The 70,160-nt window shown below is 44.4% G+C and overlaps 5 protein-coding genes and 1 pseudogene across 6 annotated transcripts in view; 1 reads left to right on the top strand and 5 right to left on the bottom strand.

Annotated features, from left to right (window-relative positions):
• LOC110586049 (interferon-induced protein with tetratricopeptide repeats 1-like) overlaps positions 1-3,756 on the bottom strand; it is a 9,164-nt gene extending 5,408 nt beyond the window's left edge. The window contains exon 1 of the mRNA XM_021696206.1: positions 3,659-3,756. Coding sequence (XP_021551881.1) covers positions 3,659-3,663 — 5 coding nt within the window. The 5' untranslated portion in view covers positions 3,664-3,756. The remainder of the gene's footprint in view (positions 1-3,658) is intronic.
• A 12,484-nt stretch (positions 3,757-16,240) lies between these two features.
• Positions 16,241-18,059, top strand: LOC110585989 (annotated as a pseudogene).
• Positions 18,060-19,214: 1,155 nt separating this feature from the next.
• On the bottom strand, positions 19,215-41,928 carry LOC110586048 (interferon-induced protein with tetratricopeptide repeats 1B-like). Of its 2 annotated transcripts, XM_021696204.2 has the most exons (3): positions 41,743-41,928; positions 25,974-26,030; positions 19,215-21,950 (listed from the first exon to the last, which is right to left on the bottom strand). In XM_021696204.2, the coding sequence occupies exons 1-3, from the start codon at positions 41,769-41,771 to the stop codon at positions 20,531-20,533; spliced, it is 1,506 nt and encodes a 501-aa protein (XP_021551879.1). In that variant the 5' UTR covers positions 41,772-41,928; the 3' UTR covers positions 19,215-20,530. The 2 variants fall into 2 exon arrangements, with proteins under 2 accessions (XP_021551879.1, XP_021551880.1); XM_021696205.2 differs by lacking the exon at positions 25,974-26,030.
• Positions 32,073-41,812, bottom strand: LOC110586047 (interferon-induced protein with tetratricopeptide repeats 3-like). Its single transcript, XM_021696200.1, has 3 exons — positions 41,743-41,812; positions 37,996-38,045; positions 32,073-34,649 (listed from the first exon to the last, which is right to left on the bottom strand). Exons 2-3 carry the CDS (start codon positions 38,034-38,036, stop codon positions 33,191-33,193), a joined length of 1,500 nt encoding a protein of 499 aa, XP_021551875.1. The 5' UTR covers positions 38,037-38,045; positions 41,743-41,812; the 3' UTR covers positions 32,073-33,190.
• Positions 41,929-54,628: 12,700 nt separating the features above from the next.
• On the bottom strand, positions 54,629-63,120 carry LOC110586050 (interferon-induced protein with tetratricopeptide repeats 2-like). Its single transcript, XM_021696207.1, has 2 exons — positions 62,983-63,120; positions 54,629-57,979 (listed from the first exon to the last, which is right to left on the bottom strand). Exons 1-2 carry the CDS (start codon positions 62,985-62,987, stop codon positions 56,575-56,577), a joined length of 1,410 nt encoding a protein of 469 aa, XP_021551882.1. The 5' UTR covers positions 62,988-63,120; the 3' UTR covers positions 54,629-56,574.
• Positions 63,121-68,375: 5,255 nt separating this feature from the next.
• The window catches only part of LOC110585988 (interferon-induced protein with tetratricopeptide repeats 2-like), a 3,502-nt gene continuing 1,717 nt past the window's right edge, over positions 68,376-70,160 (bottom strand). The window contains 2 exon segments of the mRNA XM_021696139.1: positions 68,376-69,380; positions 69,595-70,021. Of these exon segments, the coding sequence (XP_021551814.1) occupies positions 68,376-69,380; positions 69,595-70,021 (1,432 nt within the window).

The following is a 70,160-nucleotide window of genomic DNA, read 5'->3' as shown; positions in this document are numbered from 1 at the left end:
ATAGAATTGAGAGCCCAGAAATAAGCACTCACATTTATGGTTGCATTAGTCTTCTAGGGCTACCATAATGAAGTACCACAGACTGGCTTAAACAGCAGGCATTTATTTTCTCACAGTTCTGGAGGCTGGAAGTCCTGAATCAAGGTACCTACTGATTTGTTTCCTGATAAAGGCTCTTACTGGCGTCCACATGACTTTTCCTCTATGGTGCTTTAGATTGAGAGAGAGTGAGTGCACTTCCTCTTCTTCCAAGGAGATCAGCCCTTTCAGATTAAGGCCCCACCCTTATGACCTCAATTAACCCTTAGTACTTCCTCACAGGCCCCAACTCTACATACAGTCACAGTGGGGGTTAGAGCTTCAGCATATGACCAGAGGGACACAATTCAGTCCATAACAATGGTCAAATGATTTTTGACACATGTGCCAAGACCATTTAATGGGGAAAGGTGTTTCAGTGAATGGTGCCAGGGGGCGCCTGGGTGGCTCAGTCAGTTAAGCATCTACCCTCGGCTCAGGTCATAATCTCAGGGTCCTGGGTCCATCCGGCTCCGGTTCTCTCTCTCCTTCTTCCACTGTCCCTCCCCCCATTCATGCTTGCTCGCTCTCGCAAATAAATAAAATCTTAAAAAAAATAACAACCCCCCCAAAAAACCAAATGGTGCCAGGAAAGCTGGATATTCACATGCAAAAGAATGAAGTTGGACCCTTATACTGTATACTAAAAAAAAACCAAAAACAAAAACCCTCAAAATGGACCAAACTACAAAAATCTCAGAAGAAAATAGGAAAAAACTTCATGACATTGGATTTGGCAGTCTTGGTTAGGACACCAAAAGCATAGGCAACACAAGTAAACAGAGATTAAATTGGATTTCATCAAAATTAGAAATGTCTGTACATCAAAGAGCACTACTGACAGATGAAAAGACAACCCACAAAACGGGAGAGATTATTTGCAAATCACATATCTGATAAGGGATTAATATCCAGACTATATAAACAACTCTTGTAACTCAACAACCAAAAAACAAACAACTGGGGTGCCTGGGTGGCTCAGTCAGTTAAGCATCTGACTCTTGACTTTGGCTCAGGTCATGATCTCAGGGTCCTGGGATCGAGCCCCCCATCGGACTCCCCGCTCATCAGGGAGTCTGTTTGAGATTCTCTCTCTTCCACTCCCTCTGCCCCTCCCCCTACTCATGCTCTTTCTCTCTCAAATAAATAAATAAATAATCTTTAATTAGAAAAAACACAACTGACTGAAAAATGAGCAAAGGATTGAACAGACATTTCTCCAAAGAAGATACACAGGTGGCCTTAAGCACATGAAAGGTGTTCAACATCACCAGTCATAGCAAAAGGCAAATCAAAAGCAAAATGAGATACCACTTCACACCCATTAGGATGGCTGCTATCAGCAAAACAGAGAAAACAAGTGTTGATGAGGATATGGAAAAATTAGAACTGTTGTGCATTACTACGGGGAATTTAAAATGGGGCGGTTGCCATGGAAAATGGTGATGATTCTTCAAAAAAATTAAATAGAATTGTCCTATGATTCAGCAGTGCCACTTTGGGGTATATACCCAAAAGAAGTGAAAACAGAGACTCGAACAGATGTTTACATACTTATATTCATAGCAGCATTGTTCACAATAGTCAAAAGGTGGGAGCAACCTAAATGGCCATCAAGAGATGAATGGAATATATATACAGTGGAATATTATTTAGCCTGAACATGGAAGGACATTCTAACACCTGCTACAACATGGATGAACCTTGAAGACATTATGCTAAGTGAAATAAGGCAGCCACAGAAAGCCACTTCTTACATGCTTCCATTGCTATGAAATATCCACAGTAGGCAAATCCATAGAGAGAAAGCAGATTAATGGTTGCCAGAGCCTGGAGCAAAGGATGAGTGGAGAGTGACTGCTTAAAGGGTATGGGGTTTCTCCTCAGAGTGATGAAAATATTCTTGAAGTAGATACTGGTGATGGTTGGACAACGTCGTGAATGTACTAAATACCACAAAATCGTATACTTGAAAATAAGTGAAAATGGCTAATTTTATCATACCTATACCTATATTTTATCATATATACCTATATGATCACAATAAAAAATCATGCTACTAAACCAGGAGAAATTCTACAAGTGATATATACATATTTTTCTCTAGTACATGTTGAAATAAACACAAAAGCATTAAAACATAAAAACTAATTAGTATGCAGTCTGAAATGATCTCATGAACCCCCCACTGGTACACTTTAAGAAATTTAGGGGCGCCTGGGTGGCTCAGTCAGTTAAGCAAGTCTGACTCTTCGGCTCAGGTCATGATCTCAGGGTCCTGGGATGGAGTCCCGTGCTGGGCTCTGTGCTCAGTGGGGAGTCTGCTTGTGATTCTCTCTTTTCCTCTGCCCCTCCCCTGCCTCTCTAAAAATAAATAAACAAATCTTCTTAAAAAAAAGAAACATTGGTTTAAAGGTTAAATAAAGTATCACTGAATAGAGACTCTGGCTCATGTCTCAGCTCTATCATTTGTTATCTGTGTGATCCTTAACGTTTCTAAGTCTAAGATTCATTATTGCAAAATCAGTATGATCTGAGTACCTGCCTCATTGCTGTCTTTTGAGGGTTAAATATAATAATTTACATAATACTTTTAGAAGCCAGGCTGGCACTTAATAAGCATTGAGGAAGTGATAGCTACTTCTATATTATTATTATTATTATTATTATTATTTCCTTTATCGATGATAACCCATTCCATCTGTCTATAGACCAGGGAGGAGGGTTGATCATAGGCCTGTAATTATGCACTTTCTGGAACTTCTGTCCCTTCAAAATTTTGTCCACTGGAGCACTGAGGGGAAATTTGCAAGTCGATATTAATTAAAATTTTTTTAGTCTGTTGGGTGATTTAAATCAAGATTCAGTTTAGACAACATAGAAATTCCCACATTAGGGCCTTTAGCTAAGGGATATGTGGATGTTCCCAAGTACACAACTCCAGTCAAGCCCCGTGGCCAGAAGGATATCAAGGATCTGCAGACCACTGGCTTCCATAGGGAGAGGTAATCTGCTCCTCTTGAATCCGGTCAGATTGAGAAGACCTGCCATGGGAGCCCAGCAGTACAGACAGTGAGACCGGAAACCTACAGAGGAAGGTCTTGTTCTCTAGGCCGTGAGCTTCTGCTACCCCATGCCCACAGTATTTTCCTCAAGAATCTGAGAGAACCCAGGACTGTGGCTCATACAGCTATGTGGGTCCCACTTTCCCCCCATAGTGAGGAGCCAGCAGAAAGCATTGTCTCTTTCCAGATCAACTGTCCGTTCCTTCCCTAGGTCGGACAGTAGTGAGTTTAGGGAAAAGAATTTCAGAGACTGGGGGTCATTTTCTTCCTTCCTAGAAAACTCTTTTCTCACATCCCTCTGCTTCTTTGGGCTTTATTATGAGGTAAGCTTCCGCAGGGTGATGCTAACACAAAGGAAAATGCCTGAATTAATGAACACTCCATCCACAAGCAGATGCTCAAATCAAAGAGTAAGGAAACTTGACATTACTGAAGCGAAGTCTCTGGAGATGGTTTTGATTAACATTTTTTCCAAAACTTTAGACTGAAAGGCGGGGGAGCAGAAAAATCCTTACCTCATGGCTGTGATGAATTAGACAGTGGTTCTGCAGTGTTCTGCTTAGCTGATGGGCTCCTCTGAGATCCAGCCGGTCTTGAGGATATTCTGGGCTTAAGCCCCACCTCGGGGCTCTATAAGATAAACAGTTAATGAGTAAGCTGTGGCCATGTTGTTACCAAATTAAACTGGAAACCAAGATAAAAACCGAAAGTGGAAACTGAAACTAGTTAGCAGAGTTCCTGCTTGGGGAAAATGAAACAGGGATGGCTTTCTCTGTTCTGTTTGAAAAAAAACGATTGAGAGGAGGCTGGTGAAAGCAGTTTCACTGATAAGGCGAATTCCTCTCCCAGGCTCTGCATGGCCTTCTAGAGAGCTGGTTGGGGGCGGGGGGTGGGGGGGAGCGTTGAAGGGGAGGAATGCCAGGCGCGTATAGTCCACTAAGCCTGGAGCCAGGGATGCCTGTGAGCATCGGCTTGTGTGAACTTGCCAAACTCATGCCCTAAATCTGTGCCTTTGTTTGCTCATCTGGAAACAAAGTGTCCCTTTCATAGTATAAAATGCTGCATATATATTACTAAACTGGAGTCTCAACCCAAATTTGCTGCGACTGACCGAGAGGTTGTGTTTTACTAATTCTACTCTGCCTTTGTTTTGCATACCCTTCCTGAGAATGGCCAATGACAGTAAGAGCCTGTATCTAACCTCTTCTTTGTTCATTGGAACAGAGACAATGTCTTTGTTAGCATCTTAAGACTTCAAACAGAACACGTTAGGCCTTAATGACAGTATTTTTAATGCTCTCTGGGGTAGTGCTCTAAAGTGTTCTTATTTCTCAGACCTCACTCTCATAGCTGTGCAGGAGCACTGTCCAGTTCTGTCCAGTTCTCTAGGTGCCTGTGGCTCTATTTATTTATATTTTTAAATTTAATTTAATTTTATTACGTTATGTTAGTCACCACACAATGCATCATTAGTTTTTGATGTAGTGTTCCATGATTCATTGTATTCGTATAACACCCAGTGCTCCATGCAATACGTGCCCTCCTTAATACCCATCACCGAGCTAAGCCAACCCCCACCCCCCCTCCCCTCTAAAACCCCTCAGTTTGTTTCTCAGAGTCCATAGTCTCTCGTGGTTCGTCTCCCCCTCCAATTTCCCCTCGTTCATTTTTCCCTTCCTTCTCCTAATGTCCTCCATGCTATTCCTTATGTTCCACAAATAAGTGAAACCATATGATAATTGATTTTTTTTCTCGACTTATTTCACTTAGCATAATCTCCTCCAATCCCATACATGTTGATGCAAAAGTTGGGTATTCTGATGGCTGAGTAATATTCCATTGTATATATGGACCACATCTTCTTTATCCATTCATCTGTTGAAGGGCATCTCGGCTCTTTCCACAGTTTGGCTATTGCGGACATTGCTGCTATGAACATTGGGGTGCATATGGCCCTTCTTTTCACGACATCTGTATCTTTGGGGCAAATACCCAGTAGTGCAATTCCTGCATCATAGGGTAGCTCTATTTTTAATTATTTTGAGGCACCTCCACACTGTTTTCCAAAGTGTCTGTACCAAGTTGCATTCCCACCAACAGTGTAAGAGGGTTCCCTTTTCTCCACAACCTCTCCAACATTTGTTGTTTCTTGCCTTGTCAATTTTTGCCATTCTAGCTGGTGTAAGGTGGTATCTCAATGTGGTTTTGATTTGAATTTCCCTGATGGCTAATGATGATGAACATTCTTTCATGTGTCTGTTAGCCATTTATATGTCTTTTTCAGAGAAGTGTCTGTTCATGTCTTCTGCCCATTTTTTGACTTGATTATTTGTTTTTTGGGTGTTGAGTTTGAGAAGTTCTTTACAGATCTTGGAAATCAGCACTTTGTCTGTAGTGTCATTTGCAAATATCTTCTCCCATTCTGTGGGTTGCCTCTTAATTTTGTTGACTGTTTCCTTTGCTGTGCAGAAGCTTTTTATCCTGGTGAAATCCCAAAAGTTCATTTTTGCTTTTGTTTCACCAGCCTTTGGAGATGTATCTTGAAAGAAGTTGCTGTGGCCAATGTCAAAGAGGTTACTGCCTATGTTCTCCTCTAAGATTTTGATGGATTCCTGTCTCACATTGAGATCTTTCATCCATTTTGAGTTTATCTTTGTGTATGGTGTTAGAGAATGGTCGAGTTTCATTCTTCTGTATATAGCTGTCCAATTTTCCCAGCACTATTGATTGAAGAGACTGTCTTTTTTCCATTGCATATTTTTTCTTGCTTTGTCGAAGATTATTTGACCATTGAGTTGAGGGTCCATATCTGGGCTCTCTATTCTGTTCTATTGGTCCAAATGTCTGTTTTTGTGCAGTACCATGCTGTCTTGGTGATCACTGCTTTGTAATATAGCTTGAAATCAGGCAACGTGATGCCCCTAGCTTTGTTTTTCTTTTTCAACATCTCCTTGGCGATTCGGGGTCTTCTCCATACAAATTTTAGGGTTGTTTGTTCTAGCACTTTGAAAAATGTCATTGGAATTTTGATTGGGATGGCGCTGAAGGTATAGATTGCTCTGGGTAGCATAGACATTTTAACAATGTTTATTCTTCCGATCCATGAGCATGGAATGTTTTTCATCTTTTTGTGTCTTCTTCAATTTCTTTCATGAGTGTTCTGTAGTTCCTAGAGTATAGATTCTTTACCTCTTTGGTTAGGTTTATTCCAAGGTCTCTTATGGTTTTTGGTGCTGTTGTAAATGGAATTGTTTCTCTAATTTCTCTTTCTACAGTTGCATTGTTAGTGTATAAGAAAGCAACTGATTTCTGTGCATTGATTTTGTATCCTGCCACATTACTGAATTGCTGTGTGAGTTCTAGTAATTTGGGTGTGGAGTCTTTTGGGTTTTTCACATAAAGTATCATGTCATCTGCGAAGAGAGAGAGTTTGACTTCTTTGCCAATTTGAATACCTTTTATTTCTTTTTGTTGTCTGATTGCTGTTGCTAAGACTTCTAGTACTATGTTGAACAATAGTGGCAAGAGTGGGCATCCTTGTCATGTTCCTGATCTTAAGGGAAAGGCTCTCAGCTTTTCCCCATTGAGGATGATATTTGCTGTGGGTTTTTCATAGATGGATTTTATGAACTTGAGGAATGTTTCCTCTATCCCTATACTCTGAAGAGTTTTAATCAGGAAAGGATGTTGTATTTTGTCAAATGCTTTTTCTGCATCAATTGAGAGGACCATATGGTTCTTCTCCCTCCTCTTATTTTTTTTATTTTTATTTTTTTTTAAGATTTTATTTATTTGACAGAGAGAGACATAGCGAGAGAGGGAACACAAGCAGGGGGAGTGGGAGAGGGAGACGCAGGCTTCCCCGCAGAGCAGGGAGCCCAATGTGGGGCTCGATCCCAGGACCCCGGAATCATGATCTGAGCTGAAGGCAGACGCTTAACGACTGAGCCACCCAGGCGCCCCTCTCCCTCCTCTTATTAATGTGTTCTATCACATTGATTGATTTGCGAATGTTGAACCACCCTTGCATCCAGGGGATAAATCCCACTTGGTCGTGGTGGATGATCCTTTTAATGTATTGTTGGATCCTATTAGCTAGGATTTTTTTTGAGAATTTTGGAATCCATATTCATCAGGGATATCGGTCTGAAATTCTTCTTTTTGATGGGGTCTTTGCCTGGTTTGGGTATTAAGGTAATGCTAGTCTCATAGAATGAGTCTGGAAGCTTTCCTTCTGTTTTTTGAAACAGCTTCAGGAGAATAGGTATTATTTCTTTGAATGTTTGGTAGAATTCCCCAGGGAATCCATCAGGCTCTTGTTTTTTGGGAGGTTTTTGATCACTGCTTCAATCTCGTTCCTGGTTATTGGCCTATTCAGCTTGTCAATTTCTTCCTGTTTCAGTCTTGGCAGTCTATAGGTTTCCAGGAAGGCATCTATTTCTTCCAGGTTGCTTAATTTATTGTCATATAGTTGTTGATAATAATTTCTAATAATTGTTTCTATTTCCTTGGTGTTAGTCGTGATCTCTCCCCTTTCATTCATAATTTTATTAATTTGGGTCCTTTCTCTTTTCTTTTGGATAAGTCTGGCCAGTGGTTTATCAATCGTATTAATTCTTTCAGAGAACCAGCTTCTAGTTTTATTGATCTGATCTACTGTGTTTCTGGTTTCTAATTCATTGATCTCTGCTCTAATCTTTTTTAAAGATTTTTATTTATTTATTTGTGAGAGAGAATGAGAGACAGAGAGCACGAGAGGGAGGAGGGTCAGAGGGAGAAGCAGACTCCCCGCTGAGCAGGGAGCCCGATGCGGGACTCGATCCCGGGACTCCAGGATCATGACCTGAGCCGAAGGCAGTCGCTTAACCGACTGAGCCACCCAGGCGCCCCAATCTCTGCTCTAATCTTAATTGTTTCTCTTCTAATGCATGGCTTAGGCATTGTTTGTTGCTTTTTCTCTAGTTCTTTAAGGTGTAAAGTTAGTTGGTGAATTCTGGATTTTTCTATTTTTTTGAGTGAGGCTTAGATGGCTATGTATTTCCCCCTTAGGACCGCCTTTGCAGTATCCCATAGGTTTTCGACCGATGTGTCTTCATTCTTATTGGTTTCCATGAATTGTTGAAGTTCTTCTTTGATTTCTTGGTTGACCCAAACATTCTTGAGCAGAGTGGTCTTTAGCTTCCAAGTGTTTGAATCTCTTCCAAATTTTTTCTTGTGATTGAGTTCCAGTTTTAAAGCATTATGGTCTGAAATATGCAGGTAATAATCTCAATCTTTTGGTATCGGTTGAGACCTGATTTTGACCCAGTATGTGCTCTATTCTGAAGAAAGTTCCATGTGTGCTTGAGAAGAATGAGTGTTCTGTTGTTTTAGGGTGGAATGTTCTGTATATATCTATGAGGTCCATCTGGTCCAGTGTGTCAATCAAAGCTCTTGTTTCCTTGTTGATTTTCTGCTTAGATGATCTGTCCATTGCTGAGAGTGGAGTATTGAGGTCTCCTACAATTAACATATTGTTATCAATGTGACTCTTTATTTTGGTTAACAGTTGGCTTATATAGATGGCTACTCCCATGTTGGGGGCATAGATATTTACAATTGTTAGATCTTCTTGTTGGATAGACCCTTTAAGAATGATACAGTGTCCTTCTGTGTCTATGACTACAGTCTTTAGCTTAATCTAATTTGTCTGATATGAGAATTGCTACCCCGGCTTTCTTTTGAGGTCTGTTGGCATGGAAGATGGATCTCCATCCCTTCACTTTCAGTGTTGATGTATCTTTAGGTTCAAAATGAGTCTCTTGTAGACAGCATATAGATGGGTCCTGTCTTTTTATACAATCTGCAACCCTGTGCCATTTTATGGGAGCATTTAGGCCATTCACATTGAGAGTGATTATTGAAAGATATGAATTTATTGTCATCATGTAGCCTGTGAAGACCTTGTTTCTATAAATTATCTCTGTAAATTTCTGTCCTATATCACTCTTAGGGTCTTTCTCCTTTTTAGAACCCCCCTTAATGTTTCCTGCAGGGCCGGCTTAGTGGTCACATATTCTTTCAGTTTCTGCTGGTCTTGGAAGCTCTGCATCTCTCCATCCATTCTAAATGACAGCCTTGCCAGATAAAGTATTCTTGGCTGCATGTTCTTCTCATTTAGTACCCTGAATATGTCTTGCCAGCCCTTTCTGGCTTGCCAGGTCTCTGTGGATAAGTCTGACATTATTCTGATGTTCCTCCCCCTGTATGTAAAGAATCTCTTCCCCCTAACTGCCCTTAAGATGGTTTCCTTGGTTCTAAGATTTGCGAGTTTTACTATTACAAGCTGGGGCATTGGCCTGTTTTCCTTGATCTTGGGAGGGGTCCTCTCTGCCTCTAGAAACGAATGTTTGTTTCATTCCCCAGATTAGGGAAGTTCTCAGCTACGATTTGCTCAAATATATCTTCTAGTCCTCTCTCTCCCTCCACCCCCTCAGGGATCCCAATAATTCTGACATTGGAATGTTTCATGGTGTCACTTATTTCTCTGATTCTATTTTCATGGATTTTGAGTAGTTTTTCCCTGGCCTCCTGTTTTTCCTTCTTTTCTATTAATTGGTCTTCTAGATCACTAATTTCTTCTTCTGTCTCACTTACTCTAGCTGTTAGTTTATCTAGATTAGATTAGATCTCATTGATAGCATTTTTAAGTTCTGCCAGTTCAGCTTTCATTTCTGCCCTTAGAGACTCTGTGTTGCCATTAATCAATTTCTCCATTCTAGCTGTTGTCTTCACAATTGCTACCCTGAATTCCATCTCTGAATCTTGGTTATATCTGTGGCAGAAGTCACAGTCTCTGAGTCTTTCCTATTTTGGGGGTTCCTCCTCCTAGTCATTCTGTTGAGGGGTGGTTGAGAGAATGTACAGAGTCCAAATTATTGACCACAATCCAAGCAAGATGCACCTGTTTTAACGGGACCTTAGGGTTGCTGGCCTCTTGTTCTCCCAGCTTGTCCTCTGGGGGAGGGGCCTGCTGTGCTGTTTACTCAGGCAACCCTGTTTTGGCAGAGTTGCCCTGCCCCCTGTGGGGGGGATGGGCTCAGTGAAAACCACTTTTGGGGGGCCTTTTGTTCTCTGGCAGCTTTCCCTGGTGGCTTCCCGGGTCTCTTCTGAGAGTCAGAGCAGAAGAGATTGTTTCCAACCCTCCGCCTCAGAGCAGAGAGATTGAAGTCTGTTCTTCAGTGAGCTCTCCAGGTCACACTATCTCCGTTTCTGTCTGTGCTGCTATAAACTGCAGCATCCTGGGTTGTGTGCCCCTCCACAGCGCTCCCAGTCCTTGCCTCCTGGTCAGGGCAGGTCTCTGCCCTTTGTGCTTCTAAAACCGCCAGCTGCCCCCAGTTTGCACACGGAGCCCCGCTGCTCTGGTTTCTGTCTGGGGGCTGCCCTAAAGTCCTTTCCCCACTGCTACCGGTCTGCGAGTCTCTGCCCTATCCCCAGTGCAGGAGGCTATCGCTCACCGGTGGTCTAGGGTCCTCATGGCCAGGCTCCCTCCCCCTGCTGTTTATCTTCCAATATCTGCCCACAGAATCATGGCTCCCCGCTTGTACCTTGAAACCAAATGCCTGCGATATTCTGTTTGTAGAGATCCAGATCTATCTTCTTACATCTCAGGCTGATTTCGTGGGTGTTCAGAGTGGTCTGGTAGATATCCAGCTCAATTCCAGGGACTGGTTGGAATAGGGTCCCCTACTCCTCCACCATCTTTTCCTGAATGCCTGTGGCTCTGTTTAATTGGCTGAAAGAATAATAGGTGCTGGGGCACCTGGTGGCGCCATCGGGTAAGGGTAGGACTCTTGGTTTTGGCTCAGGTTGTGATCTCAGGGTGGTGAGATCAAGCCCCACATCAGGCTGCACACTCAGCGGGGCATCTGCTTGAGATTCTCTTTCCTTCCTCTGCCCCTCCTGCTTATGCTCTCTCTCTCTCTAAAATAAATAAATAAATCTAAAAAAAAAAAGAATATTAAGTGCTTATATGAGATTTAGTATTCATAACAACTCTCCAGGGTGTAATAGCAATTAATCCAAATAAGTTTTAAGTTCATGTGCCCTAGGGTTAATCTTTTCTGTTTTTTTTTTTTAAAGATTTTAGTTATTTATTTGAGAGAGAGAGAAAGCACAAACCGAGGGAGAGGCAAAGGGGAGGGAGAAGCAGGCTCCTCACTGAGCTGGGAGCCTGATGTGGGGCTTGATCCCAGGACCCTGGGATCATGACCTGAGTTGAAGTCAGACGCTTAACCAACTGAGCCACCCAGGCACCATACAGTTAACCTTAATAAATAAAAGCTAACTGAAGTTTGTTGGTTTAATTAAAACAGGCATGTTTTCAGAGTTACCAGCATTAGATGTAATGCAGATAAGGAACTTTTTCTACCTGGGTTTACTAATCATACAAGATCATATTATCTCTGTTACAGAATTTGTCAGCAAGAAAGATAAGTTAAAGATAACAGTTAGCTGTTTATTGTCTTGTGAAATATTCATGACTCATCTAAACATAATTATTAAGAACAAGTGAATTAAGTACATATAAGTAAGATAAAGTTTATAAATTAAGTTTCCAGCAATATTAATGTCTTAAGAAATAGTGTCCCCAAATCTTTTTGGTAATTTAAAACCTTGGAGTTTTGCTGAATTAAATTAGATGATGGCTAGTCATTAAATATTTAGGTAATTTCCTAATAAAATAATATATTGAGACATTGATTGCTATTTATTAGTTTATTTGCTTTTGGCTTTTAATTTTTACAGAGAAATTGTTAGATTGTGTGTGTGTGTATATATGTGTGTGTGTATATATATATACCTTATATATATATACCTTATATATATTTAGGCCTATTAATAAATAGGTTTTATGATAAAAGAATTGAGATTACTATGAGGAGGAGTATACTTCTAGAATTTTGTCACTTTGGTTAAATTGATAAGTATTGTTACATACTTTCCTGTGATCCTATTTAGCCAGGTGTCCAAACCTTCTGATATTCTTTATAAACCTCCCCAAATTAAAATCTAAATTAAGTCTTTTTGACCTGGAAGAAACTTTGGGGGGATTTTTTTTTTTAAGAGTGTCCCTGGAACATTAGAACAATCTATTAAATTAATTAGTCTTATCTGATATGTTAAAATACATGGGAAGCAGTGTCAAATAAAAAGTAATCCTGGGGCACCTGGGTGGCTCCATCAGTTAAGCATCCGATTCTTGATTTCAGCTCAGGTCTTGATCTCAGGGTCATGAGTTCAAGCCCTGCATTGGGCTCCACACTGGGCGTGGAGCCTACTTTAAAAAAAACAGTCATACTAAACCTTCTTTATGTTATATTTGCATGGTGTATGTTAATGTAATGTTCCAAAAATTATATGAAATTCCTAACATTCTGACACCAGTTAAATGACAGACTGTTCTTCTTGTAGCAGAACATTCAAGGTAGCTTGCCTTCCTTTAATCCACAGCTGATAAAAAGGGATATGCTTCAATTTCACAAAAGCCTAATCAAATCCATAGAGGATAATCCTACTTTGGTAGAATAGCCTTTCCACAGTGTGCTCCTGGGAGACCAAGACATTGAACATCATAGCCTCCAAACTGGAGATGTGGTTTATTGGAAAAGACATCTCCACAAAGACTTCATCCAGCCTACTCTGGTGCCACAAAATTAGAAGGCACTGACTCATAGATTCATGGTTCTCATTCTAAAAAGGCTCCAACATCCAACTGGATGACCAAATCAGTTGAAAACCTCAAACTGACCACATCCCAGAAAAAGAAGCAGACGACATCTGAATATACTTTCCCAAGAGTCAGGACCAAACCAGAATAATAACTCTTTCATAACTGCCAAAATCTAATGGAAATTCCTAAGCTCACTGAGATTTTAGACTATTGTTTCTCTGTGTAGGAATTCTTACGATTTTTGCTGTTTTACAGTCAGTAGGACTTCTTCACCGGTGGTCACCAACTCTTAAAGGTGTCTGTATACCTAGTGTTCTTCCCTCCCTGTCTTTACATATATCCAACCTTCCCCCCATGACCGCCATCCCCAAGCTTGCCAACTCAATGAAACTTGTGGGACTCTCCCCCAAACTGACCCCTGGCTTGAGCTCACCTCCCTTCATTGCCTGTTAATGACTCTGTAAGTACTGTCACCATGTCTGGTTTGATGTATGCACCTAAGGGGTATATTTTTCTTTGTGGATATGATCACCAGTCTTGGGCTTATGAATGTCTTGATAGTTGGAAAGGCTTTGGTGGCATGTGTTTTTCTTGTTTTTTGTGGCATTTAACATCCTCTTTAACTTTCTTAAAATGGCTACAACCACTATTCCCGAATCTCACTCAAGAAGGAAAAGAGACTTACTGAGAACAGATGATTACCCTGATGAGGAACTTTTTGAATATGAAGACAACAGCTGTGGTCATAGCCAAGGCTGTGACCTTCCTGCCAGATATTCTGGGGATCATTTTAACCCATACCTTGGAATCATAAATTCATGGCTTGGAGTAGACATGGCAGACTTAGAAGTTATGATGAGAAACCTTACCAGAAGTTAACAGAAGAGCTTGCTCCACTGCCTGAACCATTAAGACCCAGCAAAAGTCTTTAGATTTCCTAGCCCAAGTGATCCTTGGTAATAGAATAGCATTAGACTGTTTATCTGTAGCTCAAGGAAGGCTCTGTACCGTTGCTAACACCTCATGTTGTACATGGATAAATACCTCTTCACAGGTGGAAGCAGAACCCCTAAATTACTCAGATGAGCTAAATCCTTAACAAGACATTCATGTTTTACATTAGAATGGTTTGATTTTGATTTCTCCTATTTTTCTGCCCCTCCCCCGTTCCTGCTCTCTCTCTCTCTCTCTCTCTCTCTCATAAATAAATAAAATCTTTAAAAAAAAATTGTTGGGGCGCCTGGGTGGCTCAGTCAGTTAAGCGGCTGCCTTCGGCTCAGGTCATGATCCCAGGGTCCTGGGATCAAGCCCCACATCGGGCTCTCTGCTCGGCGGGGAGCCTGCTTCTCCCTCTCCCTCTGTCTGCTGCTCTGCCTACTTGTGCTCTCTCTCTCTCTCTCTCTCTCTGTTAAATAATAATAAAAAAAAATTGTTAAGAGGAGACAATTAGACTTGCTTCCCTGGAAAGCTGAATCTGGGGCATGTCGGACCTGTCACATAGGCATTTGGGTCCCATTGTCAGCCATGTTTTTTCATGTGGCCTGAAAATAAAAACAGAAGAAGCTTATTGAGAGAGAAGAACAGCAAGTGGTTGAGATGAGAGAACAGAGAACTGAGGTAAGAGATGGAACGTTCTGATGGTGCCTTTTGTCCACAGCTTCATCATCAAGAGTCAAGGGGCAAGGACTGTGTGCAGTGTCTTGTGGGGTTTCCAGGTGAGTATGGAGTTGAATGAAACCGGATTACCAATGACTGTGGACCTGCCACCATATTGAGTGGTGTTTCTAGTGGTGTGAAAACTCAGTGACTGGTCAGTGTGTGGACCCAGATCTGCCTCACACCCTACAGGAGAGCTTCAGCCCACTGTTGCCTGTGATGGAGGTTGGTGGCTGGATTCTGGATGGCTGTGTAAGAAAGGAAGGATTAAGGAAGGTAGCCCCATTTTCAGTTAGCCTCCTAACTATAAAAGGAATCTACTGTAATATATAAAAACCTACTCTTACTAAAGTGATCAAGATTCTCGTGGTTACTTTTGGTTTCAACCTGACAGAGATAAACAAGCCACCGGTTCAGGAATGAAGGAAATGAGCCAAATACCAAGAGAGCCTCTTAATCCCTGATCACTTGGACAGGAGCTAAGAGCAAGGTGTTGTGGTTTGACATAGAGTGCCCAGCTCACCACCCAGCTCAGGCCTCACTGGTTATATAAGCTTCCTCGGAGGCGTCCTGAACTAGCCAGAAAGTTCTGCACAAATAAAAACTTCTCAGTACCTGAGATAGGTTTATCCATGTGTTCTGACAAATGCTCAGGAGGTAAGCAAATGCCAAAATACATGAATTAGAAAAGCTCTCCTGTTTTGGGAAACAAGTATCTTTGGAATTCTTATGGAGAAAAGTGATTGGGTTTGTAATTTGCCAAATGCACTGGATAGCATGCAGAGACGCAGACAGAATGTTTGTTGTGAATTTGGCAGCGGTCCCAGTTCTAAGGGGCTTTGGCTCAGAGTGAACAGATATTCAGAATCTTCTCCATGGGTGACATCAGAGAGATCAGAGAGCAAATAGCCAACAAAGGACACACACATACACGCCCGTGAGTGTGTGTGTGTGTGTGTGTGCGTGTGCGTGTTTACAGTTGAGAAAGAAAACAAGAGCTGGAGAAAACAAAACTTTCAGAAAACGAAATTTCACCACTAGGCGACAAGTCCATTACCAGTGGTCTCGAACCAGCTCCCTGAGTGACTGACCAGCTGGGATGAGTCGCTTCACCTCCATGAGCCTCAGACTCCTCAGCTGGTAAACAAGTGATTTGGAATAGATGATTGGATCTCAACCCTCACTGCACACTAGAAGCATCTAGGGAGGTTTTAAGAATAATGCTAACGAAGGCTCCTGGGTGGCTCAGTGGGTTAAGCGTCTGCCTTCAGCTCAGGTCATGATCCCAGTGTCCTGGGATCGGGTCCCACATCGGGCTCCCTGCTCAGTGGGGAGCCTGCTTCTCCCTCTGCCCCTCCCCCTGCTCATGCTCTCTCTCTTTCACTCTCGTAAAAATAAAAGTCTTAAAAAAAAAAAAAGAATATTGTTAACTAGGCCCCATCCCAGGCCAACTGAGTACATGTCTTGATATGGGCCCCCACTCCTGTCTCTGTGTTAAACAGAAATCCTCAGGTGATTTTGATGTACACCTGAGCAAGAAGCAGGGCCTAGATGATGCCTGTAATCTACTGTATAACTGAGATTCTCTGAGGGATCTGAGACTCCATCCCTGGACCTACTTCCTGTTCTGTGTGGCCCAGATTCAGTGTCTTCATTACTCTGTGCCTTATTTCCCTGCCTGCACCACGGACAATTAACCCCACAGTCTCCTCCCGATCCACAGGATGGCATGGAAGAAGAATGGAATTTTGAGTCTGTGGACCACTATATGAAAAGCATGTTCTTGGCTTTTGGGATTATTCCCAAGTACTTGCAATTACATCCGTGGAGAAGAACTCAAAGACACAGAAATCCTTTGTTGTGAATGGTCTGATGGATTTCACATCTTCGGCTCTTCACGCATCCTCTCAGTCCCTTGACCCCCAGTTTGGCCTATTGCAACATATTCAAGTACTAACTGAATTTTATCATTGCCTTTTTGACATTTCAGGTTCATTTTGAAATATTTATAGGCTCACAGGAAGTTGTAGGAAGAGCCTTGTATGCCTGTCGCTCCATTCCCCCCCAAGCCCCCACCCCCCAATGGCTAAGTCCTATATAACGGTAGTACCGGCTCAAAACCAGGAAAGTGACACTGTAGTACTGTGTGTATATTTTAAAGATAAAACAGATCATGAGTTCATCTTACAAATTCAAGTTTATAAGATTTTTACTTAACCTAATTGTGTATCTTTTCTCCTGAACTGAATGTCTAAGTGATGCTGATATTCATACAATCTATTCCACAATGTGCTACAACAGCCTCAGAGTAAGAAAATCAACAAAACAACCTTCAAAACGATTGCTGAGTAGAGTTTAAGATTTTTTTTTTTTTAAAGATTTTATTTATTTATCTGACAGAGAGAGAGAGGAGAGAGGGAACACAAGCAGGGGGAGTGGGAGAGGGAGAAGCAGGCTTCCCGCAGAGCAGAGAGCCCGATGCGGGGCTCAATCCCAGGACCCTGGGATCACGACCTGAGCCGAAGGCAGCCGCTTAACCGACTGAGCCACCCAGGTGCCCCAAAGATTTTTTTTTTTGCTTTTCTTTTTGTCCATAAGATATATCCCTCTAAAAATATAGAGTCAAATTACAGCGTACTGAAAAATCACTGAGGGGGGGTGTGATACTGGCCTTCAGTGTGTTGGTTCCAGCGCCATGGTGCCCTCAGGAAGTTCTTCATGGTGGGGAGCACTGTAAGAAGAGTCTGGGGGAATGCATCACCGCTCTGAACACTGCCAAGCTGCGGCAGACACCTAGGTAGTTTGTGTGGCCCCCACTGCCACATGGACTTGGCCTGGCAGAATCCCAAGATCTGGCTGGGAGAACTGCTGCCCAGTGACGAACGGGGCCTTCCCTGGGTGATCAGCCCTGGCCATCCTGGGGCACTCAGAAAAAAGGCCTGTCTCTGGGGAGTCAGATGAGCAAATAGGGCAGAAAGGGGCCCACACCCTTGCAAAGGGACTGTAAGTAATCGCCTGCACTGGGGAGAAGCTGAGTGAGAAGGAAGCTGGCATCACTGAGTAGGCACTTTTGAGCAAAACAAGGCCACCATAGAAAATGCAAAGGACTGGAACAAGGTTGTCCTGGCTATGAGCCTGCGTGGGCCATTGGTACTGGCCAGACTGCAACGGGAAGTACACAAAACGCTCCAGGGATGGCTTAAGTCTCACGTGGTTGATGCAGGGGCTCAGAGCATCCTGTTTATGTTGAAGGTTCTGGGACTGGAGCAACCTGCAAGGAGCTGGCAAGCCAGCCTGCCGTGGGTGGCTTCCTCCTGGGTGGTTCTTCCCTCAAGCCCAAACTGGGGGACATCATCACTGCCAAATTGCGCCCCTTCCATTTGCCCTACTCTTCCTGCTCAGCCAGGGACAAGGTAGCTCAGAGGCCAAATCACTGTGTACCCCACTGCCCCCCAAAGCTGCACATGCTTCTGGATGGTGTCACCTGCTCCCTTTTGTGGCCTAATCCAAACTGTACCCCTTCTTTACCTTTACCCCTTATCCTGTAATAGTTGGGACAGGCCTCTCCTTTCTCCGCTTACCATCATGGTTAGCACTACACAGGTGACCAAGGTGGCTTCTCCTTGGCTTGAGAGGGGAAAGGGGTGGAGTTTGTTCGAGGGTCCCCTTGGTCCTCAATGAGAGCAGGAGAGAGAAGCCATTCTCTTCTCCCAACTCGCGCCACAAGCTCGAGGGCTGAGAGCCAGGGGTGTAACTCTGTCCCGCGGTGCCAAAGACTGTGTTATATGTTGTGTGTTTGCAAAGTTTCATGTGTGGGGAAAAGAAACACCCGGCACTTCAAACCAATCACTTGGAATATTTTCTCTCCATGCGCTTTTATCCTCTAGCCCATATATATTTTGTTTCCCTTGCCTAATTTTGGTTTCCCTTTTAGATATGGCTTTTTTTGACCTTTCTATCCTAACCATTTTGTTTTGAGCATCATCAGACAGAGAAAAGTTGAGAGATTTTACAACGAACACTAGTATACTCACCACCTAGATTCTACAGTGACATTTTACTGTATTTGCTTGATTCCATATCTATTCATCCATCAGGTCTCGATCCATTAATTTATCTTCGTTTTTGTTGTGGTGTAAGAAAGCAATCAGTACCATTAGCTGATAAAACACGTCAGCATGGGACGCCTGGGTAGCTCAGATGGTTAAGCGTCTGCCTTTGGCTCAGGTCATGATCCCAGGGTCCTGGGATCGAGCCCCGCCATCAGGCTCCCTGCTCAGTGGGGAGCCTGCTTCTCCCTCTGCCTGCCACTCCCCCTGCTTGTGCTCTCTCTCTCTCTAATAAATAAAATATTTAAAAAAAAACAACACACACATCAGCGTGCATACTGTGATGACTTTAGTCCCATCTTGTTTACAAGAAAAAGACAGTATTCCTGCTCTAGTAGTTTTTTGCAGGTTAAATATAATAAATCAGTTCTTTGTTTAGTAGCAACAAAGTTGAAAAGGGTGCTAATTACGTGTTTTATGTTCCCCGGATGTCCCCTGAATGACCAGCCTCCACACCAGTCAGTTCCAGCTCTCAGGGAAAAACCAACCTTACAATTCCATGGCCTGTACAAGTAAATCCCTACCCAATATTTTAAGAGATTCTTGGTGGTATTTGTATTCCCAAGGTTTCAACCTCTCTGACCTATTGCCCTAGACATTGTTTCTGTGTTTTTCGACTTCACCCGAACATAGAACATACATCTTTTAAAAAATTTCACCCATAAAATGCACTCAAAGACTTTGTTACCTTATCAAGTGGTTAATTTTACTGAATGTTTTGGGAGAAAATATTTTAGTTAGAAACAGGAAAAGGCTGTATCATGCACCACACAGCAAGCACTTAAAAACTGCATTAATGTATTTGTCACGTTTAGCTGGCAACTCTTAAATAGGCTTTTCCCTTATTTATCTTTCCCCAATACACTTTAATTTTTCTTAGATGTGAGTACATGTCCAGTCACATGTCTGGAACACATAGATCCTTTGTGATTGCCAGTGGCTGGACAAATGTATACGGGAGAGTTTGAGTTTCTTATGAGGTTAGAGATTTGGTTCACTGAGGAGCAGGTCTTGGCTGCAGGAGGGCCCTGGGAAATGGGCTCTGGGGCTGGAACATGGTAGTGACCCCCTGAAGTCCCTTCTCCTTTTTTCTTTCTCATCTTTGCTCATTTGCTTTGCCTTCTGGTAGGTCAGTGCCCCTGGCCACATGAAAAAGAAATCCTTTCTGTTTTTGTTTTCTGTTTCCTATGCTTTTTAACTTCTGAGTGGGTAGTCGGTGTCAGGTATTTTCCAAATACAGAATGCATATGTGCACAAATATGCAGGAATGCGCGTGTGTGAGCTCAAGAATCAGCATGTGTGGAGAGAGATGTGTGAGGCATGTGTATATGAACAGCCTGTGCCCTTGGTTCAGGATCACCGTCTCCAGGAATTCATGCCTTGAGTGTGTGAACCAAGCAGCAGGAGTGTCTTTGGACCAATGTGTGAGCGTCCTGTGGGCATGTGCCTGCAGATACACGGGTGCGTGCACGCAGCTACACTGGTGTGTGACTGGTGTGTGGGCCCAGGAGGGGCTGAAATCTTCCCTGTTTAAGACTCCTCTGTCCAGGAGACCAGACAGACTGAGGATGGAAGCTGCTCATTCCAAATGCAAAGCCAGAGGAAAAAGGACTCTTGTTGGTCTAGCAGGTAACAGGTGCCCAAACAGCATTCATCAGCCTTGGCCAATGAGCACAGGGATGTGTCATAGAAGAATGGATGCTCCTTTCATAGGTGCATGGACAGAAGGGGAAAGAAGGGTGGAGGGGGTCAGCGAGGAAAGAAAGAGGGGGGTCAGCAGGCAGCTGAGTCTGTGTTCTGTCAACTGTTTTGTATTTAAGCATGTTCTATGTTTCTGAAAGCGGTGATCAGCAAAGATGTTTGTTATATTTAGCTATGAACGCATTAAACAGGTAATGGTGACCTCTAGTTCAAATCACGGTGTTGAAGTCAGCAGCCAGCCTGAGAGCCTTCTCATAACACTCCAAGGCTTCACTCACTTCCCCTTTCAATTTGTGGATGAACCCAAGGATGCTCAAACTTTCCACCATACGGACATTCTGATGAACCTGTCTTTTAGCCAGCTTCTCTAAGGCAGTGAGAATCTTTTCCCTGGTGCAGGAGGCTGTTTTGATTTTGAGACCTTTTAAATAATGGGTGATTGCTTTATCTACAGATATCTTGTGAAGGTCTTGGAAATGGCCATAGTGGTAATGAATCACTTGCTGTAGATGATCGTTGATGATCTTCATGCACAGCACTTTCTGAAAAGTGTCCTCAGCCTTTGTGTATTGGCCTATTTCTGCATACATGTCAGCCAATACAACATAAGCCAACTCAAATGTGGGCCTTATCATCAAAGCCTTTTGAATTTCAGATATAGCCAAGTGAACCAATCTGTGGACATCTTCTCTAACCTGTCCTCTGGGCTGCCAGTTGGCAGCTCTCTTTATTTCGATCATTTGTGCCCTGTAGCAAAGCCCTATCTGGTGGTGCAGGAAGGCAGAGGAGGGGGTGGCGCGCAGGGCCATTTTTAAGAGCCAAAGAGCTTTGTCCAGAGAGCCTTTTCTTCGGTAAAACTTGGCCGCGTATCGGAAGACGTAGGTCTGCGAGGACATGTTGGTCAGTGCTTCTTCAATGTACTTTTCTCCTTCAGCTTCTTGGCCTACGTCCTGAAGCTTCAGGGCAAGGAGAGCCTTAATATATGCATCTTCTGGATTTAGCCTGATGGCCTCTTTCAGGGGCCGCAGACAGAATGCCTCACTAACCTGTGTTGCTTTGTTAAAGACGTCCAGGCGGTAGGTGGCGATCGCATAGCCAGTGCTAAATTCAGGGTTTTCCGGGTCCACTGCCAGAGCCTTCTCAAAGCAGGCCTTGGCCCGTTCATAGCTCTTTCCTCCACATTTCAGCAAGGCCCATCCCTCCTCACAGTCCATCTGGGGACACTCCACCCTGTAGCGGGAGGGAGCCTCGAACTCCTTGCAGGTGTTCTCCACCTTGTCCAGGTAAGCCTGGGCTTCTTCGGGTCTGCCCATGTGGTAATACAGCCAGGCGTAGTTGCCCCACGTGACCAGACGTCTCGCATCTGATTGGGCGGCACGTTCCTGCTGGATTAAGCCTTCAGCCTCCTGCAGGCTCCTCAGGGCTTCCTGGTTCTGGCCCACCAGGTGCTTCACATAGGCCAGCAGGTTGTGGATCCCCACGTTGTATTTGGTGTCTAGGAAATCAATCTCATCCAAGATCCTGTTTTCCAAATCAGGCAGTTCGATGTCTTCAACTAGCAACTCCCACGTAAAGTGACATCTCAGTTGAACCAGGCTCTCTTCAAGGGGATTCCCATTTGATTTGTCACTGAAAAAATAGACAACAATTACTTGTAATTTTAGGAGCGTTCAGTCTAATGGAAATGAAGCCAGCACTTTGAATAGTCAAATTCTACCCCGCAGTGCTCTTGTCTTCCCAGTATCTGTTGCCTCTCTGGCTTCTGTGGTCATTGACATAAAAACCCTGAGGAAATGCTCATCACTTCATGGCACCACCAGGTAGGTTATGTGTTCTCTAGAAGGCAGCTCGAGAGATATTAATTCTGCTAATGTCAAAATCGTTTTAGCCCTACCCTCAACACTACAAAACCCTTCTCTCCCTCTGTGCCCTCTCAACACTGCGGTACATCCCTAATGCTGTCAGAAGAAAAGTGGAGACAGCTTCCCCTTGTGTTTGGCCTTTTTTTGGACCCCGCTGGACGGCATTCATATTTTTGTCTGCGTTCAGACATGTTTATGGAGTGGCCTTGTTTTTGTCATAATCTGTCATGGTGTCAGGGTGGTCTCATCTGGTATTGATGTAATGTGAAGGTGCTATGGGAGGACACAGGTTCTTGCTGTGGGTTGCTGTCTAGCAACACCAGGGCCTAGCCTAGAGTGTCGGGCTGGCTCCCAGATGTCTGGGGCTCTTTCTTCTTTCTCTTCAGGCAACTTCTACATAATTGCTTCAGCACACAGAGGGGTGTCCTGACATTTCTTACGTTGAAGGTTATATAGACAAGAAGGATTAACCAGAAAAGGAATATCAAACAGGAAATGTATCTATTTTATGCATTCCAATATAAAGAATTTTTTAGGAAAAGTGTGTGCTTGAGAAGGAATGCAGTACAAGATCTCTCTCTGGATGAGTTAAAGACATCTTTCTATCTCTCATCCAAGGAGGGACTTAGGCAATTTGCAGTAGACCACATCTGCCCGTTACATTGTTCCTAGAACAATGTACTGGCCCTCTTAACATCTTATAAGCACAGGAGATGGCTTAGATCCACGTGTTCTTCCCCAATTCAACACATCTCAAGACTGCCCACAGATAGAGAATCCCAATCCCACTCCCAAAGTATACTCTAATGATAGAAGTAGCAGTAAAACTCTAAGCAAAATGGGAGCATGGAAATGGAGAGTGGAGTACCCAGGGGAGCCGAAGGAAGGGAACCAGGACCAAGATGGCCCACTGTGGGAGCAGAAGTTCACTTAAAGGGAAGAGTGGCTTTTAGACAAACATTGTTTTACGTGGAGGGAGAAATCCGGGGGCATTCGAAAGCATGTCTGAGACCTGTCACTTGACAGAATCACCTGATGGCGGGAAATTCTCCAGACATATACCGTCTCCCCTACTTTAGGGCTATGTGCTCCGAATGCGAGAGGTTAAAGCTCCACCATGGAATAATTTTTATTCTAGATATGGGGCCAATGGGACATTTTTTTCCCCTCTGAGATCCCCTTCATTCTTCCCCGGCTTGGGCACAATGAGAACTAGTAAGACATTTTGCCTTCATTTGCTTTTGTGCACACAGACCAGTGGTGCTCAGTGGTGAAGTCTATCTGGAATCACAGTGCCTGGGTTCAGTGCTGGACTTGGCCACTGTTGGCCATGTGATCACGGGCTAGTTGGTCCACCTTCCTAAGCTCTAATTCCTTACCTATAAAATCAGGAGAGTACTAGATCTTTCCTCACAGGTTGTGGTGAGACGAAATTCAATACACATGGCAGTCTCACTGAAGAGCATTCAGCAATTAGGGGCGTTGCTTTCATGATGTGTCCCAAGTCACTCCATCTGGGCAGTGGGCGGTCTACACTGGCCTCCAGCTAGAGCCCTTTCCCATCTGGAGCATACGGAGCCATAACTCCACAGCATTTGGAGAATGCTGCCATGTTTCTGATTGTGCAGTTACTGAGACAGGGTGCTGTGCTGTGAGCTTCAGGCCAGAGCAGTCTGGGTCTTCTGACCTTAGGGCCCAAGTCAGGGAGCCCCGGACGTGCCCACACACAGAGCCTGGCAAAGCCTCGGGGGCAGTAGGCATCCAGCCTTTCCCTGGGAAGGGCTGACCTGTGTGGGGGAGAAGAGATTTTTGGAAGGGGGATCTCTCCATTTCAGCTCTTTCCTTCTACTTCTGTATCAGAAGGGAGGTTTCTAGCAGGCCAGTTGAGTTTTACTTTCTGTTAAGTCGCCAGCCCTAATCCAAATCTGAAAGAAAGGCGTGGAAGTGTAAGCTGGTACTGACATGAAGTTTAGAAGGGCTGTTTGTACTGACAGCTGGGTGGCTCTGGAATTTTTGTGCATAAAATTATTATGCATAAACATTTTTTACTGAAGTATAGCTGACATGCAATATTGTATTAGTTTCAGATGTAAACCATAGTCATTTGACATTTATATATATTTTGAAATAATCACCCATGATTAGTCTCGTGTCCACTTGTCACCATTCAGAGCTGTTAAAATATTATTGACTCTATTTCCTATGCTGTACTTCACATCCCTTGACTTATCTATTGTATAACTGGAAGTCTGTGCCCCTTAGTCCCCTTCACCTATTGACATCTAGTGACAACTTGTCAGATAGACAGAGGAAGTGTTCATGTGTCCCGTGATTGCTATGATTCCAGCAGTACTCCTGCTTCTGTGGGGCTCTGGCTCAGCTGATCAGGTTTGCAGAATCTTGCCCACTGTCTCCTTGGGAAAAACAGACTCACGAGCTACACGGGACAGAGCAGCATCAGGGAGAGAAGAAACAGCCAATAAAGCGTGTGAGTGTGTCTACGTGTGTGCGCGTGCGCTGATGTATATTCACAAATTAAAAAGAGCAATAATAGGGGCGCCTGGGTGGCTCAGTTGGTTAAGCGTCTGCCTTCAGCTCAGGTCATGATCCCAGGGTCCTGGGATTGAGCCCCGCACGGGCTCCCTGCTCAGTGGGGAGTCTGCTTCTCCCTCTGCCCTTCACTCTGCTTGTGCTGTCTCTCTCTCTTGCTCTTGCTCTCTCTCTCTCTCTCAAAAAAATAAATAAAATCTTTTAAAAATATATAAATAAACTTTACCAGTTGCTTCATCAGTTAAATAAAAAGGTTAGCCTTGGACAGTGGTTTGCAACCCTGGCTGCAAAATGGAAAGTTCCCTGGGAATCTTTGAAAAATAAAAACGAGTTCTGACACCTGAGCTGATCTCCAGTCCAATGAATCAGAATCTCTGAGAGGGAGGCCCAGGCATCAGAATTATCACTGATTGATGATTCATTCATTAATTAAGGGAGGAAGGAAGGAAGGAACTCCAAGGTAATTGTGTTGTTCAATAATTGTCACTAAAAACCACCGAGCTAGACTTTGGCTTCTCAGTGTGGTCTGTGGACCAGTGGCATCAGCATCAACTAAAGCTTAGGAAGTCCAGCATCTCAGGCCCCTCCACAGACCTCCTATATTAGAGTCCTCCTAATGTCCATGTGATTTGTTGGTATGTTAAAGTTTGAGAAGTACTTTCTTAGATAATCCCTAGGTCCTTTTCAGGCGGGAGCGCTATGGAAGAGTGGTCAGGAGCTCACTGCCAATACCTACCTGTCTTTCTATGAGGCTCCGAGTCAGTAACTTCATTCCCCCATGCCTTGGTGTCTCCATGTGCACCTTAATAATTCATACAATATGCTAAAGCAATGTAGGTCAAAGTGCTTTGACCTCTGGAGGTCAAAGCTTGGAGGTCAAACCTTGGAGATTACTCACTTTGGCAAATACATGCCATCACATCCATAAGAGAAAATATTCAGGCACCACGAACTACTCTTTTCTGAAAGGTACACTAATTTTCATACCATGTGAGGGGTTTTAATGGCTGTGTTTGAGCTACCATAAATTAGATTTCCGGCTGACTCCCTCGTGTTGTAGTTATGATTGGATTTTTGTGTCTTTATTTTTACTTGTCAGTATTCATTCGCTTGGCATCGTCAATGTACATTTTCAGGCACATTTACAAACGAACTAGGCTCAAGGTCTTGCGTAGCATGCTCTTATAATATCTATGAGATAGGTTATCAGGATCTAGGAGGCTAACAGTTTTAGACTTGCCTGAAATATCTTGGGACTCGGATATGACCTGTTTCCTCTTCTCGGGTGACTTGCCATCTAGGTGGAGAGACAAATTCATAAGCATTTAATTGTAACAAGAGCAGTCGACGTTGGTTGCTTTGTAATCACAGAGGAAGGGTTCTTTCTTCCTGAAAAACCTTCTTGGGTTAACTCTTAATCTTTCAACTGAACTGTTTTGCAGAAGCATAGTCCCCTGACTCCCTACGCAGAGAAGACTTCCAAGAATGTGTGCTGTGACCACACCTGGCTCTGGAGGGGGGGTGTTTTGAGGCTATGCAAAGGTGCAGGATGCTGGCTGCTCACTCTAAGGCTTCCAGAAGGCTCTAGCCTGAGACCGCCAAACCAGCACTTGTATCTCAAGTCATAGAAAACCTGCAGAAGCAGATACAAGGAATATGTGACTGTGAAAGTGCCAGCTGACCACCAGATTGATGTTCTGGAAATGAAACATTTTGTATGACAGGTGCCCCAATATGTGGTTAACATCCTTAGTGTCCAGCCAGGCATGCGTTTATTTCAGGTGTCTTGGCACTGGCCTTCACCAAAGGTCATCAGTTGTTCGAGGGTCTTTAGGTCAGATCTAGCCGCTCACTGTTCCTAGGACAGGCAAAATACCACCTGGGGATTGGACTCACAGAAGCAGAGGTGCAGGGCTGGATTATACCCATCTCCTCTCAGTGAACTGGCTGATCAGGCACCACTGCTGGTGCCAAAATTGGAAGCGATCAAGACTCAACAGGTGAGGGAGTAAACAAACTGTGGTACGTTCGCACAACGGAATACTGTTCAGCAGTTAAAATGGATGCACTATCAAGCTATGAAGAGGACATGAAAGAACGTTAAATGCACACTGCTATGTGAAAGAAGCATCCTAAAAAGGCTATATATCCTGTATGAATCCAACTTTGTGACATCCTGGAAAAAGCTGAACTATAGGAAGGGTAAAAAGATCAGTGCTTGCCAGGGCTTTAGGAGAAGTGGTATAGTGGGGGCACAGGGCATTTTTAGGGCGATGAAACTCTTATGATGATAAAGTAATGGGAGATACACAATGTTGTGTTCGATACAAAGAACCCTATTGTAAACCATGGACTCTAGTTAGGAGTAATGTATCAATATTGGTTCGTTTAGTTGGAGCTAATATATACACGAATGCATGTTCATAATAGGGGAATCTGGAGGAGGGGTGAGGGAGTGGAGGAGGGAGGTATATTAGAACTCTGTACTTCCCGTGCATTTTCCCATATATCTAAAAGTGCTCTAAAAATTGAGTTTATAAAGTGGGGGAGAAAAAAGACTTGGATTAAGGGAAAGTGATTATGGCAATAGGGAGACAGTTCTGGTCTTAAGATCTGCAAATGTCTGAAAGATTAGTTAGAAGAGGGCTTTTCCTTTATGTAGAGGTATAAACAAGGCTGGAAACAAGATGTTGGAGGGGAGGGGAGAGGGTGGCGAGATCAGGAAATCTTTCCTTGTTGTCAGCCAAGCTTGGAAAGGGATTGTTTGGCCTTCCAATACTTGTTAAACTTCAGGGGGGAGTCAAATTTCAGGCTCTCGTGGGGAAAGAGAGAGATTTGGCCAAGTTAAATTTACAGGCATTTTGTTCTGACTGATCATGGGGACAAATAATTCAGCGGATCATTTATGAGACACAGAACGGGAATTTGGAGGGTCTGGGTCTGGCCTCGTCAGAGGGAAACGTGGGGCCCATGGCGAATTTTATCTAAGTAATACGGGAAAGGGTGTTTCTTCGTGGTTTAACGAAAAACCACAAGAGAAGTTGAACTGGACAAGTTTATCCCTCACAGGTCCCGAAGCCACATGATGGGGAGGTCAAGGCTGACCACAGGCAGAGAGAGAGAGTCATGGCGGGAGGCCTTTATCGTGGGCCATGAGTGAAATGCTTTGGGGCTCTGGGCCAAGGGCTGGATTGGTCCCTTCAAACCAAAAAGAGTGGGGTTTTGGTAAGCTCCACAGGGGCTTATCTAAGGGGAGGGGGACAGAAGGGGAAGGCCCTCGGAGGCGGGGGAGATTGCTGCTCAGGCAGGCTGCTGGGGAAATCTTATCAGGAACCTACGTTTGCTCGTAATTCTGCAGGCCATTATCAAGGGTGTGCACTTGCCCATGAACGCTAATGTTAGTTCAAGACGCCCCTCAGGCTGCTTGGCAAAACAAAATGGATACTGAGGCTGCAATCCCCTGGAGTAGCTTAGCTTAACTCTTCACATTCTCAGACACCAGAGTTGGGGGGGCAGGCAGAGTTTTTGGCCGTAGCATTTGTCCAGTAGCACAGGACTCAGGTAAAGTTCAACATGGTCAACATCATTCCAGATTGTCAGGTGCTTGGTGCTGCCACTGCAGCATCCCAGTTCAATTATCTCTGGCCTCTCTGGGCTCCACGTGTTCATGGAGACAGGAGGCCCCACACTAGACCATGAAGCCTTAGAAAAATTCAATGAGGGGCGCCTGGGTGGCTCAGTAGGGTAAGCGTCTGATTTTGCTCAGGTCTCAGGGCCCCCATGTTGCGTCTGACTCCGCGCTCAGCCGGGAGTCAGCTTGTCTCTCTGCCCCCCGCCCCAGGCTTATGCGCTCTCTCTCTCAAATAAATAAAGAAAATCTTAAAAAAGAAAAAAAGGAAGAAAAGGAAAATCCATTGACATTATGATGTCAGCAAATTCATTCTGCCAAGTTTGAGTACCAGCTGATGGGGATTAGGTCTGCCAGTGACTTACCAACCCTGCATGAGGGTCTATAAGCCTCAATCATCTTGCACCTCTGGAAGCCATGTCTTCCTTATGAACTCCTGCATGTACGTATGTAATTTAAACTATTTTTTTCTCTTGTTCACCTGGCTCTGATCAGTTGGATTCATGGGCCCAGCCACTGAATGTAGGAGGTTAGAGGGAGAAAGATTTTTGCTCCCCTGCACTATATAAGCTCTACTTCCATTCATCCCTTTAAGTGATGCATCCCTGGGCTCCCCCAGGTGTATGGGTGGATGTCCCAGTTAACAAACAGCTGTTTTTCTCTTGCCAATCTTTCTTTTGTCAGCCTAATTGGCAGGGCCCCTGCTGGACAACCTGGGAGTGTAGGTGAAAAAGATTTGTTTTCCTCCCTTACACTATCATAAAACTTAGCGGCGATTCTGCTGGCCTGCGTAGGATGTGAGTCCTTTTAGCATGCTGGCGAACCCCAGGGGGGTCGTGGGTCCCCTCACTCTGTGCTTGAAGGACCTCCACCCACCCAAACACAGTGAAAGCACAGTTTGGGAAAAGGAAGGATAAAGGGGTAGGTACCTGTGGCATGCGAACACCAACGGGATGAACTGCAGGAAAGGGTTAACGTATCAGGCCTTAGACTAGGATCCTTAGAAAGGCCTGCTTGCAAGATTTGCCCTTGGCTGGCATCTGGGAACTGGGATTTTGGGAATGTTCCCCCCATTCCCTAACCGATTAGTTTGGTTTACTGTGCCCACGATGTTTGTGCAAACCATGTGGTTAATGCTGACACCTGCTTTCCTCCTGGAGTCTGGAATTTTGATATGTGCTAAGCAGGGGGTGCCCGTGTGACGAGTCCCCAGTAAAATCCTTGGGCACTGGGGCTCCAACTAGCTTCAGACGTGTGGTCACATTTGATGCTGGAGGAATTAAGCACATCCTGTAGGATTCTACTGGGACAGAACTCTGGGGAATTTGTGCCTAGGTTTCTCTCGCCTTCATCCCATGCACTCTTTCCCTGTGCTGAGTTTGCTGTTGTTGTAATAAGTCTAATGCTTGAGCAGGATGGTATGTTGAGTCCTGTGAGTCCTTCTAGTGAATCACCAGACCCAGGTGGGTGTCTTAGGGACCCCTGATGCCAACTTCCTGGGATTCTCATTGGAAAACACAATGTAGCAGCCTATTAGGGAATGGTAACTCCATCCAGTAGAGCAAAGGAGAGAGAAGACAGGCCACGACTTGCTGAGTGTGGCTCTCTCCACCCTTCCCAGTTTCCTATGAGAATGAATCGAAAATGAACTGCAGAGGAAAATCTTAAAGTCCGAGTCTAGTATACACTGAGAGTTTAAGAGATCTTTGCTGTCCGGGCCTGACTTTTACAAAATGGAGCTCCCCGTGTCAGCTGCTGGTGGTTCTGGAGGGGCTGTTTCAGCCCTGCACAGACATAATTCTAAATTTCTTTGCATGTAGCTTGAGGAGCATTACCACTCTCACGGTCCTGTGAATTTGCTGTATCAGGATGCATTTAAAAACCTGACACTAGATTGCAAAACACAGTGGGAAGGAGGAGTAAGATGGAAAGCCAGAATGCTCAGGAATCACACACAGGAGTCAATGTGAGGGAGGGGAGTTTGGATTCAGTGGAGAAAATGACAGGAAAAGATTCTAGTAGAAATCCACAAATCGGGGCTCTGAGCCGCCCTTGCAGTACAGCCTGAAACCTCTTGGCTTGTGCCAGCAAAATCAGGACATAGCACATCAGAATGCACAGAAATGCATGGGAGCGGGGTGGTTTGGTTTCATACGGTTATGGGCTTGAGTGCCAGTCATACCCTTCCCTAGCTGTGCGGCCTCGGACAAGTTAGCAAAACTTTCTGAGCCTTGTACCTTCCACACTGGTTTTTAGATGCTAGCAATGCGCTTAGCACAGATCCTAGTTCAGAGGCCAGCACATAAACCTGCTATTGTTTTATTGTTACTGTTTTGTAGCTTGGGCACTTACTGTTTCATCTTCCCAGCACCCTCTCCTAGGATTCAGAGAAGTTGTCTTGGAAGATGTGACTCTGAGCTGGTGATAATGGCAGTGTCAAATTCTCAGGGGAGACAGTGTGTTCCTACATTCCTCAAGGCCTCCTTGAGAGCCTCATTCATTCCAGGCACTATGGGGATGGGCATATAGTTGTGAGCAGAGGAGTTAGAGTCCCTGCTTCTCTGGAGCTGGTAAGCTTGAGGGGAGGAGTCCATGGTTTCCCCTGGGGAGACTGATCCCCCCCCACCCCCCCGCTCCTCCAGTCGTCTGTTTTGTGGACAGCCCTGGAATCTGCTGGGACATGCTGTGTGACCACCAGCCGAGCCTGCCCCACAGCCTAGGTGGTAAAATGGCATCAGTCTCGGAGCTCTAAGTCCCCACCAGGTTACTAGTTGGGTAAGGTTGGATATGGCCCCAGGGAATAAGGAGGAGTGGATGTCTGTGAAAACCAGCAATTTATGTTACTCCCCTCTGGGTCTCCGGAGGCATAGTTGTGCGAGGTCAGGGTCACACACCAGGAAGTGCAGATTGAGGGTATTCCCTCAGACAATGGTAGATTGTAGATGCAGAGGCATCTTTTCAATAAAATTGGGCAGCAAAATAAATCACAGCATACGTGTGTAGGTTAGGACTAGTCAACAGCAATTCTGGGATCGTCAATGCCGTCTGGAAGGTGGATAGGACTCTGAGCATGGAGGGACAGCCTGGGTGGTGTCCAGGATCCTTCTAGGAGTCATCTATGTATAATTCCTGGGGATGGGACCAGGTACCCCTGTTGGGGAAACCTCCAATCTCCCTGATCACCACTCTAATATTTAAAATCTGTGTCCTTGAGCACGTGTGTTTGCATATGGTAGGCCATTCCTCACCTACATGGCGCCCCCCCCACTGTCGCTGTAGCCAGTCCCCACCTTGCCCCCAACCCCACGCTCCTCCACGTTCTCAATGTTGGTTTCATATATTCATATTCCATGGACCCAGCAACTCCCCTGGAACTGGACACAAGAGACGGTGCTGCTATAGGCCAAGGCTGGCCAGGAGTCAGCAATTGACTGCTGGGCACTCGGCTGCTCCCCCAGCCTTGCTGGAGCCAGCAGATAATTCAGGGCTGGAGGGCACCATCACCGAAGGCTGCTGCTTTTTTTTTTTTTTTTTAAGATTTTATTTATTTGCAAGAGAGAGAATGAGAGACAGAGAGCATGAGAGGGAGGAGGGTCAGAGGGAGAAGCAGACTCCCTGCTGAGCAGGGAGCCCAATGCGGGACTCGATCCCGGGACTCCAGGATCATGACCTGAGCTGAAGGCAGTCGCTTAACCAACTGAGTCACCCAGGCGCCCAGTCTGCTGCTTTTATAGCCAATGTTGCTTATGAAGCACCTTCCCAGAACTCCCCTTCTGCATGAGGAAAGAGTCAAGTTTCTGACCCTCTACTCACAAAGGCGTTGGGAATGCCAGGCCCTCTGTCTTGTCTGGGAACTGGCATATAACAGTCTTCCTCTGTACACAGACAATCAGATGATACCACTAGGAGAGCATACGAATGCAGGCCTTGGAGTGGGGCGAGGAGAGGTGGATAATTGCTGCATGGTGGATGGCACTGTGGGTTTCCCCAGCGGGGAGATGAATACTTGAATATTTTCATTCGCTCAGGAGGGTGAAGACCTTTGTTTCCAGCCAGCCTTGTACTGGTGTCCCCTACACACGGTCAGGGAGGCCACTGCCCAGGTATTTCTGGGTGCACAGCCACTCTGCTCAGTAGCAGCAGCTGCTGACTGGGCCCTGGGCTCAGCCGAGGCCCTGGCCTGGAACAGAAGTCAAGGGCAGGCCGGTTCCACCTTGGAGCTACCATGGGCACATCGAGAATAGTACGGTACGGCTGTATCATTACCCACTGTTCCTAGACAGTGTCCTGGAGAGAAACTTGGGGAATGAGTATTACCCTTAGTCACACATGCAAACCACACACTTTCTTCAATCCTGAGTCGCAATTTTAAAATTTATTGTAGCATCACTATCCAGAACACATATTTACTGGAGTGTCGCAATCGAGAATGTATATAAACACATGGCTGAAGCCAAGAGGAAGACATAAGGAATATTCCAGGGTTAGTTCAAAGGTGGTCTTTCAGGGGCTCCAGAAGGCTAGATAGCAAAGGGGCAGAGTCTGGGTGAGCTGTTGGCAGGCGGTGGCCAGCTAAGAGCCTCAGTAAGGACAGAGATGGGGGAGATCTGATGAATGGAGGGCAAACTAAGAATGAGTCAGCGTCACGCAGGCCCGAAGCCCTGTGTCCACGGGTAATTTTGTTGTAAGGCCCACAGGCTAGAGGGGTGTGCGCAGCTGGGATGGAAAGGGGAGACAGATACGAGGAAGCAACTCTACAAAAATGTACCTTAAAGCAGTCCCGGGGTGTCGCGGGTTTCCTGACTGTGCTCCCATCCCTCCTCTGTGTTTCAGCTCAGGGTTCCGGGAACTCTGGGAGTGGGGTTGTGCGGGCCCCGGCCCACTGCCTCACTGCCTTCTTCAAGCTCAGCCAGTGGCAGGAGAAGGCTGCCTATGCCTGTGGGGCTGTTCCTTAGGAGGTAGCCCAGCTCCTTCTCGTAACATTCGGCTGCCTGCAGCAGCTCTCCATTCAGCTTGTGGATTAATCCTTGGAGATACCAAGAATTTGGTGCATTTTGTGGAAGCTGATTTCCAGCGGTGTTCTGTGGTGGGTATTCCGTCTTTCCTTCCTCCGTTGCTTTTGTGCTTGTGGGCAAACCCTCCAAATTACATTGGGTAGCAGTGTCTTTAGACTTCCCGTGACGCCCCTGAAAGTCGTGATAGTGCTGGTGGGGTTGTTGCCTCTGAGTGCCGGGGAGCTCCTTACTGCAAGCTATCTGATAATAGTCTTCTGTTTCCAGGAGCTCATCAGAATATGCATACAGCGGATCTACTCCCTTCTCCATAGCTTTAATCACATAGTCAACAGCACACTGCTTTAGTTCTCCAATCTTCTCTCCATTCCTGCTAGCTTCAGATTCTGCCGTATCCTGAATTTGTTTGATTTTGGCCCTATAGCAGCACGCAATCTGGTGATAGAGGTAACCATTGTTTGGAATGGATTTCGATGCCCTTAGAAACAGTTCAATAGCTTTGTCTAGATCACCTTTTTTTTGATAAAATGTGGCTGCATTGTGAAGGACATCTGGTTGGCAAGGCGTGTTCTCCAGGGCTTCCAGAACCAACTGCTCCCCGTCAGCTTCTTCATTCATCGTCTGCAATTTCAGGGCCAAGAGCACTTTGACGTATTGATTGTCGGGATTCAGCTCAAGGGCCTGCTTCAGAGCATCCATGGAGAGTGGCTTCTGTGGTTTATTATCCAGACAGTATGTCGCAATGGCCAGCCCAGAAGAGAATTCTGGGTTGTTGGGCTTCTCCTCCAGAGCTTTCTCAAAACACACCTTGGCCCTTTCATTGTGCTTTGCCCCACACTTCAGCCGTGTCCACCCTTCTTCGCAGTCAAGCTCGGGACACTCGATACTGTATGGGTTTGAAAACTTCTCGCAGGTTTGTCTCACCTTGTCGACGTACATCTGAGCGTCTGCATGTCTGCCCAGGTGATAGTAGACCCAGGCGTAGTTACCCCAGGTGACCAGACTTCGGGTTTCCGCTTGATCCGGGTGCTCCCGCTGGATCAGCTCCTCCGCCTGGCGCAGGTGCTCCAGCGCTGCCTCGCTGTGGCCATTCAGGTGGTTTACGTAGGCCAAGAAATTGTACATTGTAGCTTTGGACTCCGTGTTTAAGAATTCAATCTGGTGACACACTGTATCTTCTAGATCACCTGAGACACTGTCTTTCTTAAGTAAGTTCCAGGTGAAATGGCATTTCAGCTGTGGAAGGGTTTTCTCCAGAGAATCCTTGTTGACCTCACTGTGGAGAAAATAAACCCGGTCACTGTGATGGCGCGACTGCTAAGCATTGCACCTGGGACGCAGTTACAGGTTGGTTTTGTGTGTCGGCTTGCCAGGCTGTGGGACCCCCGATGTCTAGTTAAACATTAGTTCTGGCGGGGTGTGTGATGGTGTCCCCAGGAGAGATTAGCAGCTGACTCAGTGGACTGAATGAAAGCAGACCGCCCTCCCCCGTGTGGATGGGCCTCACCGCGTCTGCTGAGGGCCTGAGTAGAACCCAAAGGCAGAGGAAGTGTGAATTCCGTCTGTCTGGCCGTGTGAGCTGGACATTGGTCTTCTCCTCTCTTAGACTGGAGCTTACACCGTCGGCATTCCTGGTTCTCAGGCCTTCAGACTTGGACGGGAGCCCTATGGCATTATCCCTCCAGTTCTCGGGCCTTTGGACTCTGACTAGATTTACACTGTTGGCTCTCTCCTGGGTCTGTAGCTTGTGGACAGCAGGCCCGATTATGATCCTCGGCTTCCATAATCATGTGAGCCAATTCTTTTTTTTTTTTTTTTAAGATTTTATTTATTTATTTGACAGAGAGAGACACAGCGAGAGAGGGAACACAAGCAGGGGGATTGGGAGAGGGAGAAGCAGGCTTCCCGCTGAGCGGGGAGCCCGATGCGGGGCTCGATCCCAGGACCCTGGGATCATGACCTGAGCTGAAAGCAGATGCTTAAACATCTGAGCCACCCAGGCGCCCCAGCAGACTATATTTTAAGCACTTATTGATAAAGATTCTCTCTCCAAGATAAAACATCTTCCCACCCTGTCATACATAAGCTCCGGGAGATGTCAATGGCTCATGAAGTATAGAGCAAGCAGAAAAGCTCACTCTACGTTCCTGAACCCGTGAGAGAGCCCTGAGGATGGAACACTTTGGGATATTTCATCCATACCACAGCTTCACCAATGCTAGAGCTGACCATGCTAGGACATTTATGGTAACAAAAGGCAGTTTATTCAGGAAGATAGCCAACTACTTAAGTGGAGGAGTAAAAAGGTATGCTTTCAAACTTAAGTTATATATTTAAAATAATCTGTTATAAGATGTTTTATTTAAGCCTCGTGATAGCCACAAAGAAAAACTTGTCCTAAATACACAAAAAGGTAAAGAGAAAAGAACACAAGCATACCTCTACTATAGGGAAGCATTAAATCACAGAGGAATAGAGCAAGGGAATAGGAAGGAAGCAAAAGGTTTATAAAACAGGCAGAAAACAAGGAACAAAGTGGCCATAGTAAGTCTGTAACTATCCAAAATTGCTTCACATATAAAGGAACTAAATTCTCCAATCGAAAGAAATAGAAGGGCTGAACAGATGTAAAGAACACATGCTGCCTTCAGCTTTCAGGACACACACAGACTGAAAGTGAGGGCAGGCACAGATACTCCATGCAAACCAAGGAGAGCAGCGGTGCCTCTACGTATATTGGACAAAACAGACTTCAAGTCAAAGAGGGGAAAGAAAGTCATTATGTAATGGCAAAGCAGTCAATCCAAGAATAGGATAGGATATCTAATAAGTGTTTATGCACCCAACACATGAGCACTGAAATCTATAAAGCAAATATTAATAGACTGGAAGGGGGATGGACAGCAAGACAGTAGCAGGAAGGGACTTCTATATCCCTTTTCCACAGTGGATAGATCATCCAGGCAGAAATGAATAAAGAAACATCGGACTTAACACTTTAGATCAGATGAACTTAGACGTTTACAGAACATTCCATCCAACAGCAGCAAAATACACCATCCTCTGAAAGTGCACATGGGACACTCTAGGATAGATCATGTGTTAGGCCACAAAGCAAATCTTAAAATTTAGGAAGACTGAAGTCATATCAGGCATCTTGTCTTGTCTTTTTTTTAGATTTATTTATTTATTTTAGAGAAAGAGAGAGTGTGTGTGGGGAGGAGCAGAGGGAGAGGGAGAGAGAGAATCCCAAGCCGACTTCCCGCTGAGCGCAGAGCCTGACGCGGAGCTCGATCCCACGACCCTGGGATCGTGACCTGAGCCAAAACCCAGAGTCAGGCGCTCAACCAACTGAGCCACCCAGGCGCCCCTACTTACCGCCTTTTTAAAAACCAATACGCATTTGCCAAGGCTTCCTCACTTACTAATTTAGCTCACATGTGTTTTTGAAAGTTTCTCTAAATGCTCTTTATAGGGCGCCTGGGTGGCTCAGTTGGTTAAGCGACTGCCTTCGGCTCAGGTCATGATCCCAGGGTGCTGGGATCGAGTCCCACATCAGGCTCCCGGCTCAGCGGGGAGCCTGCTTCTCCCTCTGACCCTCTCCCCCTCACGCTGTTTCTCTCTCGCTTGCTCTCTAATAAATAAATAAAAAAAATCTTTAAAAAAAAATAAATGCTCTTTATATGTATATGTGTGCAATTTATGAAGTTACTGAGCAATAATTGAATTCAGATATTGAAAGGGAAAAAAAGCAATCGGGTAGGATGACTGCGGCAGAAACTTAATAAAGAGAATGTGTAAGTTCAAGTAAAACATGGGGTGTTGGATGCCCTTCCTACCTGGAGATTCTAAATCTACGAGAAACCCTGGGGAGGTGGGAGTCCCTCTGGCCCAGGAAGAGACTTCTCAGGGCCTCCAGCTGCAGCCATGAGGTTTTGCTGAGCAAAGCAGATAAAACCGGCAGTGCTAGTCCTTAGGAAATACCCATATTTAACCCACCGACGCTCCTTCTTGCTTCTCTTCCCCACCTTCCTGGATGGTGACAGTCTGTTGGCAGGACCCACGGACCCCAGCGTCGATGCCACTTCTTCTCCCAAGGCCTAGTCAAAGTCATCACTAGAGTAGAATCTTGAAATGTTCAGAAGAGGCCCTTAACCTCATAATGATAAGAACAGGAATTTCTGAGGCAGCTTGTCGCATGGGATGTGTGCAGGGACAGGCAGACCGCATGCCCAATTAGTTGGTCAGAACAGGCACCACTCAGGGAGCCCATCACTTTAGAAAGTGAGCCCAGGAACTCTCCAGAGCAGTGCTGATCCCACTCTGATGTGCACAGGGACCAGATCACCCAAGAGCCTTGTGCAGATGCAGATCTGGATTCCGTATGGGTGGGATACTGCCTTTGTATCAACCTGCCGGGGGATGTCAGACTCAGACCACACCGCGAGTAGGAGTAGTAAGGCTCCAGGAAGATTTCCCCCTTTGGCCGAGATTTCTAATCACCAGTTTCTCATCCTCAAACACCCCTTCAATGGGCAAGCCTTGCTTTGTATCAGTGTCCTTCCCAGGCCACCCACTCCCCACCCACTCTGGGTGTCTTGCCCTCACACTTACGTACATACCGTGGGGTAGGTGAAGTATCTGTGGTCCTCTTTAAATACATATTTTTTTTCTTAAAAAAAAAATAAAAAAAATAAATAAATAAATACGTTTTTTTTTTCCTAGGCTTTGTTTCTGATCTACTCAATCTGGATTTCAGAATGCAGGGCCTGCTAGTGTGCATTCTAACAGAGCACCCAGCTCAGTTGGGATACCCGCCATCTGCTACGGTTTGAGATACTGCAACACTTTCTCCCTGTTCATCGTCAGCAGGGGAGGCCTGTGGATGGGTTCAGGTCAGTAAGAGGAGGCCTCAGGTACACGCTGTCAGCTCAGAAGAATTTTTTTTCTACTGTTCTAGGTTCTTCGGCTAGTCTAGTAATTAAATTGACATAAGACAGATGAGCAGGGGAGAAAAGATTCAATTTCATGTGTGCAGGAGCCCCATACAAGTCTAAGACCCAAAGGCAGTCAGGCAGCAGAGTCTCATGTACCATCCTCAGCTGAGGAGTGGACGGGGGCCTGGGATTTCAAGGCAGTGGGGAGTCAGTCATTCCCAGGAAGACGAGTACAGAGGGCTGGTAATCAGCCTTTGCCCTGCTGTGCATGCAAGTCTTTCAGATAAAGAGTTATCTCTGGGCAGGCCCCCTATTGAAATTCTGTCAGGCAGTGAAGGGAGAGGTAAAGGTTTTTCTGGAGCCTGCTGGGTCTCGATTGCCTTTAGCTCAAAATAACCCACAAGCCAAAGGGGCACATTTTGGACTGGTATTTCTTCCTCCCCTCCGACATAGTTTCTCAGTTCTGAAAGAGCAGATTTCCGGGGAAGGGCAGCCTCATTATGAACTGGGGTTGTGCAATGCTGACTTAGTCATCGGCACCTTTGCAGAGAAGTAAGCACACTTTTGAAATAACCACAACAACCACAACAAAACTCGCTGACTCAGTCTTTTCACCTAAGAAACAAAACAGGGGCCAGGACCTCCTGTAACTGTGCTGCACCCAGCCCCCTCCCGGCCCTTTTGACAGGATTTGCCTGAAGGATCTCCCTCGGGGCTCTCTCAACAACTCCTGCTCTTTCCCACCTGCCAGGTCCCCTGGGAGCATTTCCCTCAGGGTCTGTAAGTCAGAACTGGGCCACAGAAATAAAAATGCGTGAACTGTTAAGATAGGCAAGCACCGAATCGGCATCATTCAGGAAGCTGCATGCAAGAACAAGATTTGTGGGACATTCTCAACTTTCTGTCAGAAAAGTAGGGCAGATTTACCTCATGATGGCTATTTCTCTCGATTCTGAAAAGCTGGGGTCCAGGCTGATTTTATTTTCTGCTCGTGGATCGAAAGCGGATGCTGAAGAGGCTTCCACCCGGGGAAGCTAGCCCTGAGGTCTGTGCTTTTATCAAACAGGAAAGGACAATGAGCCTGATGTCATGCTATCTAGATCCGCTCCAAGGAGAAGCTGAAACTGAATGTGTCAGAGCTGAAGTCACCATCTGCTGGGAACGGGGTTCCACACAAGCTGTTTGGGGATTTGGAAAAACGCATTGTGGATATAGGCCCTAGTCCCAGAGCGTCTGTTGAAATCTGGGGGTGGGCCTGGGCTCAGGAATCTGCATTTGTACAAGCCTCCTGGGAATTCTGTACCTGCAGGAACCCCTCCCTGTACCACATTTTGAGAAGCACTGTTCCAGAGAGATTTTGAAAAGCAGTTTCCCATGTACTTGTCAGAGATAATGTAGTGTATCAACCGGTGAGTCAAACAATCTAGAATAAAGGAACATGACCACAAGACACCTGGATTTCTGTTCTCTCTTTGACCTGCTCTGGAATATTTCCTAAACTCCTGTCACTAAGCCTCATTTCCTTTCATTCAAAATGTCCCTGAATGAATTTACTTTTTCCTTCCATCCAAGTTATAGGGAACTATGCCCTGGGGAGATCCCCTTTTCCTTCTTCTAAGGTGTGGCTCTGTGCACTCTAAGGTGTGAGTTTCCCTCAAAGACAACCATCCTCATTCTCCAAATAGGGCCACTGAGAGCCTAGTCCTTTTAGTCGCCGCCCCTTCTCTCTAATGGGAGCATAATTAAAAGAATTAAGACACTCCACACTCTTGGCCTTTATACACAGTTACAAGATGCTCAGCACTAATGACCTGCTCTGACACTTAACTCCCTTAGGCAAGTAATTTGCCCTCGGAGCCTCATTTCGCTCATCTCGAAAATGAGGCTAATAAAAAAAATCACAGTTCTTCCTTCCTCGGGCGATTGGGAAGATCATCTGAACGTGGAAAGGACTTTGAACAGAGTAGGGCTACCGACTGCTGACCACATAGAAACTGTTACCGCCACGATCGCTGGCATATTAGTGTCATAGTTCTAAGTGAATTTTTCATGGGGCAGAGGAGGGTGTCCATCAGCCGGCCAGCAGGTGCTAGGGCTTTCCCCGAGGTGCTTTTCCCCTTTGGCAATTTTAAGCCCTGTTGTCAAGGAGCAGCCCAACCTGCCCCTGTCCCTACAGCCTCTGGGGACAGGGCAGCTTGATGTGGGCATCAGTCCAGCAGAGTCCAGAGAGCCCCTACCCCCCAGACTTCCTCAGGTCAGGGGCTCTGGACACACCCAAGCACAGGCCTCTGTAAAGCCTCTTCGGCAAACCCGCTAACACGGCGCTGGGCAGGGCCACGTTTTCTGGTCAGCCCCGCTCATGGAAACACATAGTTAGGAAAGCATAACCCGAGGCACTTGGCAGTGACTTCGTCTTACCCAGCGCATCCCCAAATATCAGCCCCCTCAGAGCATTTGGCGGCGGGGGGGGGGGGCTTTCTTTCCTCACTCCCTGAGTGGTCACTGGGATCCTCCCTCCCCATGGGTGTTTGATGGGAACAGTTTCTTCTTCTCTCAGCTCTATCTGATGGCAGATCTTAAACATGTCTACATGCATTTTAAAAAACCAAGTTTGCTAAGATTATACTTTACATACAATAAAATTTTAAGTGTACAGTTTGATGAATTTTAACCAATGTATATAGCCAAGCAACCACCACCATTATCTCCTTATAGACTCGATCTCATCCCCAAAGATTCCCCAGTGTGCCCTCCTGGCCAGCGCCATCCCCCCCGCACCATCCCAGGCAACCACTGACCTGCTTTCCATCACTAGACATTACATCAGTATTAAAAAAGAGATTAGGTCATTATGTTTTGAAGGGAGATTGCTTGCTGCTCCCCAGCTCTGATCACAGAAATAAAACAAACCCTAAGCTTCTTGTTTTGTTTTCGTAAAAGATTTCTGGAAAAATGCCCATCTGTAATAATTGTTTCTTCAACTTCCCACCTAGGACTGATCAAACGTTTCAGAACAAAATTCTTCTCAGCAGGAGTTGCGTTTGCACTACCAATTCCACCTATAATAATATCTGTTGAAAAGAAATGCTTCCTTTTAAAAAGGCAAGAAGGTTTTAACCTCTTAGTCCTTTCAAAGAAAACCACCACCAAAAAGCCCATAAGGAGTAATTCCCCTGAGGTCTAACTCTGAATCAGCAAACTGTGCCCAAGTGGGTCTAACACTCCTGCCAAGCCTTTCTGTCATCTGGGCTCCCAGCTAGGGGAGCAGTTCTAGAAGCTCCAGGAGCCTGAGTGTGTCCACTGGAAAAAAAAAAACACAGAGAAAGCGCACGCTTCATCCATGAGCAACCGGACCACACAGGACCCTGCATGCACCCAGAAGCTCAGTTTACAATCTGCATCCAAGATCTGATGCATTCCTGTGTCACTGACCTCATGTCTGCCATCTGCTCATCTTCCATTCTGAAAAGCGGGGCTCCCAGCTGATTCGTTCTTCTGAAATTTTCGGAGTCTGCCTCAAGTCAGTGCTGAAGGAGCTATATAAGGAGTGTGGGGGCCGCGGAGGGGGGGCACATCAGCTGATGTTTTCTCCCTTTTTCTGAGCGATTGCCTCAGTGAAAGGAAATGGAAATGGAAAGTGAAACTGATTCAGTTCAAGAGGAGGAAAAGAAAACTTAAGGTGGAAATCTGTGATGACTCAGTTAAAACATGTCCTTTAAAAACATGACTCTGAAACTTACAGTTGGAGAGATTGTGAAAGCACGCCCAGGAATCTGACCATAAATCTAGGGCAAGTCCCAGGAAATGGCTTTTCTTTTCTTGCAAGTGAACATTTTATTTTATTTGTCGTGTTTGAAAACAAAACAAAACAAAACCCATTAAATACATTAAAGTCATACAGGTACGAGATACAAGAAAAATATTTTTAAAATAACTTGTTTTTCTATTGAAAATGGAAAAGAAAAATTTAATTAAAAACCTAGAATGAGGAAACAAAAATATAAATGTTATGGTGTTTGTGTGTCACCTAGTATTGAATCCCTAGTATTGAATCAAATGCTAATCAAAGTGTTACTTTGAAGGCATTTTGTAAACATGACATATTCAATTGACTTTTTTCTCAAAATTAAAAACTTATTTTTTTTTTCTAAAGAGAATGAGATTGAGCGCTGGGTGAGAGGGGCAGAGAGAGAGGGAGAGAGAGAATACCAAGCAGACTCCACGCCCGGTGCGGAGCCCAACACGGGGCTCTATCTCACGACCCTGAGATCGTGACCTGAGCCAAAGTCAAGAGTTGGCCACTCAGCCGACTGAGCCACCTGGGTGCCCCCAAAACTTTTATTTTAGTGTAGTTGACACACAATATTGCATCAGTTTCAGATGTACACCTCAGTGATTTGACAATTGTATACATTATGCTACGCTCCCCACAAGTGTGGCTGCCGTCCGTCCCGTTACATTGCTATGACAGTATCACTGACTGTATTCCTTACGCTCTGCTTTTTATTCCCCTGACTTACTCATTCCACAACTGGAGGCTGTGTCTCCCTCTCCCCTTCACCTCTTTGGCCCAACCTCCCACCTCCCTTCTCTCTGGCAACCATCAGTTTGTTCTCTGTATTTATAGTTCTGATTCTGCTTTTTGTTTGTTTATTCTTTTTTTTAAGTTTCCACTTACAAATGAAATCATATGCTATTTGTCTGAGTCTGATTATTTCACTTAGCATAATACCTTCTAGGTCCATCCATGTTGTCTCAAGTGGCATGATCTCATCCTTTTTGGGGGCTATGTAATATTCCTGTGTGTGTGTGTGTGTGTGTGTGTGCGTGCACACGCACACACCTTCCTTATCCATTCATCTAATTATAGACACTTAGGTTGCTTCCATATCTTGGCTATTGTAAATAATGCTGCAATAAACATAAGGATGCAGATATCTTTTGAAATTAGTGTTTTCATTTTCTTTGGGTAAATATCCAGTAGTGGAATTATTGGATCACATACTGTTTCTAATTTTATTTCTTTGAGGAAACTCCATACTGTTTTCCACAGTGACTGCACCAATTTATATTCCCACCAATGGTGCACAAGAGTTCCTTTTTTCCCCCACATCCCTGCCAAGGATGTGTTATTTCTTGTCATTTTGATTTTAGCCATTCTGACTGGTATAAGGTAATATCCCATTGTGGTTTTGATTTGCATTTCCCCGATTAGTGATGTTGATCTGTATGTCTTCTTTGGAAAAACGCCCATTCAGGTCTTCTGCCCATTTATTAATTGGATTGTGTGGTTTTTGGTATTGAGTTGTATAAGTTCTTTATATAGTTTGGATATGAACCCATCATTTGCAAATATCTTCCTTCATTCGGTAGGTTGTCTTTCTATTTTGTTGATGGTTTCCTTTGCTGTGCAAAAGCTCTTTAATTTTGATGTAGTCCCAATGGTTTATTTTTGCTTTTCTTTCCCTTGCATTAGGAGACATATCAAGAAAATGTTTCTATGGCCCATGTCAGAGAAATTACTGCCTTTGCTCTCTTCTAGGATTTTTATGGTTTCAGGTCTCACATTTAAGTCTTTAACCCATTTTGAGTTTATTTTTGTATATAGTGTAAGTAGGTGGTCCAGCTTATTCTTTTGTAAGTAGCTATCCACTTTTCCCAGCACCATTTGTTGAAGAAACTGTCTTTTCCCCATTGTATATTCTTGCCTCTTTTGTTATAGATTAATTGACCATATAATTGTGGATTTATTTCTGGGGTCTCTATTCTGTTCCATTGTTCTATGTGTCTATTTTTGTGCCAGTACCATACTCTTTGGATTACTATAGATTTATAGTAGATCTTAAAATCTGGTATTGTGGTACCTCCAGCTTTGTTCTTTCTCAGGATTGTTTTGGGTCTTTGGGGTCTTTTGTGGTTCCACACAAATTTTAGTAATATTTGTTTTAGTTTTGTGAAAAATGCTGTTGTGGAGGGACGCCTGGGTGGTGTCTGCCTTCGGCTCAGGTCATGATCCTAGGGGCCTGGGATAGAGCCTGGTGTCAGGCTCCCTGTTTAGCGGGGAGTCTGCTTCTCCCTCTACCCCTCCCCTGTTCGTGTTCTCCCTCCCTCCCTCTTGCCCCCCCAAATAAATAAATAAAATCTTCAAAAAAAAAAAAAAGAAAAATGCTGTTGGTATTTTGATAGGGATTGCATCGAATCTGTAGATTGCTTTGGGTAAGGTGGACATTTTAACAATGTTAATTCTTCCAATCCATGAGCATATAATGTCTTTCCATTTGTGTCATCTTCAATTTCTTTCACTAGTGTTTTGTAGTTTTCAGAGTACAGGACTTTCACCTCTTTGGTTAAGTTTATTCCTAGGTATTTTATTCTTTTTGGTGCAATTATAGATGGTGTTTTTTTTTTTTTATTTCCCTTTCTGCTACTTTGTTCTTTGTGTATAGAAATGCCACCTATTTCTATATTAATTTTGTATCCTGCCACTTTACTGAATTTGTTTATTACTTCTAGTAGTTTTTTGGTGGAGTCTTTAGGATTTCCTGCATATAGTATCATGTCATCTGCAAATAGTGACAGTTTAACTTCTTCTTACCAACATGGATGCTTCTTATTTCTTTTACTTGTCTGATTGCTGTGGCTAGGACTTTCAGTATCATGTTGAGTAAAAGTGGTGAGAGTGGACATCCTTGTCTTGTTCCTGACCTTAGAGGAAGAGCTCTCAGTTCTTCACCATTAAGTATGACGTAAGCAAGCTGTGGGTTTTTCATATATGACCTTTACTATGTTAAGGTATATTCCTTCTAAACACACTTTATTGAGAGTTTTTATCATGCATGGATGTTGAATCTTGCAAATGCTTTTTCTGCATCTGTTGAGATGGTCAGATGATTTCTATCCTTCATTTTATTGATGCGGTGTATGGTGTTAATTGATTTCTGAGTACTGAGCCATCCCTGCATCCCTGGAATAACTTCCACCAGATCATGGTGAGTGATCTTTTTAATGTATTGTTGTAGGCAGTTTGCTAATATTTTGTTGAGGATTCTTGCTTCTATGTTCATAAGGGATATTGGCCTATAGTTTTCTGTTTTTGTGGTGTCTTTGGTTGTGGTGTCAGGGTAATGCTGGCCTCATAGAATATATTTGGAAGCATTGCTTCCTCTTCTATTTTTGGGAATAGCTTGAGGGGAATAAGTATTAACTCTTCATTAAATGTCTGGTAGAATTCCCCTGTGAGTCCATCTGGTCCTAGACTTTTATTTTTTGGTAGTTTCTGATTACCAATTCAATTTTGTTACTTGTAATTGATCTGTTCAGATTTTCTATTTCTTCCTGGTTCAGTTTTGGAAGATTGTATGTTTCTAGGAATTTATCCATTTCTTCTCGGTTGTCCAGTTTGTTAGCATATAATTTTTCATAGTCTTCTCTTATATTCCTTTGTATTTCTGTGGTGTCAGTCGTTACTTCTCTCTCATTTCTGATTTTATTTGGGTCCTTTCTCTTTTTTTTCTTGATAGGTCTGGCTGACTGTTTGTCAATTTTGTTACCTTCTCAAAGAACCAGCTCTTCATTTTATTGATTTTCTCTATTGTTGTTTTAGTCTTTGTGTCATTTATTTCTGCTTTGATTTTTATTATTTCCTTTCTTCTACTCACTTTGGCCTTTCTTCTTTTTCTAGTTCCTTTAGGTGTAAGGTTAGATTCTTTATTTGAGTTTTTTCTTGTTTCTTGAGGTAGGCCTGTATCTCTATATACTTCCCTCTTAGAACCACTTTTACTGTCCCCCAAAGATTTTGGACCATTGTGTTTTCATTTTCATTTGTCTCCATGTACTTTTTAAATTTCTTCTTTGATTTCTTTGTTGACCCATTCGTTGTTTAGTGTCATATTGTTTAGTCTCCATGTGTTTGTGGTTTTTCCAGTTTTTTTCTTGTGATTGATTTCTAGTCTCATACCACTGTGGTTGGAAAAGATGCGTGGTATGATTTCAGTCTTCTTAAATTGATTGAGGCTTGGGCGCCTGGGTGGCTCAGTTGGTTAAGCGACTGCCTTCGGCTCAGGTCATGATCCTGGAGTCCCTGGATCGAGTCCCACATCGGGCTCCCTGCTCAGCAAGGAGACTGCTTCTCCCTCTGACCCTCCCCCCTCTCATGTGCTCTCTCTCTCTCATTCTCTCTTTCTCAAATAAATAAAAATCTTTAAAAAAAATTGATTGAGGCTTGTTTAATGGCCTTATATGTGATTTATTCTGGAGAATGTTCCATGAACACTTGAAAAGAATGTGTGTTCTGTTGTTTTTGGAGGAATGTTCTGTATATACCTATTATGCCCATGTGATCCAATGTGTCATTCAAAGACATTGTTTCTTTATTGATTTTCTGTCTGGATGATCTATACTTTGATGTAAGTGGGTGTATCACCATCAATTTCTCTCTTTATGTCCATTCATATTTGTTTTATGTATTTAGGTGCTCCAGTGTTGGGTGTGTAGATGTTTACAATTGTTATATCCTTCTGTTGAATTGATCCTTTTATCATTATGTAATGCCCTTCTTTGTCTTGTTACAATCTGTGTTTTTTTTGTTGTTGCTGTTTGTTTCTTTGGGGGTTTTTTTTTTAGTCTTTATTTTAAAGTTTGTTTTGTCTGATATAAGTATTGCTACCTTGGCTTTTTCCTCCTTCCATTTTCATGGTGAATGTTTTTCCATCCCTTCCTTTTCAGTCTGTATGTGTTTTTAGGTCTGAGGTGAGTCTCTTATAGGTAGCATAGGTGAGTCTTGTTTTTTATCTATTCTACCATCCTATGTCTTTTGATTGGCGCATTTACGTTTAAGTAATTTCTACACCCAACATAGGACTTAAACTGATGACCCTGAGGTTAAGAATCACATGCTGTACTGACTGAGCCAGCCAGGTGCCCCTAAGCTATTTACATTTAAGTAATTATTGACAGGTCTGTACTTATTGCCATTTTAAAATTTGTTTTCTGGGTGTTTTGTAGGTTTTCTTTATTCCTTCTTCTCTTGCTCTTTCTTTGTGGATGATGAGTTTCTATAGTGTTATGTTTGGCTGTCTTTCCTTTATTTTTTGTGTATCTATCACAGTTTTTGGGTTTGTGGTTACCATGAAGTTCATATATAACCCATCCTAAGTAAATAGCAGTCTATATTAATTTGATGGTCATTTAAGTTCAAACACATTCTAAAAAAAACACAAAAAACAAAAGAAAAAAGAAAAAACCACTTTTTTTCTTTTTCTTTATCACCTTTTCTTCCCCTTTTCTTCCCTTTTCTACATTTTATGTATATGTTGTCATGTTTTACATCTTTTAATCATAATTTTCTTATGTCTAATCATGGCCATTTCTTTTCCACTCAAAGAAGTCTCTTTAACATTTCCTGTTATGCTGGTTTAGTGGTGATAAACTCCTTTATCTTTTTGTCTGGGAAACTCTTTATCTCACTTTCAAATCTGTATGATAACCTTGCCGGGTAGAGTATTCTTGGTTGTAGGTTTTTCCTTTCAGCACTTCGAATATATCATGCCACTCCTTTCTGGCCTGCAAAACTTCTGCTGAAAAATCAGCTGATAGCCTTATAGGTTATCCCTTGTAGGTAACTTTTTGTTTCTGTCCAGCTGCTTTTAAGATTCTCTTTTTATCTTTAACTTTTGACATTTTAATTATTATATAAGGTGGTGTGGACCTTCTTGGGTTCATCTTGTTTGGAACTCTCTGTGCTTCTTGGACTTGGATGTCTATTTCCTTCTCTAGGTTAGGGAAGTTTTCTGTTATTATTTCTTCAAGTAAGTTTTCATACCTTTCTCTCTCAATTCTTCTGGGACTGCTATAATGTGAAAATTTGTTTACTTGATATTGTCCAAGAGATCTCTTCATTTATCCTCATTTTTTAAAATTTGTTTTGCTGTGCAGCTTGTGTGTTCTCCATTACTCTGTGTTCCAGATGGCTGATACACTCTTCTGCATACACTCTCATCTACTGCTGATTCTCTCTGGTGTGTTTTATATTTCAGTTCTTGTATTCTTCAGCTCTGACTGGTTCTTTTTAATATTTTCTGTCTTTTTATTGAAGATCTCACTGAGTTCTTCCACTCTTTTCTCCAGCCCAGTGAGCGTCTACACAATAATTACTTTAAATTCTTTATCAGGTGGGATACTAGCTGGCTCAGTCAGTAGAGCATGTGACCCTCAATATCAGGGTCATGAGTTTAAGCCCCCATGTTGGAGCTACTTAAAAGAATTAAAAAAAATTCTTTATCAGGTGTGTTTCTTATCCCTGTTTCACCTAGTTCTTTTTCTGAGATTATTTTCTTGTTCTTCTTTTTTTTTTTTTCTTTTTTGGAGCATATCCCTCAGTCTCCCCATTTTGCTTGACCTTCTGTGTTTATTACTGTGGATTAGGTGGAATGGCTACTTCTCCTAAACTTGAAGGAGTCGTCCTGTGAATGGTGTCCCCTCTGTAGATTGTGTTCTTGGTGTCTTTTGCTGGCTGTCTGGAGCTGTGGCTGTATATGCTAGTCATTGTTTTAAACAGTGCCTTTTTAGAAATGTCAGTCAGAGAAAGGCAAATACCGTATGATTTCACTCATATGTGGAATTTAAGATGAATATAGGGGAAGGGAAAGAAAAATAAAATAAGATAAACACAGAGAGGGAGGCAAACCATAAGAGACTCCTAACTATGGAGAACAAACAGTGTTGCCGGAGGGGAGGAGGATGGGGGGAATGAGCTAAAAGGGTGTTGGGCATTAAGTAGGGCACGTGTTGGGATGAGCACTGGGTGTTGTATGTAAGTGATGAATCACTAAGTTCCACTCCTGAAGCCAATATTACACTGTATGCCAATGAATTTAACATTGAATTTAAATAAAATCTTGGAAGGAAAAAAATAAACAGTGGTTTTCTACAGAGAGAAGAAAATAATGATACTACTACTACTAATAATGATAGAAAAAGAAAAGAAGAAAAGGAGAAAAAAGCAGAAAAGAAAAAAATGAATGAGGAGAATAAAACAAAACCAAAAAGAACACAAATTAAAACAAGACAAGACAGGGGCGCCTGGGTGGCTCAGTCGTTAAGCGTCTGCCTTCTGCTCAGGTCATGGTCCCAGGGTCCTGGGATCGAGCCCCGCATCGCGCTCCCTGCTCCGCGGGAAGCCTGCTTCTCCCTCTCCCACTCCTGCTGCTTGTGTTCCCTCTCTCGCTGTGTCTCTCTCTGTCAAATAAATAAAATCTTTAAAAAAAAAAACACAAAACACAAGACAAGACAAATTTTTAAAAATTAAAAAGTAAGATAAAATAAAAATTAAGAAAAAGGTTGTAATTAAAACCAAAACAAAACAAACAAAGAAAAAATACCCATGGCTTATTTTCTGTCTCCCAGCACCACAGAGGTTATTGTGGGCTTGTGGACACTGGGCTTGCTGAGTTAAAAGCCCTCTGTGGATCCTGGACCCACCACTTACAGCATCCAGACCCTGTTCCAGTCTGGGCTTTTAAGGTGGAGGGGGACAGTTCTTTGGCTTTTAAAACTCTGGCTTTTTTTCTGTCTCACTGAGACCAGGGCTGGCGTGGGCTTGTGGACCCAGGGCTTGTTGAGGTTGCAAACTCTGTGACAGCTGGACCTGCCTATGATGGTGTCCAGTCTCTGCTCCAATCTAGGCTTCAAGGTAGAGTGGGAACGTAACAGTCCCTCTGCCCCAGAGAGGGTTCCCACAGCTCCTCTGCTCCTGGGTCGAGTTCTCCCCTTGTCTCTTTCATATGTTAGTTGCTCTTTTAAACCGCATCCTTTTTTCTGTGTCCCAGGACAGAGGGATGCATTCTCCATTCTCCGTCCCTCAGTATCTCCCTCCCCACTGCCACTGACAGCGTGGGTGCCCTCCCCTGCAGGGTCTCTTGCTGTTCTCTTGCCATTCTCCCTGCCTTTGGTTATTCAGTAGCTCTTCAATCAGCCCTCAGTACTTCAGGGGAAATTGTTCTATCAATAGGTGTAATTCGTGTTCTGGTGGAGGAAGGGAGTTCAGGGTCTTCCTACATTGCCATCTTGGACCCGACTCCTGGGAACTCCTGGAAACTGCATTTTTAATACAGCCTGCAGGAGATTCTGATACAGGGGTTTCTGGGACCACACAATGTGAAAGACTATCCAGAAATATTTTGTAAAAAGTAGTTTCTTGCAGTAAATTTACTTGTGGGGGACAATTTGCAACAGGAGACCTGGATGAATTTTGCGTGGTCAGTTTACTAGCTGTGGGATGATCCATGAGTCAAATCACTGAGTCTGAATTTCCTTTTTTTGCCCCACACCGAATACAGGATGCCAAGCACCGGAGTGCAGTTTAGATCTGTGAGGCCTAAGGCCATCCTTTAGTTTTCCCAGCTGTAAAATGGGAATAGTAACCCATGTAATATTGTTTAATGGCTATCTCATAAATTCATGTATTTATGCTTCAAGCTCTGAAGGACTGATAGTATCCTGAGATTTTTTTTTAATTTTTATAAAACTTCTAGCCATGATGTATATAATCATAAAAACCTAGGGAGTATAGTTTTCATGGTTGATTTGATGAAAGAGTGGTCAGGTAGATAGGTGAAAGGCTCCTTCCATTCTTGAAGCTACAGAAAGCAGAGACTCTTGTGTAGCAAAACTGACATATGTTTTTCCCAACAACAGGAGTATCATGAGCTATTTTGAGTCCCGAGATGATTGTTTTATCTAGTGAGAGGAACCTGCAACTTGGAAAAGTCTGTAATTCTGATTGGTTCTCTTACTTCACAGTTTGTTATCCTGGTCATCACAAAGTGACATACCTTTATAAATGGTACAAATACTTGTGGTACTATAAGTGGTATAAATACTACCCTTAGACCGAGGTAAGAGGGGCCCCTGGCTTTGGCCCTGTGCTTTAGAGGGTCCCGCATTTCATAGACACACACAAAAATGTAAATTTTTAAAAGAAGACGTGGTGTCTCCGCTGCTCAGAATCTGGCGCTTAACCCTATAGCAGAGCAGGACTTGCACAACCTAAACATCCAGCCCAGGGGAAATGTATCACTGTGTCTTACCTTCTTTGCTCAAAGAGGAAGGAAGTTGTATTGTGCAAATGTCTCATGTTGGGAGGGTGCTGATTTGAGAGACACACACAGGTTTGGATTGCAGGGAGGAGCTGAGCAACAGAAGTGGTTAGATTAGGGAAAAGGCAAATTTATCCACCTGGTCAAAGCCTTCCTTTCAGCCCAAATGAAGAATTATTTTCCAGTACACTAGTACAAGTCGCCCCTCTTCATGCTTCTCTTCTTATTCTAATTCCTGGCTCAAGAAGCACTCATGAATCAGTAGAGTATTTGCAACAATTGCATATGGTGGTCAAATAACATTCTGCAAATTAAGAAATTCACAGTCCTCTTAAACCTGTGAGCATGTAGATTTAGATTTCTACATGGAGTCAAATTTCCTTCTGCATTTGGACTCTTCTTTGGAGCCAGTTTGCCCATGAATGGTTGTTCGGTACCAGTGTTTAAAGATAAAATGATATAGGACCTGATTTTCATACCCATACTCTACTCAGACAATAGGATACGGGAGGTCTCCAACCTATCTGTTGAGTACAAAAGCAGTAACAATATTTTAAATGCTAGTAATAAGAAGGGTACAATACAGTGAAAACAAACCTAGAGGTTAAAAATAGAAGGCAACAGAAGAGCTAGCTTTCTTTATATTCATTTGGAACAAGAGTCAATTCATCAGTTGATTAATCTACTTTTTGGCTATTATGAGATTTTTAATAGTTACATCGACATGTAATCTATATACCGTGCAGTTTACACACTTAAAGGGTCCAATTCAATAGCTTTCAGCATTTCACAGAGCTGGGCAACCATCACCACAGTTAATTTTAGAAGATTCTCATTAGTCCCAAAAGAAAATTCCATGCCCCTTTGCTGTCACCTATGATCCTGCCACTCACCCCAGCCCTAGGCAACCACTATCTACTGTCTATCTCTATAGATTTGCCTTTTCTGAGCATTTCATATTAATAGACCTTTTGTGATTGGCTCCTATCATTTAGCATAATGTTTTCAAGGTTTATCTATATTGTAGTGTGTATCAGTGCTACATTTCTTTGGAATAAATATAATAAGTACTACACTTATTTATACTGCTGAGTAATATTCCACTGTGTGACTATCCCTTATTTAATAGGTCAATTCATCAGTTGAAGAATCTACTTTTTTTCTTTTTTTTAATATTTTATTTTTTTATTTGAGAGAGAGAGAGTGAGAGAGAGCACAAGCAGGGGGAGGGGCAGAGAGAGAGGGAGAAGCAGACTCGAGCCTGGTGCGGGGCTCAATCCCAGGACCCTGAGATCACCACCTGAGTGGAAGTCAGATACTTAACCAACTGAGATGGCCCCTTAGTGAGTCTACTTTTTGCCTATTATAAATAATGCTGCTATGAACGTTCACATATAAGTTGATAGGAACATGTTTTCCTTTCTCTTGGGTATATACCTAGGAGTGGCATCGCCGGGCCATACAGTAACACTATGTTTAACCATTTGAGGAGCTTCCGAACTGTTTGTGAGTCCCTGCGCCGTGTTATATGAAGAATTTTAGTTGGTTTCCCTCTTGCAGCCTCCCAGGAAGGTACAGATCACCAGCAAGAAGCAGTTGTACTGTAAACCAGAAGGAAAGTTTCTTACTTATTAGTCAAACCAAATGACTCCCTTCCCAAAACTAGGTGCTGGGGGAGATGGTGGAGGAAGGGTGGGGAGACAGGAACACATGGTCTCTGGGGAACCCACATTTCCCAGGTTGGCATCCGAGGTTGATTGTGCACATGTTGCACTGGGTGCAGATTGTGAAAGTCAGTTGACAGGAAGTAGGAAGAAAGATAAACATGGATCATCACTCGAGGTCTGCTGCCCCTGGGGACTGTGTCTAAGCTCTGTGGTAAAAGGGGCTACGGGCAGAAGCTGATGAATCTTTCACTGAGGACTCTGAGGCTGGTACTCAGTACTACTTGGCACCCAGCCAGACGAGAGAAATTCTCCTTACTCCTTCACGGTCACTAACGTATTTGAGAACATCTTTGCCAGGGTATCAGGACTCTCAAGGTGGCAATCGGATGTAGAGAATGATGAGACATATTGAAGCAGTTTTGTGGGCAGAGGACATTAGTGCGTATGGGTGCCTGAGGAGACACGTAACAGATGCAATCGGGTCATTCTGACGGACTTGTTCATCAACACCCAGGACATGCCTACCAGGGGCTTGTTATTTTCCTGGGTGGGTATCTGAGGGGAGTCAAATGTCATGCACTGAGAAATGACGCTAAGAGCCAGGGAATGACGAGTCAGCCCAGGTAACGTGGCTCCATTCATTGTCCCTGGATAGTGAGATTTCAGGAAACATGAGCTATAAACATAGTTTTGTTTATTGTTTTCTAATCATTTCCAAGGGCTTTACGTCCTCAAATAGAAATTGAGTGTACTATGTCATCTGTCTCCTCCCTATTCTTTCCACCTTCTTCCTTTCAGGAACCTGTTCTAGCAAGGGTTTTGCTGCATGGGCAAGATTGTGTACACCTGGTGGGCCTTCTTCAGCACTCTGCAGGGGCTAGTGGTCCTCTCGCAAGGTCAGTGTTCCTGCCTCTCTACCTTCCATTCAGAACACCCCTGGTTTTCCTCCCCAGGCACCAGATCCAATAAAAAGGAAGCTAAACCTTTCCCTAAGATGTACGCTAGTCCAATTCAGTCCGATGGAATGAGTTTACCTTTTCAGCTGGTGTAAATCTTATTTTCCGTCGAGACCTCTCAGAAAACAAGAGAGACTTCGGGGCTGTTTGTCTCTTTCTATTCTTTAATTAATAGGAAAAAACTCTCCAACATGCGTTTGGATCGCCTCCAGAGTGGGGCATATAACAGAATGGGCGACACTTCTTCATTCTCATAATGGAGGTCAGAAGAGGAGATAGAATGCAGATGGAAACACATGGTGTTAACAAGATGTAACAGAGAGGAGAAACAGTCCACCCACTGTCCGAGTGTGGGGGCGGGGGGTTTGTGTGCATGGCGGTGCACGGTGGTGGGCGTCAGGGTATAAGCTAGAGTCCTGGATTCTTAAGGCTTAGAGAAAAAAAAAAGTCTGTTCCACTCAGTGGTTATAATGTTAGACCAGTCTGGGTTATATGGAGCCAGTTTGCTACCAATAAAACATTTCATTAAGCAGTAGCTGGGTCTAGAAGACTTATGGTGCAGCAAAATTTCAAAAAAAAAACCCAGGACACTCCTTTGTGTTCCATCACCTCTAAGTTATTTATTCATTAAATCTATGGCTTTTTTCAGGAATCCATACTATGCATACTGCTGATCTCAAGTGCACACAACACAATTTTTAATACAGAAAATAACGTGAGAGCCATTATAGTGGCTGGAATTTTTAACTTAAAAAAAATCTTGAAGTTTATATAATGTTTCATTGCTTAATAAAAATGTTAATATATACTTAAAGTTATTGAAATACATTTCACATATAATACTGTACAAATTTAAGGTTGATTTGATACATTTATATATTGTAATATGATTGTAGCAAAAGTTACTGTAGTGGTAGTTATCACCTTTATCATGTCATATAATTATCATTTCTTTTCTGTGGTGTGAATAATCAAGATCTAGCCTTTTAGCAAGTTTGATGATTACAATACAATATTGTTGTCTATATTCAAGATACTATACTATACCTTAGATCTCCAGGACTTATTTACTAGTTACCTTCAAACAACATCTTTCACACTTCCCCAACCCCCAGCCCCTGGTAACCACTATTTAAATTTAAATTAATCCTAACAGGCAAATATTTTGCAACCCAGAGGATGACTGAGGGTCTGTTTCATGCTGGGTCACCTGAGTCTGTTCGCATTAATCCTGATATCATGGGCCATTCAGTATTTACCTAGAAAACCCCAATCACCCCAAGCAAACCATGAATTTTATGGTTCCCTTGAGGATTTTCAGGGTGAGAAGTTTTATTTCACCTAACGTACAACATGTTCAATTGGGGAAAAAAACTCGCTGTTATTGATGTCATTTCACAAGACCTTTCGCTAGGTCCTTGGTCTCCAAATGAGCCTCTGTTCTGCTGTTTTTCTATTACCTTGGGCCTGGGCTCATCCAAGCATTTCTGAACAAAGCAAGTCTTCATTGTACAAGGAAATTTTCCTAACAGTGGCCAAGAAAATGAGATTTTTCTCCATATGATTACAGTCTACAATGACAACATTCTTCTCACTTTCTCTTTTGTCTACTCAATCCCTGTCCCTACTGGCGTGACATTTATTTTTCCAGACATTTTAAAGAAATGAATTATTTTGCTTTCTAGTGTATTCTACAGAATCCCCCTTTTTATTCTTCATACGCTGTAATACAGGTAGGGCAGAATGGAGGCAAAATCTCCCCATGTGCCTCCTGAAACTCTTGGACCCTGATGGCCTGACCCCATTGCTTGTCTTGGATGTGTTCCTTCTAAACTCAACCTGTTCTCTGTTCTCTTTTTTTCAAACTATGTTCCCACCTCAGTCAATGGGACAACTGAACTCAGGTTGTATAGGACAGTCTAGATTGAGGACTGTCTGGGGAGGAAGCGGAAGTGAGGGAGAGGAGATACCCAGTCCTATGGAGGCTTTGGTCCCCTGGCCTTTGAATGGACACAGCACATTAGCGTCTATGCAGGGCCAAACTGTGTAAGATCTAAAATGACTCCAAGGGTGGAAAAACATTGCAAAACGGACCACACTGTTACAGATGTGAGGGATCCAGCTGCTTTATATAAACCTAGAGACAAACCCAAGGCATCACCGCACGGAGGATGACTAAGGGAATGTCACAATGCAAACTGCTCCCAAGAGGTCAATTGGGAAGTAGCCCCCTAACCAAGCCCTGGGACCCTCTCGGCTCCAGTCTAGTCCCTGTCTCAGAATTCCATGAGCAACTCATGTTTTAACACTCGGCCCAGCAGGTTCCTCCACAAACCTGGTCCAGACCCATGGCCAGCGGCCCAGTCCATGTCTATGCCACGGTGCACGGTGGTGGGCGTCAGGGTGTAAGCTAGAGTCCTGGATTCTTAAGGCTTAGAGAAAAAAAAACCCAGTTGTACCAGTTGCCCAATATCGTGAATACCCACTTGGTGGAGGGGTTTCTGCTCCCTTCCCTCCATCGTCCCACTCACACCATATCCTGATTGCTCATTCCTCGGCAAAAGATGCTGAACAGAGGAAGCTTCCAGAGTCCAAACGCCTCTCAGGGTTTTCCTCTGCTGGCCGCATGTCTCCACTCAGCTCCTGAAGAAACGCCAAGAGGTGCAAAGCTATGGAATCGGCTTCATTTTTAGAAAGCCTGATACAGGCAATTTTTTGCAGCTTATTTTTCATCTTTTCTTTCTCCTTTGATTCCAGGTCGATTTTCACACCCTGTATGAAATGATGGATGGCCTTGTCTTCACTCTTCATATGATACAGCTGGAAGTTGCCATAGCGCAGATGGAGCACCTGTCTGGCCCCAGGAGAAAGCGCTTTGCTGAATTCTTTTTGGAAGTAATGCTCCGCGTGGTCATACTGGCTTGCCTGCGCATAGAGGCAGGCCAGGTAGGAGCAGACACAGGGGAAGTCTGCATTGGCCTCATCCACTCTCTTTAAATGATGCACAGCTTGTCCTATGGCTTCCTGTAACTTCTCCCTGTTCCTGCACATCTCATTCTTTCCTGTGCCCTGGAGCATCTCGAGGACTTTTGTCCTGCAGAGGCAGCCGATATGCCAGTGCAGGGAGGCATTGTTCGGCATGCCTTCTAGAGCCTTTCTCAGCAGCTCTATAGCTTTGTCCAGCGCTCCTTTTCTCTGATACAATTTTGCTGCTGCGCAGAGCACATCTGTTGAGCACGGGGCTCCCTTCAGGGCCTCCTCCACGAGCCTGTCTCCTTCCCCCTCTTCGTTCATCTTCTGAAGTTTCAGAGCCAAGAGGACTTTGGCATACTGGTTGTTGGGATTCAGCCGGATGGCCTGCCGCAGAGGGTCGATGGGATTCTGAGGCTGCAGCCAGGTATCCAGACGGTAGCTCGCGATGGCCAGTCCGGAGGCGAACTCCGGGTTCTTGGGCTCCTTTTCCAGAGCTTTCTCAAAGCACACCTTGGCCCTCTCGTGGTGCCTCCCTCCACACTGTAAGCGGGCCCACCCCTCCTCGAAGTCCAGCGCAGGACTCTCCATTCTGTAGGGGCTGCGAGACTTCTCACAGACCCGTCTCACCTTGTCGACGTACATCTGAGCATCTGCGTGTCTGCCCAGGTGATAGTAGACCCAGGCGTAGTTACCCCAGGTGACCAGACTTCGGGTTTCCGCTTGATCCGGGTGCTCCCGCTGGATCAGCTCCTCCGCCTGGCGCAGGCGCTCCAGCGCCGCCTCGCTGTGGCCGCGCTGCTGCTCTATGTAGGCCAGTAGGTTGAACATCGTGGTTCTGAATTCGTTGTCCTGAAACTCCGTGGCGTTACACACCTTGTCTTCGAAATCATCCAGGGACTTTCCCGGCTCCACCAAGTTCCAGGTGAAATGGCATTTCAGTTGCCGTAGGCAATTCTCCAAGGCGGTCCTGGTGCTCTCACTGGAGGGCAAAACAGAAAGAGGCACGCTTTCAGACACAGCGCAGATTCCCCAGGCAAGAAGCGGGGAGCATGGCAAGTATGAATCTCTTCCTCCTCCTCCTCCTCCTCCCCGACGGTGTTCACCCCAACCAGAAAAGAACACTATTTCCTTTTCGTTTCTTTTCTATATTTTGGCGTATGCATGAAGTGCACGGGACGCAGGGTTGGTGACTGTGGGCGGCAGAAGCATTAGGGAGAGGGCTGGGGTGGGGCTGGGGTTCCCTGAATAGGGCGGTTTGTGTCAGGTCGGGCTGGCCCTCTGCTGTCTGCCCTGAGGGCCTGTGCAGGGGCAGACACATCTGGGGGAACGGATTTCAACGGAGGGTTGACTTCATGCAGCTTTTTGTTTTTAAAGATTTTATGAAAGAGACAGAGAGAGCATGAGCAGGGGAGGGGCAGAGGGAGAGAGAGAGGGAGAAGCAGACTCCCTGCTGAGTGTGGAGCCCAAGGAATGGGAGGGGGGGCCCTCCACGTGGGGCTCGATCCCAGGGCCCTGAGATCATGACCTGAGCCTGAGCCACAGTCACACGCTGAACCGACTGGGCCACCCAGGTGCCCCTGACTTGATGCAGTTTTTTGTTTTTTTTTTTTTTAAGATTTTATTTATTTATTTGACAGAGAGAGAGATAGCGACAGCAGGAACACAAGCAGGGCGAGTGGGAGAGGGAGAAGCAGGCTTCCCTCTGAGCAGGGAGCCGGATGCAGGGCTCGATCCCAAGACCCTGGGATCATGACCTGAGCTGAAGGCAGACGCTTAACGACTGAGCCACCCAGGCACCCCAACTTGATGCAGTTTTTAAGAAGAAAGGCCATTTGATTGCTTTGTGTTCCTGTTCTTCATCTTACCTAGCAAATGCTTTCCTAGTTTGAAAATTTTAGCTTTAGAATTGTCTATTCTGTTCATGTCTTGCCAGCTTGATTTTAATCTCATTATCCCTCTGAAATTCAACTGCATTTTGTCTCCTATATTTTTAGTTTCTTAGTTCTCCTTAATCTGTCCTTTTTGCCCTTATTACTTTACACTTCCTGTCTTATTAGTTGAGCTTTCCATATATCCTTAATTGAGTTTCTTTGGTTATCCAAACTTTTTTTTTAAAATCAGATTGGTTTTGTCTTGTCTTTTTATTAATTTGGCATTCTCTGTTCTCCTTTTATCTGAACTTTTCCATTTTAACGGTTTAAATCATATTTCAACAATTCTAAATGCTTACTTATTTCCTCTGCTTTTGTGTTATTCTACCATTTAACTTTATTATCATCGTATATGTTAGCAATGTTTTAAACTTTTATTCTGGAATAAAATATAATCATTTTTTCTCCCCTCCACCCCACTGCTATTTCGTAGACTGGTGATTTCTGTTCTTAACATTTCTCATTTGTGTTGGTCTATTAAAACTTCTGCATTTGTTGCTATAATTATCTTTTTTTTTTTTAAGATTTTATTTATGTATTTGACAGAGAGAGACACAGTGAGAGAGGGAACAGAAGAAGGGGGAGTGGGAGAGGGAGAAGCAGGCTCTCTGCTGAGCAGGGAGCCCGATGCAGGGCTCAATCCCAGGACCCTGGGACCATGACCCGAGCCGAAGGCAGACGCTTAACAACTGAGCCACCCAGGTGCCCTTATAATTATCTTTTGAAATTTTATTTTTCCTCTCCTGTGGTTTGCTTTCACACAGGGTGTTGCAAGTGAAACTATAGGAGGAGGCTCACAAGACAGCTAGCATCTTTTCTCGTGGGAAATGCTCTTTTTCCCTTAAGGTACTCTTGCAATTCTTCTGGGAAGATTTCCCATTCCCTTCAGTGTTGGTTCTTAAAAATCAAATCAAATGAAATAAATTACAAATAAGGGAAACTCACCACACAGAAACCTTATCTTGAATAACTTCAGAGATGAGGTTAAAAATCATTAACTGCCCAAAAATCATTTCTCTGCATTGCCTATGTATTGGAGTCCCTGAAGTGTTGCTTTTTCTCACTTAAAAAATTTTTTTTCATGGCATATATTAATTAGCCCTTTTATGAGGAGCTGATATTGTAAATATTATGGATTCTGACATAGACAAGCAGTAGATATGTGGGAAGTTATGTGGCAAAGACCATCTTTGAAATGCTTGTCCAAATGGAAGATTATATTCCCCATTTTCTTCCTGTTCCCTATCTTTCACTTTTTAGACCCTGCTCCCCAATTTGATGATTAGATCAGGGCTGGGCACCCAAACTCAAGTGGAAGCTGGAAATGGAGCTGGTTGGGGGGTGGGGAGCCAGGTGTCTGGAGTTAGGGAGAGCACCGTGCATGCTGGAGGGCTCTCGGGGGCCATGATCTGACCCATGCCCTGCAGAGAGTGTGACCTGGACGTACATGGAGCAGACAGAGTCTGGGTCCCCCATGCTCTCTGTTGTCCTGTTCTGGCCCTCCCGGGGTTGCTCTAGTCCTATGTGTGGGTCCTGTGAGCCATTCCAGGAACTTTAAATCAGTTCCTGTTCATTTCTGTTACTTGAATCAGATGGAGACTTAACAACCCCAAGTAGAATAAACAGAAGAGAGGAAGGAAAATGGGTAGGAGTTTCTGCTTGGGGTAGGACCCTCTGTCCATTCAAAGTCCCGGACAGGTCTTCGTGAGGAGCCAGGTTGTCTGAGCCTCTTGACATAATATGGTGAATGGGATGGGTGGTGTGTGTATGTGCATGCACAGGCACGCGCGCGCGCGCGCGTGTGTGTGTGAGCCCAGGAGAGTGCCTGGCGTGGTATCTGGCATTGTAATGACAGCAGCCTCCCCTTGAAAAGTTCATGTCCAACCTGATCTATTTTCCTTCTCGGTAAGGTTACATAAGCTTAGCAATAAGCTTTTTAGCAACTTTCTCATTTAATTTTTTTAAAGATTTATTGATTTATTTTAGAGAGATAGTGAGAGCAGGGGGAGGGGTAGAGGGAGAGGGAGAGAGCGAATCTCAAGCAGACTCCCTGTAGGGTGTGGAGCCCGACATGGGGCTTGATCTCACAACCCTGAGATCATGACCTGAGCTGAAATCAAGAGTTGGACGCTTAACTGACTGAGCCACCCAGGCGCCCCGCAACTTTCTCATTTTATAAAAGAAGCAGAGACAGTGAATACAGTTGAAATTATCTCCAACGTATAAAGCACATAGTCAATTGTGCATTTGCAAGACAGAGGCATTTACTATACACACTTAGGTAAAATCCCTTTGAGCAGCCATTCAAAAGTACCCCATTTCACTGGTGATTATGGGCTTTTATTTCCACCAGTAAATCAGAAGCTGGTTCCAGACGCTTGCTTCCTGGACTCAGACTTCTGAGACCTATGCTTCTGATGGCTCTAGAAGTTCCAACTGTTTACACACAGCAATGTCTTGCCTTGCTTCTTGTCTTCATGAAAGCCCCAGTGACACCGCGTACCAGGCTCAGAGCTAATGCTGCCAGTGTCTTAGGGCATTACTCGCACCACTGAGAAACCTGTTAGAAATGCACATCCTTGGACCTCAATTTAGGACTACCAAATCAGAATCTGAAGGGGGGGGGTTGAGCCCAGGAATTGTCTTTAGCAAGCCTTCCAGATAGATCTTATGCATGCTCAGATTTGAAAACCACTGTCTTAGAGCACAGGGCCAATGCCTGGTGACAGTGCCTATAGCCAAGGGATCAAAGAAAATTAAAAAAGAGACTGGTGGGTCTGTGTTATTAAGGGAGAGATTCTAAGAGAAGACCGTGCTAAAGTTATAAGCAATAGGAACAAGGTTTCTAAATATTCTGAGTTACTCTAGAAATAGACATCTGGAGAGATATCAGATCTTTTTCTTTCTTATCAGGAAGACATGCAGAGTAGCAGAAAATATATCGCTTCAAGAAGAGACATCAGGAAGCTTATAGAAGGAGGGCAATGTGTCCTCTAGGAAATGAGAGCTGGGACTGGCGTCCCTGCATGCTGGAGCTCCCCAGACTGAGGCTGAGTCATCTAGTCTGGCCACACCCTCACACTGGACAAAACAGAAAGCGCCCTTCCTACCCTGCTTCCTCGCAGGGCAATCTTAAGTTTCTGGGGTATAAGAGCATTTTAGAGGTAGGGGCTATTTTCTCCAAGCACCCCACCTCCAATTCATACTTCAGAGAGAAGGACTCTAGCCAATCAGTAGCATTTTGGGGTAAAATATATTTCTGTTGAATGAATGGATACATTTTACCAGCCCTAATGCAAATACGAGATGAATGAACACATTAAAAGTAAAATCTAGGGCGCCTGGGTGGCTCAGTTGGTTAAGCGACTGCCTTCGGCTCAGGTCATGATCCTGGAGTCCCGGGATCGAGTCCCGCATCGGGCTCCCTGCTCAGCAGGGAGTCTGCTTCTCCCTCTCCCGCTCCCCCCTCTTGTGCTCTTTCTCTCTCTCACTCTCTCTCTCTCAAATAAATAAATAAAATCTTTTAAAAAAAAATAAAAAAAAATAAAAGTAAAATCTACCTTAGCATGAGCTGGGGTTGCTACCCAGAGTACATTTTAACCCTATCTGCTAAAAACAGATCCTTTGTTAAATAAGAATCTTATTAAAAGCCCCTCGCTTCATCCTTTCAAATAAGAAACAAGAGAGAGACAGTCTACAGGACCCCCCCACCCCCCGCCAGACCCATCTCTAAATGAAGCACCTGCTGGTAAACATCTCTCCCTCTGCCATCCCTTCTTCCCTCCCTCCTCTGGCCCTCAGCTGTCAGCTTCCTCGTGAGAGATGCCCTGAGGAAGCTTGACAGTGTGGGTCCGAAAATCGCAGAAATAAACAAGCCAGCAATAGTGAGACAAATACACGACCTACAGAGAGATCACGGCAAGGCTACCGACAGACAGTAAGGCAAAACAACCAGGCGCTTGTGTTTACGGAGCACGGCTGTGTGGGATTTGCATTCCACAGCAAGTTTGATTGGACATTTTCAACACAATCAGGGCGGGAGAATATTTACCTCATGACTGCAGAGTGCTTCTCAGCTGTTCTGAAAGGCTGCAGTTCAGGCGACAGTGCTCTTCAGAAATCTTCCTCCTCTGCCTCCGAGAGATGCTCAGGAGACCTATATATGGAAGCCTTTCTTGGTTCCTTTGCCTTGTTTACCTGCACTTCGCTTTAGGAAAGAGAAACTGAAACTGGAAATTACAACTAACAGGGCTCTAAGAGGAAATGAATCTTGAGTAAAAGCCGTGCCTATAGCACCCCCGAACCCCCACCCTGTAGTGAGTCAGAACTTCCTCTTTCTGACTGTGGTGATGTCCTAGATCAGCTGACATGGAGGGGGCCCAGCTTGTAGAAGGACGCAGGTACCAAGCACCAAGCACCCTGCCTCATTACTACAATGTTAACCCATCCTCGCTCTGCCCGCCCTTATCACCAGCATGGCCTGCAGACCCCAGTAAGGGGCACATATGGGGTTTTTGTCTGGCACATAATAAGTGCATGCAATTTTTTTTAATAATAATTTATAGCTACAGTCACTAACCAAAGAGACCAGAAGGGAAACTTTTGATGTTGCCTTTTGGAGAGCTTTAGCTCCCCTGACAGTCCACCATCCATCTGTCATGAGCGCTAACGTAAGCCAAACAGCTCCTAACACCTGTACACATTCTGGGCTTCCCAAGCACGACAACATTTAAAATCCCTTGGCTCACCCTGGGGTCCAGCACTCCCACATCATAATTTGCAACCAGGGCAGTTTGCTTGATGGAGGAAATGCACTTTCTTTGCTTTTTCCTTATTCGTACCCTTGATCGTAAAGGGATTACTGTATGTGTGGACCCAGAGGAAAAGAGGTAACAGCACTAGGAGTCTGATGTCGGGAAATTACACAGAGCACGAATGAAGCCTACTCTCCAGGACCACTGAGTACAGCTGAGGCACGTAGTCCAGTCTTGGAGAAAGCCTTATGGATGGCGGGTTGTGTCTATGAGCAGTGGGGCGGAAGCAGAAGCTGTGCGTCTTGACGGTTCTCTACCCTTTGATTGGGACACCCAGCCCAGCCTATCCCAACTGGAAACCCTCACTTTCAGGTATCATTCAGGAGTTACAAGTTCTAGTATGTATTTATAGAAATGTATGTTAGGGGCACCTGGGTGGCTCAGTCAGTTAAGCATTTGCATTCAGCTTGGGTCATGATCTCAGGGTCCTGGGATCCAGCCCTGTATTGGGCTCCCCGTTCAGTGGGGAATCTGTTTGTCCCTCTGCCCCTTCCCTTGCTCATGCTCTCTCTCTTTCTCTCTCTCAAATAAATAAAATCTTTTAAAAAAATGTATGTTAGGTGTACAAGAAATGCTGCAGAAGGAAACTAGGAACAGCATGGGGATTTTTTGGTGGTGTTTTGAATTTGCACTCAAGAAAACGATTGGATAGAAATGTTTAAATCTTATCATAAAGGTACCAGGTGGGGAGAAGCACGGGGAAAGCACGTGCTAGCTGTGTTTTGAAATGCCTGGAGCTACTGTGTTGCCCTTCAGAAATCCGTATGGCCAGAGCCTGTGTATGGTGTGTTCACGTTCACTAGAGGGTTGCACCGGTGACTCTGGCAGCTGGGTTAGTGTTAGAAGATGCAACGGGAATGCAAAATAGAAACTGGAAAAGAAAACCAACTCTCTTCTGGTAATATGTCTATGATGAGAAAAATGAAACTTACTCAGCGAGAGTTCTGATTAGTCGGGCTGTTACAACTCTTTATGTGTCTTTGTCCCAGAATGTAGGCCTGAGGCTGTCCCTGTCTCAGCCTAGACTAAGGGAGAATCCTTGTTTGCTGTTCTCAGAACGAGGAAAGGCATTTCCTCATTGCGTGGCTACATCCACTACAAAGTGGTATAATGCACTAGTCCCACGTTGCCATCAACCCCAGGAAATTTTAGTTTCACCTGGGAACCTGTCACAAATGCAAATTCTCAGGCTCCGTCCTCAATAAAATGCATCAGAAATTCTAGGAGTGGGGCCAAGGAATCTCTGTGTTAGTAAACTTTCCAAATAATCCTAATGCATGCTATAAAGTGTGAGAACCACATTATATTTTGACCGTAAGTAAAAATTCTTTTAATTCCATAAAATAAAACTGTACAGGTTTTTCTTGAGATTCACAGAAAAAAATGGCCTTCTTTTTTGTTCTCTGTCTCTGTAGAGAATGTTTGACGTAAGCTTTATCTACCTAGCTGAGTTGGTGGCTAGTTCAATACTATTCACACCCTAAATACCCACAATGTGCCCTTCTTCTTAAACACAGAACATACTCAGGCCTTTCCCAAGAGAGTCAACCCAGAGTCAAGGCAACCATTGTGCCCAGCTATGCTCAGGGAACTCTTGGTGATGCACGGTTCCCCTCAATGGACAGGGTGTGGCTTCCTGTGGTCTGGTGAGAAAAACACCTAAAAGACTAGATAAGATTAGGTAACTCCTATGTATTCTGTTGGGACACAAGAACCATAGGAAACATCCCAGTTGAAGAAAGGGAACCTGGAGGAAGCTCAGAGGTCACAAGTCAGTAGCAATGGTGAATGTCTGCTGGATAGGCATTTGGAAGATTCTTTCTTAGACCCAGATTCTGCTCTCTGATGAGAACCTTGCCATCATTCTCTATATCCCCAGCTCCACCCCCTGGGACGCTCTTTGTGACATTAACTCTCGTGTTCCCACGTCCTCTGCCACGGGCTGGGGTTCTGTGTTCACCTTCTGGGCCCCAGAGACTCCTGTGTGCACATGGAACCTTTGTTGATGGTATCCCTCGATGGAGAGCATTTATTCAATGAAGCCATGCCTTCAAAGAATGCCTCAAATATTTGTCAGTGTCTGATTCTGAGAATAAAGAGTTTTAAAAGTTGATTATCACAGAAGCATTCATAGGTAAAAGAGAGATGAAAAAGGCCACATAAAGGTACGAGGGACAGCAGAGGAAATGTGTGGAAATGCGTCTCTGCACGTGTACCGACTTCTGGTTTTCTTTGAACTTAGCAGCAGGAGCTTTTCCGCCTCTCTCACCGGCTGCTCCACCAGCTCTCTGGAAGCAAAGCTGTGGCTACTTGAGTTTCCAACCAGACTTGCCATGTTCCTTTGGGTTCCTCTTGCAGTTACTAAAAGGCTACAGGCAGAGATCCCCATAACATGCAAGGCCAAGCAACACTGGTTAAGATTGCCCCTCAGTGTCAGGGAAGGGAAGTGTCACCGTGAGCTTTCTGGAGTTTGTGATCTGAGGGCAAGGTTAAACTTTCATCCATCTAATGACGGGGAGCAGGGGGCAGCGCGGGGAGTCCTGCAGCCCTGGCAGCACACGGGGTGGATGAAGATCTTCCCTCTTTCTCGGGAAATGAGACAGCTACAGGGTGTGTGCTGTCGACAGAAGCACAATATTGCAGCACGAACTTAAAGAGTTGTGACCTTCATCTTGGTACATTCTCATTCATCACATTCCTTGACAGCTTTCAGGAGCTCGAGAAAAGTTTGTTGCACAAAAAGTAAATTCCTGAACATGGATGGCGAAAGAGACAGCAGAGTGGGATAGTTGGAGGAGAGCAGTCAGAGCAAAGGTCCAGGACATGGTTACAGTTTCAAGGATCAGTTGTGATGGACACCATTATGGATCAGCGAAGAGAGTAGAGGACACGTTGTACATGTTAGTGGTGGGGTGAGTGGGTGGTGGGTGGTGGGAGTAAAGATGCTGTCTCTTTTTCCGGGTTCCGGAAAAAAGAGGAGGAAGACCGGGAATCCAGAGACTCGTCGATTAGGTACAGAGATCTTCAGACATTGATTAGTGTGGCTTGGACAGCAGGAACCAGTTGCCGAATAGACACCAGTGGGGTGGTCACGGCACTCTGGCGTGACCATCTTTTGTTTTGAATTTGTTTTGTTGCATACTTTTTTTGACAATGTGATATATGCTCTGCGTATCAAATTCAAAATTTAAAAATCTATGCAGTTGAAATATATAAATCTTCCTCGCATACAGACTCCCAGACAGCCCGTTCCCTCTCTGGAGGCTACCCTAGAGGAAATATATCCTTTTCCAAATAGTCTATGCATAATGTGATATGCTTTTTTTCCCTCCTCCTACCCTTCCTTCCTTTGAACAATGTTAGCACGCTGTATACACTCTTCTGCACTTTTATTCTTTATTTTTTAATATATCTCAGAGATAGTGTTCTTTATTTTTACATTTAGAACCGCCTTACTAGTTTTTACAATAGCTGCATGCTGTTCTGTGTATGAAATATGAAAATTGAATTAATGAGTCCTCTAGTGACGGACCTTTGAGTTGTTGTCACTCCTTTGTTATTATAAACAAAGCTTCATGAGTATCTTTATACATGTCTTTGCATGCATATGCAAATACAGGATAGATTAATGAGTGGAATTGCTGGGGTGAAGATTCATGAATGCTCAACTGCCATCAACAAATGCCATCCATCTGCATGATTTATAATCTCAATGGCGATGCATGATGGAGGTTGTTTATCCACATCCTTGTTAGTACCCTTTTCTGAAAGGTGTTTCTTTGGTTGACCTGAGATGACCTCTCAATAGTGTTGGTTTGCTTTGCTCTTAATAAGAGCAACATTAACAATCATTTCACGTGTTTAAGCCATTTTAATTTCCTGACCTTTGCCCATTTGTCCAAAGGAACTGTTTCATCATTAAGGAAGTTAATCCTTTACCCGGTAACGTATTGAAACAGTATTTTTAAGTCTGTCATTGATCTTTCGAGTTTCCGGAGGTCCCTCCTCTATGAAGTATGTTTTAATGTGGTTGAATTTCGTAATACTTTTGCCCTTTCGTGTTTTGTTTCATACTTACAACTTCCAGACCCTGTGATTTAAAAAAATCCTCTCAAGAATTCCTGTAGAAATTTTATGATTTCTATTTTTTAAACATTTAAATCTTTGGTTTGTATGGAATTCATTTGGGAGCAGAAGGAGCACGGAAAGAGGACCAGGCCTCAGTGATGTTGTGTTCTCTTGTTCTGTCAGCAGTGTTGAGTGCCTACTGTATGCCAGGCTGAGTGCAAGGCGCTGGGCGAGAGCTGGGGGGTGCAAACTGAGACTAAAGCAGAGTCCCATGGTCCCAAAGCAAGTGCTTGCCCTCAAAGGAGCTTTTGCTCAAAGTATCTATAGGACAGAGGAAAAGTCATTCTGCATTTCCAGGTCTGGCTGAGAGAATTTTGGGAACCCGGAAAAAGAGACAGCAAAATGAAAAGCCCAGCCATCTGGCCCAGCTCCTGCAAGTTGCGGCTTCTCTGTCTCTCTGTGTTCCCCGTTTCCCTCCCCTTTGTGACCACCTCGCCAGGCCTCCTACCCCTCTCTCTCATTCTCGCTCTGGCTCTTCTCTCTCGGAAGCCCTGAGGACTGGTTACAGGCTCTCTCTAGGGCCTTCCACCCCACCCGCGCCCTCCATCATTTCCTCACTACCCTTCTCAGCCCGCAGGGCGGCCTCTGGGGGTGGACTGTCCCACGGGTGCCCCTTTCTATTCAGCTCGCGAATGAACCTGGAGGGTTGCCAACCCACAGCATCGAAGGCGTTTTCAGAGAGTCGCTTGTGGGCAATTTTTCTTAGGTTGATGATCAGCTTTTCCTTCTCGGTCACTGTCCCATTGATGTTCAAGCCCTGCAGGTAGTGACGGATGGCGGTGTCGTCACACAGCTGCTGGTACTGCTGGAAGTTTCCGTAGCAAAGGTGGAGGACTTGTCTCTTTGCTGGAGGCAGATCCTTACTGAATTCTTTCTGGAAGTAATACTCCGCCTTATCATACTGGCCCATGATGGCATAGAGGCAGGCAAGGTCGGAGCAGGCGTGGGGAAGGTTAATTTTCAACTCGACAACTCTCTTAAAGTGATCCACCACGTGTCTCGTCATCTCCTGCAGCTCTTCTTCATTCTCCTTCGTGGCGTACCTCCTTGACCTCTGTATTTACCGGATTTTTGCTCTGTAGCAGCATCCGATCTGCAGATGTTGACAGACGTTGTTCGGTACCGATTCTAAAGCCTTTTTAAGTAATTCGATAGCCGTGTCCAGAGTACCTTTATTTCGGTAATATTTGGCCACGCTGCAGAGGACGTCCGTTGGGCACAGCATTTTCTTCAAGGCCTCTTCGACTAGCTTATCTCCTTCAGCTTGTTTCTGGGTCTTTTGGAGAGTCAGAGCCAGGAGAACGTGAATATACTGGTTGTCAGGATTCAGTCGGATGGCCCGCCTCAGCAGGCAAATGGTGTTCTCTGTTGGTGCTTTGTCACCCAGACAGTAGAGTGTGATGGCCAGTCCCAGGGAGAATTCTGGATTGGTGGGTTTCTTTTGCAAAGCCTTCTCAAAACACTCCTTAGCCCATTCATAATACTTTTCTCCTCATTTTAAAAGTGCCTGTCCGGGCGCCTGGGTGGCTCAGATGTTTGGGTGTCTGCCTTCAGCTCGGGTCATGATCTCGGGTTCCTGGGATCGAGTCCCGCATCAGGTTCCCTGCTCAGTGCAGAGCCTGCTTCTCCCTCTCCCTCTGCCATTCCCTCTGCTTGTGCTCTTCTGTCTATCTCTCTGTCAAATAAATAAAATCTTTAAAAAAATAAATAAATAAAAGAGCCCATCCCTTTTCACAGTCAATCTCGGGGCATTCAATTCTGTAGGAGCTTGCAAACTTCTTGCAAAGATGTCCTACCTTGTCAACGTAAGCCTGTGCTTCTGGAAGCCTGCCCATGTGATAATAGACCCAGGCGTAGTTTCCCCAGGTGACCAGACTTCGGATTTTGCCTTGGTGGGCCTGTCCATGCAGGATAAACTCTTCTGCTTGCTGTAAATATTCCAGAACCACCTTGTTCTGGCCTCGGAGGTGCTTAACATAGGCAAACAGATTGTACATGATTGCTTTGAATTCTTTGTTTAGAAGCCATGCCTGGTCACGCACTCTGTTCTCCAGATCATCTAAGGAACTTTCTTCATCATATAAGTTCCAGGTGAAATGGCATTTCAGTTGCAGTAAGATGTTTTCCAGGGAATGTTTGGTGATTTCACTGTAGGGGAAGAAGAGAAGACATTTGGGGATGTGAGTGAGCAGATGGACAAAGCAACAGGTTTAGGGCATGGCCACCTGACCATTTCTGAGAAGAAGGCCCAAACAGTGCTGGCACTCTGATCTGGAATTGTGAGAAA

Source organism: Neomonachus schauinslandi, chromosome 6 (assembly GCF_002201575.2).
Source record: "Neomonachus schauinslandi chromosome 6, ASM220157v2, whole genome shotgun sequence".
Taxonomy (NCBI): domain Eukaryota; kingdom Metazoa; phylum Chordata; class Mammalia; order Carnivora; family Phocidae; genus Neomonachus; species Neomonachus schauinslandi.
Note: the sequence above shows the minus strand (reverse complement) of the source record. Positions and strands in the feature narration are given on the sequence as shown.

Excerpts from the sequence above, each read along its gene's own strand:
- LOC110586048 (XM_021696204.2), bottom strand. The coding sequence starts at position 41,771 with ATGGAAGATGAGCAGATGGCAGACATGAG. Across the intron at positions 26,031-41,742 it reads GAGCAGATGGCAGACATGAG|ATGGCAAGTCACCCGAGAAG; the intron begins GTCAGTGACACA and ends CTCTCCACCTAG. Across the intron at positions 21,951-25,973 it reads CGAGTCCCAAGATATTTCAG|TGACAAATCAAATGGGAATC; the intron begins GCAAGTCTAAAA and ends CTATTTTTTCAG.
- LOC110586047 (XM_021696200.1), bottom strand. The coding sequence starts at position 38,036 with ATGTATTTAAAGAGGACCACAGATACTTCACCTACCCCACG. Across the intron at positions 34,650-37,995 it reads GATACTTCACCTACCCCACG|TGAGGTCAACAAGGATTCTC; the intron begins GTATGTACGTAA and ends TTTTCTCCACAG.